Source organism: Anas platyrhynchos, chromosome 26, assembly GCF_047663525.1.
Source record: "Anas platyrhynchos isolate ZD024472 breed Pekin duck chromosome 26, IASCAAS_PekinDuck_T2T, whole genome shotgun sequence".
NCBI classification, from domain to species: domain Eukaryota; kingdom Metazoa; phylum Chordata; class Aves; order Anseriformes; family Anatidae; genus Anas; species Anas platyrhynchos.
Window position 1 is genome coordinate 5,049,524 of NC_092612.1, and position 72,089 is coordinate 5,121,612.

The following is a 72,089-nucleotide window of genomic DNA, read 5'->3' on the forward strand; positions in this document are numbered from 1 at the left end:
TGGGCTCCCAAGCAGGATTGAGCAGCATTGTGCAGAAATGCCAAAGCCTCCCCAGCTGTGCTGGATCTTCAGCCCGAAGGGCTTTGGCTCTGTTGCCTCCTCAGCAACATGGGCAATTGCCCAGGCAAGCCGGAGTCCAGCAGCTTGACTCAGGAAGCGCAGCCCCCCCTTGCCACCGCTTGCCGCTCACACCAGGAGCCCCCGCGGTGGTGGCAGCCGTTGCGCGGCGCTTGGTGCAGTGCGGTGCGTTGCGGGCAGAGGGCTGCGGGCTCCTTCTCCTCAGGGGCGGCTCTGCCATGGGGCGTCCGCCACGGGGCTGCTGAGGCGGCGGGGGGCTCCGTGGGGGAGCGGAGGGCGACGTGCGCTGGGGCTGGGATGGGCCTGGGGCTGGGGCACCGCGCCGCCGCCGCCATGCCAAGCAGCACTCCTGGCATCTGTGCTGCAGAGCCAGCCAGTGTGATGCCTTGGCGTTTGTGACTTCACAGAATCACAGAATGTCTACGTTGGAAGAGACCTCAAGACCATCGAGTGCCAAACAAAGGCAACTCTGCATTTCCTTCTTAAACACCCGCTTTCTTCAGAAAAACAAAACAAAACAAAACAAAAGAAAAACAAAACAAAAAACACAGAACTTCATCCCTCACACGGGATTCCCGAAGTGAGCCTGCAGGGGCTGCCAAAGGCAGCAGCTCCTCAAGCACTGCTCCCACATGGCTCCCTACCACGGGCTCCATCCATCCCCCAGGAGCAAACTTGGTCAAACTAAGCCCCTTTGGAGATATTGGATGGCAGGCCTTACCAAATGCCGGACAAAGGAGAAGATCTAACCCATTTCGGAAACCAATATTTGCAACAACATCTTACAGTTTGGTGCAAGCAACTAGAACAAATCAATGTTTTAGGCACTAGACCTTTTATTTGCCTCCCAAGGGGAAGGATGCACTTTAATCAATATTAGTTGCTGTATGTGTGTAAATGAGGCAGGAGGAATTGAGACTGAGCACGAAAACATTTGGGGAAAGACTACGGTAATAAGGTGATTAGTCTAAGGTGATTACATAAGGTAATTCAAGATGACACCTCCTGGGGTTTTCGAGAATTATGCAACAAAATCACCTTTTTGGTTACCCAACTTTTCTTGGCTTAAGCAATCGTTTAGAGGAATCCTGATCTTCTTTTTAAGAGTAGTAGTCTTGACTTGTGTAGTGGTACAATGTGCATTTTGGTGCTGTATGAAGGACTAGATTATGATACCTGGAAGTGTAACTGAAACAAGCACCAAGTCAAAACTGGTAAGAATTTAATGAAAACTTTTAATCAAGAAGGATTGTAATAAGCCAAAGAATTTGCTTAGGCTCAAGAAAAGGGGGGACTTGAGACAGGGAACAAGATAAAGACTGGTGATTCCTAGGTCTGAGCTAGCACCATTGTATGTTAAGGACCCGAAAGACAAGGAAGTAAAAGACTGTGTCTTTTACTTTCCGCTGGCTCTTTGCTTGTAATACAAGCTTCACCATTCTAACTTGCAATTTAGGCAATCTTAAAACAACTGAACCATGACAGTAAAATATGAAATTCTTCGTATTTTCAAAAGTAGTCTGCAATTTCATTAGCAGAACACACAAAACATAGTCTTTGAATGTGACTTTAATGTACACAGGGATTTTTGTTATTTTTAAAGCTCATCACTTTTTTATTACATTGTATTATGCCCCAAAATATATTCAGAGGAAAGATAACTAAAGGTAATTATACAAAAATACTGAGCGCTTCTTACAAACGTTACAAACATATGGATTTGAAAAAGTTAGAAATTCACAGGGACATTCATCCTTCTACATTTCGCTACAGTTTGGCTGCGATGGATGTTTCCTCACAGCAAAACATGTCCTGGACTACATGCTTCTTTGTGTATTAGACACAGAATAATCTTCCCCATGCTCATTTACAGTCCAACCTGTGCAATATTCATGTTCACACTGCCACAGCATACTTTCGAGTAATGAACCTCTAGCTTATTATCCTGCCTGGAGAGCTAAACCTCAATTCACTCTGGTAGCAACAGATGCATATGTGACCAGCATCTACGTGTTACAAAGACATGGCACTACCTCAAGTGTGACGAAATAGAACCATCAGTTAAGAGGAAGAATGAGTCACACTGAGCCTTAAGACGAAACACGGGGCCAAGAAGGCTGCACTGTGCGTGTGAAGTGGTGGTGGTGGCAGTGTGAGGTGTAAGACAACCAAGATAATGACAATGATTAAACCATTTTTGCTTCTACACTAGAACTACTTCATTTTAAGTTTGAGTTGTGGTTAGTAGGACCTGGAACAATCAAAAAAACTTTTCATAGTTGTTTGTTGGTCCTTTTTTTTTTTTTTTTTTTTTTTTGGTCAAAGCATAGATCACATTAGGAAGCTTATCTTCTTACTACAAATATCTAGGTCTTTTAACCTTAATAAAGAATGATTTTAGTTAACTGGAAGTATGGACCTCCTCATTGACAATCTTCCAAGAAATAACTTCTATGAAATCAAGTGCTGGCAGCAAAATCAAGTTGATTGTTTAAAATACTGGCATCTAAAAGCATAGCATATTACACATTTGTTAATTATAATGCCATTCAGAGCCTTTCAGATCATAAAATACCGTTTTCTCAACCACAACAGTGTGAGACTGTAGCTTCTGAAATTATGCTCGAATCCACAGAAAACCAAACACGAATTTAGAACAGTGTTATACCACTGCCTCTATTACAAACTGATGTTGTCTCTCCTTTGCAAGTGTGGGGAGATGTAGTACCTTCCTGGATAAGAGTTAGTTCAGTAAAAATATGAGTTTTATGTCTATCTGATATACTTCTGTCTGTTTGCTACCCCTCAAATGATCTACTGACAAACACAAAAGCATTTTAAGATCATGTACTTACATTTAGTAGGTGCCATTAGTTGATGGGGTGACTCTCCAAAAAAGCCCTTCAATTTCTTCTTCAGCTGTCTGCTGGTTTTCTCTAGAATAAAAGAAGTCTTTTTCCAGTTGCTGGACTTTTACTTCATACTCTTTCAAGGTTTCTGCAATACCTTCACCATCTTGTTCTAGGGCAAGTAAAACTAGTATGAGAATCAAATCTTCACTTCACTTCTCTGTGCCAAAATCAAGATGCCCAGCTAGAGAATGTCCTGTATTTTGCTGACACTCTGCTTTCAGGGTGTACATTTAAACTAGTATGACAGAGGAGCAAAAAGCCCATGCCAACCCCAATTCTCCATTTTAATAGGAGCATTTAGAGGATAAAGATCAAGGGGATTGCTATCTTTCACCTTTCCAATGTCAACAAATTGAATATAAAAATGTGACAATTCTGACCGTTTTTTAAAAATGGTCAGCTTTTTTCTTTTATACAAGCACCTTGTGTCTGTTCATCAGCATCCTACACGACATCAGAATTAGTAACAGCCAAAATGTTATCTTTCTACCTCATATCTTCTTTTTTCTTTCATATGAAACACAGTATTTCTCAACAGTGACTAAAGATAATATCTGCTGTACAATTCCCCTTGGAAAACAAACAAGCACCCTTGAAATGATGCAGTATCAACTGTAGTTTTTTCTCATGTTCTCTGTGTTGTAGCATCAGCTGCCTGTCACACTGCAACTTGATGTGCTCAAGTGCAGATTCCAATTCACGTTTTATATTTTCCTGGTCTATGACCTTCATCTCCTGTTCTTCAGTCTGCAGTTGTAATTTACATTCAGACTCTCGCAGGCCAACAATCTAAGACAATCTAATACACTTCTATCAAACCATTTCAACAAATGCTTTTACAGTTCTGCTTAATAGATGAATGGATACAAAAGCAATTGTCTGTATAAGCTGTAAGCTTATACTGGAAACAGATTTGCCTGCTGACACGAGTTCACACTTCAGAATTGAGCTCTGTAGATTTTGATCACATGGACTAGTGGATTTTTTAATGCCCTGTGCAGAACTTAAACTGATACAAGAATTTTTTTCCTGTTTCTGGAAAACTGCCAATTTGTGTACCACAGACAACTTGTTCACAAAATCACCCAAGGTTCACCCATGGGCAAAGAGAGACACCAAGTCCTAATGCATTTCTTTTTTATGTTTCCAGGTGTCATTACGATTCTTCAGTATATGGTGGTAAGCGCTTGTTTGCAGAAAGATTTTATAATGGATTTGGAAAAAAGAAATACTATCCTGAGGTTAATAAAGACTGCAGGTGGGAAGAATTTCAATACGACACCACTGTTTAAATATGTTGCTACTTGAGAAGTTAGCAGCATAAAGCAGTGGAAAGGAGCAAGGAAATTTCCAGAGTTGCAACACCTTTTAAGCTAATGACACCAAAACAAGATACAAACAAGTAATAGAAAAGCATCCTTTTTTATGTTGATGTCAAGATGCAAAATATCCAAATTAACAACAGATGTGAGTAACCTAAGCAGGCTTTCAAGGAAAGTGGATTAAATTGACTTTACTTCTTGACACTATTTCATTTAACTATTTAGTGCAATAACAGGTAATAGGATAAAATATTGATCATTAGCCAAAGCAAACCTTGTTAAAGTATTTGAAGAGGATAGCTCTGAGCTCATCAGCAGACAAGGAAACTAGTTTTCCTATTGCATTATCCTCACTCTGTGAAAGGATCTGTGAAGAGGATCTAAGCAAGTACTGGCGACTCTGAATACTTTCATTCTTGTAATTAATAGCAGCCTCCAGGGCTTCAATTCCTTCTTCCAGCTGCAAAAGGACATGTTCTTCCTACACAGAAACACAGGAGTGAGATTGTAAAAAAAGTACAAAACAAATCTTTGTGTGCATAAGACATTAACTTCATTCTCAAAGGTGAATCTCAATTTAAGAGCAAGACTAACTAGTAGTAGTACAGAGAATGGAATGGGAAAAATAAGAGGAAGAGTACAAATCTAGAACCTGCTTGGAGCAAGCAGGAAATGTCTTGATATCCCTTCCACAGACCAGAGTTCAAACAAATGGTTCATCACCACAAAAGCCTACATTCTATTCTTCCTCCATTTTCCCCTCCCCACAATTTGATGACTTCTATTACTTTTTCAGTTGAACTAGTTTTCTAATTAGCGATTAATGAACCAATCAGATCTGTAAGCAGTTTGGTGACCATTATCTGTGCAGGAAGGTGGCAGAAATTCATGCCCTGAAGTATTGCAGAAGATTCTGTGGAGTGAAGCAAATAGGATTCTTTCTGGCATGCTATCAGCTCAGTAATAGGCCCCAACTGCTGCTTCTCAAGCCCTAAAACAAATCTGTGTATTTTACATCAATTTATTCAATCTTCAACTTAATTATACTGATCAATTCAAGTGTGTAACATCCACAATATGGCTTATTTTCATTGTAACTATATGGAGGCCTTCAGGTGAGGTTTGGTCTTTCACAAAAGCCTATGAAAAAAAAAATCAAGGGACATCACTATTAGAGTACTTCACCTTGTTCTATGTCCTGATAGGAAAATAGCTGCCTAAGATAAATTGATGGACATCCTGTTTCATTATTTCTAATTATAGAATTGTTAGGCCAGCGACATTTGTCCGGACTCTAGCTAAAGTAAGTAAGTTCCTCTGAAAGTATATGTTGTTCACTGTTATGGAAGTAGTGCCATTATAGCAGTATTTTCATGTCGGCTGTTAACAAAAACACCCAACCTCAGTTCCTTGATTCACAGAATCACAGAATTTCTAGGTTGGAAGAGACCTCAAGATCATCGAGTCCAACCTCTAACCTAACACTAACAGTCCCCACTAAACCATATCCCTAAGCTCTACATCTAAACGTCTTTTGAAGACTTCCAGGGATGGTGACTCCACCACCTCCCTGGGCAGCCCGTTCCAGTGCCTCACAACCCTTTCAGTAAAGAAATTCTTCCTAACATCTAACCTAAAACTCCCCTGGCGTAACTTTAGCCCATTCCCCCTCGTCCTGTCACCAGGCACATGGGAGAACAGGCCAACCCCCACCTCTCTACAGCCTCCTTTAATGTACTTATACAGAGCAATAAGGTCACCCCTGAGCCTCCTCTTCTCTAGGCTGAACAAGCCCAGCTCCTTCAGCCGCTCAATTCTCTACTGTCTAATACTGGGAGACATTTTAGGTCATGATTGGAATACTTTATTATACAACATTGCCTACAACTTTGATGTATCTCAGAGATAGTTACTTACTTCAGCTGACAACACTTTTCAGTTACCCTCTTTCAGTTTCTCATCCACACTATTTCTTCTTCTGAGTAGCTGATCCCTTTCCTTCTGAAGAACCTGAATTTTTTCCAGAATGTCTGTCTTATCTTCAGTAGTGCTGTCCTGAAGCTGCATACCTTTATCACACAATTCCTGGTCCAGCATACTTAAGCGAGTAGACAATTTCATACTATCTTTGTTTAAAGCCTTTAAAAAAAAGAAAAAAAAAGAGAGAGAGAGAGAGAAAGAAATAAGAGGAAGAATGAAAGAAACCGTAAATATAAAACTCCTCCCCATAAACATGTACATGAGACTGTCGCATCCTAAAGTGGAAGACCTGTCTACTTCTTGTAAAGGGATGCCATTTAGGCTAAGTAGACAGCTACCATAAAATTTACTATTTAATCAAAAGATGAAAGAAAACAAAGAAAAGCAATGTGCAGTTTTCTACATATCTTACATGAGTTAGTCATTACGGTGACAATGACATTTCAATTTCTGTTTCTCAGTAGCCAAAGTAAATAATACAGAATGTTTCTCTGCCATGTTCTCTACTTTGCAGGCATTGAGCAATTTTTTAGATATCGTTATTTAATGTGTTGCAATAACAGAACTTTGGAAGTCAGATTTTGTTTTGTTGTTAGAATTTCAGGGATATCATGTAAATAAAGGTTATTACATTCTATTACTCATGTTTAAAATGTTCATTTGATCAAGCCACACAATAATGTAATGGCAGCGCTAGAGATACAAGTCGCATGGCTTAAACCTCTTCTGTTATCCGGCTGCCCTCCTCCCATAGTCTTTTCAGGCAGTTCTACAATTGTGTTAAGTTTCTTTCTTTCTTTCTTTTTTTTTTTTTTCTTGAATCCCCTGGCTAGATCTCAGTTTCTTGATTTCTAGGAGGCTCTTCTCTTGCAATAATGCTTCTTTTTTAGCTACAATGGCTTCTCTTTTCTTTAAATCTTCTTCTAGTTCCGCTAACTGTTGGTGCTGTTGAAGAATTCTTTCCATTTCTTCATCCAGCCATTTCTTTTGCTCTTCTAACTTCTACAATTTAAACAGAGATCCAGAGAGCATTAACGAGGACTATTTGGGTCAGAATTTTATGACTATGTTTTTCCTCTTTTAGAGTAACTGATAAAACGTGAGAAATCAACATTTCAATTCTTAACATTAAGTGATCAACAGAATCCTGATTCAGGATAATACAGAAATAGGACTGACTTAAGGAGAGGCTCAGCAATGTTATATTACTACATCTTATGCAAACAATTTTATCAGATGCTTTTAAGGAAATGTATTATTTTCCTAAAAACAGTTATAGAAATAGATGTCATATATAGAATGACAACAACTAAGTTTGAAAGGTACCACAAGAAATCAGCTAGCCCATCCTCATTGCATGATTCTTGCCCAAGACCAAGATTTGTGGAAAAACACATCGTGATGAGAAACTGCGATGCTGAAAGAAAGAAAAAATGGGAGTTCTGATCCTGCTAGCAGAGTCTATTATAAGTCTCTTCTGAAGCAATGGTTTATCAGTGGGCATATTGCTGGTATGGCTAAGAAGTTGCTTTTATTTCGTTTTTTAAATTGATTTTCACCTCTAAAGACTTTGGTTAACTCATGAAACTCTCATGTTCCAATGTCTAGTTCTGAAATCATGCAGGTAGCACTGTTGCACAGGAAACCTACTATTCTAACACTGTCATGAACAACCAAAACCATAGCCGTCTGTCATATTTGTCAGATGGGAAAAGAAATAAACAAACAAACCGTGCAACATTTATAACAGAGCTCATCAGAATCACCTTCAAGCCTACCAGACAACCAAACTCGTTGAATTTCCAGCTATCTGAATTACTACCTTTGACAAGTCATAGAAAAAACAAAGACATTACAGCCCTCTCCTTTCGTTCATTCAAAACCAGTTAAAGAGCTTCTTGACTTGTCTCAGTTTTTGCTACAAAAAAAAAAAAAAAAAACAATTTAAAAAAAAAACAGGGGAGGGAGGACGGAATACTCTTCTTCCAAACGCTTTACAAAGATGACACGGGGTGAATAAAGACACCTTTCTTTTCAGTGTCCACACAGATTTGGAATAGATTAGCTACCTCTGATTTCTGTAAAGTCCCCACCGAGTTATTTTTCTTCTTTTTAAATGCAGCAATCTCTCTGTCTTTAAGAATCTTCTGTTGCTGTTCCATCTTAAGCTGAAGTTCCTCTAAACAAAAACAAACAAACAAAACTTTCTTTCTGCCTCAATCAGTGTGTTTTTCAAACACATTTAATGACAGAATCTACACAATCATGAAATCAGAAATATTGAACTAATTTACATGCAAAATTGCAACTCAGGGCTAGACATCACATAATAACATTCAAAAAAATAGCTGAAGAGAAAGGAAGAATGAAGATTTCTGTGAAAATACTTATACACAATTTCTTCAGTGTCAAGTAAGCAATTACTTAAAAGGACAAAATCTGGTAGTATAGTACATTGCCTTTGGGAAAACAAAGGTCAAACTGGTTGATCTTATTCTTTGTCATAAGGAAACAGAAAGAATCCTACTTTAATTTGTAGCTGGTCCCGCTGAAGCTCTGCTTCTAGTTGCTTCTTTTTTTTCACTCTCCTCACGCAGTCTTTTCTCTAGCAGGGTCTGCTGATGCTTCATCTGAGCCACGTTCTGTTCAAGTTCTATTGCTCGTTTTTCACTTTGGTTAGATAGAGAAGCCAGATTCTTAGTGTCTTGCTTCTTCTTCTGTAAGGCCTGAATGTTCATGGAAAATTTCAGCTTAACAACAGGAAAACTTAAAACTAAAACCCGACTCAGGTTAATTCTCTATTTCACTGAGTTAGGACAGTGAGCAAGACTTGCTACATTTTGCCACAACAATCACACATTATCTCTAAGGTCTCTGAGCCTTCGTAAAATCATCAAAGACAGAACTATCTAACTACTTAGTTGTTAAATAGTAGTGGGTATAACTGTGTGAAGGTTCTCATTGGCTACTTCAATCCAACTAGCTTCAATTGTGTGAAGCTGGTGAGAGTTTCACAAGCAGAGTGTACGGATTTCAAAGGTGATGCTGAGACAGGAATTTGCAAATCCTAATGGTCATATTGGAAATACCTGCACTTTCAGCTTAGCTGCATCCATCTTCTTTCGGAACTCTCTTTGCAGCTTGGCTTTCTCAGCTCCTTATTCTCCAGCTCCTGAAGCTGCTTTTGAGTTTCGGCCAGTTCCATTTTGGCCTGCTCGGATTCTTGCTCCGGTTTAGTTATCTTCAAAGAATATTGCCTGCTTACACACTCTGCATCCTTACCTTAAAGACATCATATCCAAATAGTTTTAAAACAGCAAGCTAATAATTTGCAATGTATCACTTAAACCTGTAATTGAATCGTTACTTACTTCATCCTGATTAAACCAAAAATTTCTGAGACATTTTACAAACCTAAACAAACAGCTCCCTTATAACACTGAAATATAGATGAACGAAGGAATCTTAAATCTGAACTCTTCATAAATCATCTGATGTCACCAAAGAAAGTAACACCTGAGTGCCACATCAAGTGAAAATTTTCTGCCTACTGCAGTCCTTGACAAAATAGCTTGCCTGTATTATTATGTTTTTTGTTGTTTGTTTGTCTGTTTGTTTGTTTGTTTTTCCCCAGAAGAATATGCTACATATTTCTCAGCTTTCAACTTGGTAATCAGCAAAAAACTCTCGATTGTGTTTCTACTGATTTGCCCTGTTCGGGCAATCTGATTTGCTCTGTTTGGGATTCCGTAAGTACTGTTACTGGGGGCGCACAATGTTTCTCAATGCCAAAAGACTGCCTCAGGAGAATATGTACACACTAGAAGAGTGTGATTGAAACAGGTAAGCACAGATCTTTAGGGTCATCACAATGATAAGTTTCTGGCAAGCATATATATATCAGGACAGGTGTGTAATGATATAGGCTAACAGGGACACTGACCTTTTCCCTCATCCACTTCTGACTCCTGCTTCTCTACTGCTATGATGGCAATGCAAGCATTCCCAGCACAGTGTCGTATCTTCTCTCCTATCCCAGACACTGGGTGACAAACACATGTCCATGAAGAGATCAGTTGCACTAAGCATACATGAAAAATTACACTATAGGTGGACAAACACAATAAGCTACAAAACACAAAAAAATATTTAACAAACAAATCTGCAGATCACAGCTGAGTAGGACACAATAAAAATTTGCAGCCTTCAATGCACTCATAGCAAGTAATTCATAGAAGTTAGGAAATTGTAAGTTACCAGAAGTATTCCCGCAGAAGAAAATTACCCAAAAACTAAGATATGCAGGTCTTCAGAAGTTTTGTGTCTTTTTTCTTGCTTATTTCTGAATGTCTTCATTTCAATTTTTCAGTCACTTACCTGTTCTTACTAATTCCTTAATAAGTTCTTCTTTCATTTTGATGTTAAGTGCAAGTTCTCCCATTTTTTGCTTGGCCTCAGTGAGTCTCAACTCTGAATTCTTTAACTTCTGCATGTTAAAAACATGACTTTTCTGGAGGCAGTTGATTTCTTCACCTTGAAAGAAAACAAAACAATGTGGAGACCAAAAAAAAAAGGAATAAAAAAGGAATAAAAGGAATACACTCTTTAGCCAAAAGACAGTGATCTGAAATATAGTATGTATAGAATTCTTACAAATGAAGCGAAAGAGCCAAAAGGAGAGAGTATTGCAAAGAGTCTTTTCCCTGCCGTCTAAATATGGAAATGACAGCATGCATTAGCATTTCAAGAATGCTAATGAATGCTAATCTGAGAGAGAAAAAACATATTTAATTTAAGCATTTTCAGTGCATCTCTGATGAAATAATAGCATGTTTCCTTTTCTTGAACTAGTACTAGATTTGTAGGTCAAGTGCTTTCTCGCTAGTAAGTAGTACTCAAACATTAAGGTCACTGATGTCAATTTCAGAAAAGGGAAAGGAAAATAATTAAAAAATAAATTTATGTTGAGCTATAATGAAAAAAGTATTTGTAGCAAATAAAGACATTTTGATGAGAAAAATAATTACATGTGATAAAGACATTATTGCATATTCTAGTATTATATCTAACACAATTTACTCTCATGACTTCCATTTTACCTGTGGCTGTATCAGTCTGTGGCACAGATTTGTCACATAAGCTGGACTTGTCAACTTGACATTTCATGTCACTTTGCTCAAAGGGAAAGCACAGAGAAGCCTGTTTTCGTGTCCATTTTTTGTTTATTGAATGCCTAAGAAAGAATGGAAAACATGATACATTCTAAACACAAAGGGATTTTTTTTTCTTTTAACTTTATATAAAGTACATGATATTAAAGAGAAGAGTGCCAAATTGAGAAAGCTTACATAAGCATTTGCACCTTCTTCTTCCCATGCTTGATCTTGTTGGATGATGTCCCCAAAACAAAGATCATGCAATCTTTATCGCATCAAAAAAATGTGGTTTATAAACTAGTTTCATAATATGCCTAGTTGGTCCTGCAAATTTATTTTAAGTAGTATCACAAATGGCCTCACATTACAGTAGGATTAGGCAGTAATATTATATTTGCTATATATTTATCTGTAACAAAAGTTAAAGAAAAAATTACCTAAATGAGAAAAAAAAATAAATTACTTTTGACTGTCTGTATTTTCTTTCTCTTCATCACTCTGATAGAGAGGTGGCAGTGAAGGACTTCATCTTGATCTTCTATGTAGCTCAGTATCATCTGGCTACGAGCACGGAATCCTGCCATCATCCGAGCCAGGGAAAAAGCAGGGGGACTGGTATACACCTGCCAAAAAGCACCAAAAAAACACTTGGAATAGTTCAGTAATTCTTCATTGATATTCCAATAGTATTTCAGTTTAAAAGTCTATCACTACCTGACCTTGTATGCAGAATTGCAGGTGTTTAAATAATATTTCTGAGTACCTGTGTACCAGAAGGTTTTGCAAGAGAAGGTTCTGCTTAGAACACTTGTCCCAAGTGCAAAAGAAGGTACTGTTACCAACTTATTACCCAAAATGTTCAGTTTATCAGTACAGAATAATCATTCATTTTGGGAATGCTTCCTATCTGAACTGTTAAACATTGCACAAAAAGATCACTAAAGACTACAGCTTTATGACTGTGATAAATTCTGTGTTTTAAGTCAATTTGTATGGGGCTTTGAGCAACCTGATCTAGTGAAAGGTGTCTCTGTCCATGGCAGAGTTGGACTAGATGATTTTTAAAGGTCCCTTCAAACTCCAGCCATTCTGGGATTCAAAATGTAAGCCCATAGATTTTGGACAACTGGGACATAGCGTGTGTTGCAAGACATTCAAAAGTACTTTTTCAGTCTTCAATGCTAAAATGCTTCAAAGCTAAACAGCAGCTGACAAGAGGTCACCATAATTTGTCATGCCCAATAGAATTATTGAACAATAACTGTTAAAAAAAATGTAATGCTTAGGTAGACCTTACCTTTCGTGTCTCTGTCCCTGAAGATGGGTAAAGGGAGTGTAGCAGACTCTTTGTGAGTGGGACACTGTATGGCCTTCTTGCAGATGCCGTAACAGCAGGCCCATCTCCACAAGCACTTGAGAAGTCCCAAGTTTTCACAACCATAAACTTCTCTAATTTTTCTTTTAGCTGATCAATAAGGATTTGCTGTTCCACCATTTTTTCATTCTCATATGAAAAAAACAAAAACAAAAACGGTTGCTGATCATCAGATTTGCATCATACCTTTCTAAATTCATTATAAAGGTCAGTCTTCTTGTATATCATTCACTAACTCTAAATTCTTCTGCAGTGCACAGGCAAATTCTGCAACAAACTGAAAATTCTCTGGCATGACAGGTAGAATCTTACCTCTCCCCAAACTCCAATCATTTTTTTGAGACATTTTTGTCTCTAAAGGACCTGTCCTATATAAATTATGTCAGCTAGATTTAGACATCTAGTGAGAAGTAGATGACATATTTATCAGCCCTTGCTTGCCTTATTTGTGTGTTCATGGATAAATAAAACGGTAATTCAAGAAAAATGTTCAAATGAAGCACATGGTCTGAGTTTAAAGAATGAAATGTACATACATGTAGGCTTCCTCTTCCTCTTGGAGTGGTCCAACTTGAAAGATTATTTTTATTAATTAACATTCATAAAATTGGACGTGACCCCAGGATCCCCTGTATCAACCGTTACTTTCTTTTCTACCCAGCCTCAAATTTGTCGGTAATGCTAGTTTGAAGAACTTACTTGCCTTTCCTACAGCAATCTCTGTGCATTGTTCAAAATTACATATCTTCACTGAACTGATTTATCCATAAGGCCAAGACCATACAATTTTCAGTCTTCTCTGTTCCTTTCAGAATACATCGAAAATCTTGCCTACCAACAGGAAATTTGAATAACAGCTAGAGATAGTTAACTAAAGTATGCATTCTCCTACTTTGAATCATATATTTTTTATTTATTCTTTTTTTCTCATCTTCTTAGACTGCAAGTCCTTTCCCCATACATAGACAATGCCCCACAAATTGACATTTTGTTGGAATACAATACATAATATTTCTGTGTCATAGCAAAAAGAATATATATGTCAATACCATACATTTTATGATTGTGGAAGTAGTAATGGGCAACTCCACCTTGCAACTTTTTTTTTTTTTTAATCCCTATAAGACTCTGTCCCTTATGCCCTTGTACATACAACCCCATAGTGCATAACCTGTTACATAAATACATGGGTACAAACATTTACATGCTACTTTTACAGTTCTTATTCTGTCATGTATCATTGAAACGACACTTTCCTGTGCATACAACTTTAAGCCATTTGACACAAGCATTTGATTTAATTATTATACTGATTTTTCTGTTTTTAAGTAAAAGTGAGAGCTGCGATCTTTTGCCTACAGTACAACTGTTTCTGTTCATAACATCTGCCTCGTATCCTCCATAGGATACAATTATAAGCATAATCGTATATAAGCATCTATGTGTATTAGAAGCATGGATTGTTTCAGTCTAATAAGCTGACAATATGCAGTATGGGTTAAAAAAGGAAAACACACAAAAAAAGCCTATCCAGAGATGACAGAACAGAAAAAAAGTTACAGAGGGAAGGAAAAGATGGTGACCAGTGTACTTACCTTTCATTCATTGACTCTCCCCAAGCCATCAGCAAAGAAGAGGAAAAAGGAGGAAAAGGAGGAAAAGGAGAATAAGGAGGAAAAGGAGAATAAGGAGAATAAGGAGAATAAGGAGAATAAGGAAAAAAAGGAGAAAAAGGAGAAGAGTACTAACTAGCCATGTTTATGCTGTTCCCTTTAAAAAAGGTCAGATCTATCATCCTATAAAGTCAGATCTATCAACTATCCTATATATGGTCTCCTGGATCTTGAAATGCTATTCACTTACTACCCATTACAATTTCATTAGCATATACAAGATCTAGAGAGGGAAGGAGGCAAGCAGTGTTTCCACTGTGTCACTCAGCTTCTTGTAATAGTAAACTCTCAGAATACTAGGATGAAATTCTGTCTTAAAAAGTCAAAAGGCAACAATACTTTACTCTCACACTGAATAAAGATATAACAAAGCATGTTTCTACACAGCCTTTCAATTAAAGCATTCTGTAGGAACTTGATGGTCTTTTTGAGATTCTAAACAATCTTTTAAAGCCTTTCAAGTCCTAAATCATGAATCGTCCTGAAACAACTTAGCAACAACACAGATCTGGAGGAAGGCAGGAAGCAAAGAGAGGGTGAATGAATCACTTAATATCATACAGGAAGGCTGTGGCAGTTAGGCTGATACACAAACTTCAGGAATCACAGTACTGTGATTCACCCACTAGATGATCTCAGCTCATTAGGGAATACAGCTCTAATTCAAACAAGGTGCTTGTAAGACTGGTAGGTGTTTACATCCAAAAAAATTCTGAAGGATCTGTCTTGAAATCATGAGTACATTCCTATAGTGGATGGATGGTTCGATATACATACATGTAATATATGCCAGAGGAAAAATACCTGTAATCTATGTGTTTCTTCAGCCTTCTTTAAAGATTCCAGTTGCTCTTCATTTTCCTGTATTAATGTCTTTATCTGATTCTGCAATATCTTCAATTCATGATCCTTCTGGATGAATACTTCCTCATCCATAGCTAGAGCCTGCTAGATAATAAAAGGAAAATTCAGCCAGTGGAAAAGCAGGCATTGTTATTCTTGAAGTTGGAAAATTAAATACATACATATATTTATTTGTTGTTCAAAGATGTGATTGGAACTGCAAAGTTGGGACGTATATATGGCAAATTCTCCCACCATAGAATCACAGAACAGCTGAGGCTGGAAAGGACCTCTGGAGGTCACCTGGTTTAACCCCTGGCTCAAGCAAGGCCACCTTGAGCAGGATGCCCAGGACCATGTCCAGGTGGCTTTTGATGGTCTCAGAGGATGACTCCACCTCTTTGGGCAACTTGTTCCAGTGCACAGCCACGGCCACCACACAGTACACAAGTGCTTCCAGATGTTAGCCTAGAAGCTCTTGTGCCCACTGCCTTTTGTCCTGGCTGCACGTTCACTGCACCTTCCCTTCAGGTATTTGTAAGACATTGCTAAAATCCCCCACTGAGCCTCCTCTTCTCCAAACTGAACAGTCCCATCTCTCTCAGCCTTTCCTCATTGGAGAGGTGCTCCAGTCCCTTAAGCATCTTTGTGGCCCTCTGCTGCACTTTTTCCATTATGTCCCTGAATCTCTTGCATGGGGGAGCCCGGAACTGAACAGAATCAAGCAGAATGCAGTAGAGAAGTTGGAAAGGACCTACAAAGATCATCAAGTCCAACTGGCTGACCACTTCAGGACTAACCTAAAGTTACAGCATGTTATTGCGGGCAGTGCCCAAACGCCTCCTGAATACTGACAGGCATGGGGCACCAAACAGCTCGCTAGGAAGCCGGTGCCAGTGTCTGACCATCCTCATGGTACAGAAATTTTCCCTGATGTCCAGCGTGAACTGGACATCCCCCACAGCTTTGTGCCATTCCCATGCATTCTTCCCTCAGTTACCAGCAGCACAGACCAGCACCTTCCCTCCTCAGCAAGTTGCTGAGAGCCATGAGGTCGCCTCTTGGCCTCCTATTCTTCAGACTGGACAACACAAGTGTTCTCAGTCTCTCCTCATAGGACCTGCCTTCCAGCCCTTCTACCAGCTTTGTTGCCTTCCTCTTCACACTTTCAATTATCTTCACATCCTTTTTCAACTGGGGTGCCCCTGAGCACACGATACTCAAGGTGAGGCCACATCAATGCTAAATATGGTGGGAGACTCCTCTTTTGACTGGCTGCCTATGCTGTGTATAACGCACCACAAAATACAGTTTGCAACTGCAACTGGACACACTACTCCAGCTGTGGCCTCACTGAGCGGAAGGATCACATCTGTTGACCTGTTAGTGACACTTTGCCTAGTGCAGCCAACAAAACCACTAGCCTTCTTAGGAGGAAGGGCACATGGCTGACTCATGTTCAACTTGGTGGCCACCAGGACGCCCAGCTCCTTTTCTGCAGGGCTGCTTTCCAGCAGGGTGGCCCCCGGCATGCACTAGTGCCTGCAGTTGTTCCTCTTCAGGTGCAGGACTCTGAACTTGCCCTTGCTGAACTTCATGAGGTTCTTGTCAGCCCACCTTTCTAGGCTGTCAAGGTCCCTGTGGCTATGGCAGCATGGCCCTCTGGGGAATCAGCTGCTCCCTTCAAAAGTGGTTTCCACCAGTCGTTTCTTTACTTCTGTTTCTCATCTATTGATTTTGTTTTGACAAGTTTCTTTCTCCCAAAGGAAATAATGGACCCATAACCAACACTACCTTACAAAGTGGGTATTTAAATCCAATTACTTTCTTCGGTGTGCTGTGAGATTTGGCTGTAAAATCTCAGCATCAATCATAATATTAATACACTTCTCAAACAAAAAAATAAGGATGGCCCTCCTCATTTTTCATCTCAAAGAAGAGCCTAAAGATTAAAGAAATTATAATGTTATTTTTTTTCAGATGTTTTTCTGGGTAAGTGATCCAATAGTGATTGAAGGTTACTTCCAAATGTAGTTGGCCTTCCAGAAAACCTTTAGGAGCCAAATGCAAAGTATAGACACACTATGTCTTACCATTCTAAAGACAGATACTTCTGTACAACTGTATCTTTTCTGTACAACCTATATCTTTCAAGTAAATACAGCTCTTAAGAGCTGCTCAAGAGCCTTTATTGCCCTGTTTATTTTAGCATCTCCCTAACCATCTCCTCCGAGCTGTGGATGGCATGCTTACCTGGGTATCTTTCAGTTTAAACCCAGCTCTTACACTGTTTTGAACCTGGGAAGCAGAGCTTTACAATAAGCCAGAGAAAAAAAATGAAGAATAAATAACAGAGCTGTAATTTAGGATGATGAGAACCAAGAAAAGCCAGAATTTGTGTATGCGATTGCGAGGTAACAATCTACAGGCTTACCAGAATTCAGTGTGAAAAATGAAAATAGGTTGATTTTATAAAATTCTAACTTGTTGGAACTCTATCTCCTCCTCCTACAAGACAGACACATTAGCTTTCCTGATTTGTTCATAGGTACCTAAACAATCAACTTAGAATGAAATACCTGGCAGTTCTTTAGTTCTCTCCTCAGCTGAAGAATTGTGATATGATGGGGCTCTTGCATGGTGCCAGTTCCAGTGACAATTTGCTGCACGGTGAGAGCTTCCTGCTTTTTAAGCTAACATCATCATTCAAATCAACCAGGAATGGGAAGGCTTCGTCCAAACAGTTTCTGTAGCTGAAGCACTGAACTTGAAGCTGGGTGAGCTGTTCTTCTAGCAAACTGATTCGGGTTCTTTCTTGATTTAAGTCATGTCAACACTGATGACCAACTTGTTGGTTCTGCAAAGCTTCTCGGAGCAATCTGATTTCAAGTTCCATTTCATCAATCCGGTCTTGATCAGGGTTGTAGTTGACAACTGGTTTATTTCTAATGTTTTTGGCTCTGTTTGCATATTTGAGCGAATTTAAAGATTCATCAAAGTCTGATGAGGATGGACTTATACATGTTATCATGACAGTCTTGGCGTTCCCTCCTAGGGAGTCTTTCAGAATGCGAGTGATTTTAGCATCCCTGTATGGAATATGTACGCTTTTCCTTTTTGGGTCTCCAAGAGCACTGATAACATTTCCCAAGGCCAACAAACCACTATTGATTTGAATTGATTCTTTGAATCCTTCACTGGTATTTCCAGTCTTTGTCACCCTCTCTGATCCTGCCAAATCCACAAAATGGAACTTTGAAGCAATCATCTGGACTGATTTCCAAGATGAATCCTGTGGATCACTATTTTTTTTTGAGACTCTGCAGATTGTTTCTGACAAATACTGATAGTAAAAATGGCATGTGATCGACTAGAGTGTTCGTTCATTTGTGTTGTGCCTGCGTGACGAGCTGCATTGCCACTTTCCAACAGGCTCATCACTTCATCTGCACATTCTACTTGGAATTCCTTAGCACCAACAATCACTTCAAACACCAAAAGAAAATCAGAATAATTACATTAATTTTAAACTTTTCAGTAAAAGCTTACTGCAATTATGAAAAGTCAATCTATAAACACAAATCACAGAAGCATACAAGCCTGCATTATTATAAGGTCGTAGCACATAGCTAAATAAAATAAAACAGTATGTGGAAAGCATGAAGTACAGCACATTTGAAACCTGCAGAAATAGAATATATGGGTGTATTTTGTCACACCATTTGAAACAGTATTGTAAACAGAATACACAGAATACACTTAGGTGTTTACACATCGTCTTATGCAATTTGCAACCTAGTGCTATCTAGAAAAAAAGTATGAGCAAACCTAGCTCAAAGCTTACTTTGTCAGTTAAAAAAAAAAAAAAAGACAGAAATTTTGAAAGTTTGTAGTAAAAGTGACTCCCACCCTATGTTAAGAACATAGTTCTTAGTGGAATGGAAGCAGATATTTACAGCATAAGTAGCTTAACAAATATAACTTTGAAGTGAGAAGCAAAGGCTTAATCTTAAAGCATTCATTCAACTGAATAATCATGCACAATTGTGTTTCTATGCTGAATTTGCAGAAACAGTAACAGTACTACCTTACCACCTGATGCTGCTTCTGGAGGAACATTGATATTGTTCATAGGAATCTCAAATGAAGGCTGCTTCAGATCAGCTAAACTGAATTGATATTTTGAAAACGTGACTTCGTCTAGTATTAGTCATCGGTAAGCTCTCTTTTCAAGAGGTGGAAACAGTAATTTGTGCACACAACAGAAATCAAATGCACGAAGTTCTAGAGCTGAAATCCTACCTGTATTTCCCTTTTCATCTTCTCAGATATGTAAATCTTTCACAGAGGTCTCCAACTCCAATAAATCTCAAAGTTCTTCCTCGTAAACCTCTATATAAGATACCTTCACTCGGAAATTGATGTTATGGTTTTCAGAAATATGCTGAAATAACTCCTGAATAGCCCGTGGGATTATGCCTTTTTCATCCTCTGAAAATGATGCTAAAATAGAAACACAGATGTCACAGACACTTGCAGTCATTCTGTCACACAAATTACAAAGACTAAAACTAAAGAGAAGTCTGCGAGGTTTATCACTCAATATAATAAGGAATAGGAAGAGCTCAGTTTTCCCAAGTTTTCATGTAAAGATTTGCTTTTCTGTTGATCAGAAATGCATGGAAATGATACAGAACTTTACTACTTTCTGCGGGTACGAGACTACAAGAAAATTAAATTAGTAAAAAATCACGCTAGAAGAAAAAAATATTTTGAACTTGCTAATGAATTAATGATAAAACTTCAAATCCTTTATGCAAAAAGAACGAATACATAATTTTCAGGGTTTCAAATTCAGAATCAAGGACCAAGAAAAATCCAGATAGTCTTCTAATTCCTGCTACTCCACTTCTTCTCTCTTATTCAGCAGAACAGACAAACAAATTGTGACTTCTCGATACGGAAGGGAAGATAACCAGAGCTGGTGATACACGATTTCAGGGAAAGTCAGAAAGCAAAACTGTATACATGCAGAAGCTGAAGAATTCTTCTGCGAACTAATACAGAAAAAAAGTAGTTTCCAGTCTCAGGTGTTTGAGGAACACTGACTTGGAAATACCAAGTAAGTCGAATAGTAGAGTTTCAGATATCTGCCTTTAAAAAAGCAAAATTTGAATTCCACATAAAGTTCAACAAGGCCAATATGCAAGGTTCTGCACTTGTGCTGGAACAGTTCCAAGCACAACTACAGTCTGGACAGAAAACAGATTGAGAGCAGCCTTGAGGAGAAGGACCTGGCGGTGTTGGATGATGAGAATCTCCACCTGAGCCAGCAATGTGTGCTTCCAGCCCAGAAAGCCAACCATATCCTGGGCTGCATCAAAAGCAGCATGGCCAGCAGGGGGAGGGAAGTGATTGTCCCCCTCTGCTCTGCTCTCGTGAGACCCCACCTGGAGCTCTGGGTCCCCCAGCACGAGGACGTGGAAGTATTTGAGAGAGTCCAGGAGGGCCACAGGGATACTTAGAGAGATGGAGCACCTCTCTTATGAAGACAGGCTGAGGGAGCTGGAGTTGTGCAGCCTGGAGAAGAGAAGGCTCTGGGGAGACCTTACAGCAGCCTGCCAGTGCCTAAAGGGGGCCTACAGGAAAGCTGGGGAGGGACTCTGGAGGGACTCTTTGGCAGGTGGTGTAATGATAGGACAAGGAGGAATGGCTTTCCAACTAAAAGAGGGTTGATTTGGATTAGATCGTCAGAAGAAATTCTTTACTCAGAGGGTGGCAAGGCACTGGCACAGGTTGCCCAAAGAAGCTGTGGATGCCCCATCCCTGGGGGTGTTCAAGGCCAGGCTGGATGGGGCCCTGGGCAACCCGGTCTAGTGGGTGACATCTTTGCCCGTGGCGGGGGGTTGCAACTGGGTGATCTTTAAGGTCCCTTCCAACCCAAACCATTCTAGGATTCTATTCCATGAAATTTATCTATGAAATCTCTTTGTCAGTCTCTGAAAAAAGTCCAAGAGTGAGTTTGCTTCATACAATTACCTAAAGCAGATACTTTCTAAGTAGGATAAATGGAGCCAAAATTTCTAAAGCACTGTGTTTCAGAAAGTAGGGTAAGTTGCCTGTTAGAATAGAGAATGGGAAAGAGCACTTTAATTTTTTTTTATTTTTTTTTTCTCTCATACTTTTGGTATAGCCTAACGGACACAGAATTTGTGTTTAGAACACAACCATCACATAAACTTTGGAATATATATGTCTTTTTTTGCTATACATTTTTTCATTATCTCTTAAAAATTCTCAAGCATCATCTGTTATGTATTAAATACTTAATTTGCAGAACTACATTGTTCACACACACACAAAAAAAGACTTTTTACAACGTACCAATGTGACCACCTCCAATGGTGTAAGTCTTCCCAGAACCTGTCTGTCCGTATGCAAATACTGTAGCATTATATCCCTCAGCCAAAGACACTAGAAGAGGTTTAATGCAAACTGGATAAACTTCTTCTTGGGTTGAGTTTTTGCCAAATACAACATCAAAAGTGAAGACACGGTCTTTCCCAATGATTATTTGTTGTGTATTTGGGACTAATCTCACGCATACTTGGTGGTTATGAAGTACTTCCTTGGAAAGCAGAGGTCTGACCCTTACTGCAACTTTAACCAGGATCTCCTCCATGCCGGCCTCCATCTCTGTGCTCCCCACTCAGTATTCAGAAAGTCATTACGAGATCTGTTACAATTCCTCTGTTCACCTCATTTGCAATTTTCTGCACCTAAGAAAAAATGTTCTCCGAGTTAAATAATAAAGAATTAACTCCCTGCTGAAACAGAATGTTGAAGAGTTTCCCAAAGAATACATAAGCATCATTACACCCTGGAAAGGAACTGTGATAAAAAAGCAGATATGTTAACAACTGTTAAACCAGTGCAGAAACTAATTTTGCTTCTATTACCTTCTAAGCTAGCAGACTTAACCTTTGGTCTGAAAGTGGTCAGACTTTCTGTTTGGATGTTATACTGCCGGATGAAGCAACAATATTGTAAGATCTTGTTAATGAATTCTTGATAAAGCATAGACTTACAATGAACCTTATTTTCTCACTGCTACAGTACCGATGCATAGGCAACAGAAATTATTCAAACAAAACCTTTTTATCCTGAATTTATACCTATAGACACACACGTGCTTGAAAGCCATCTTCTGCTTACAAGGGCCAAGTATTTAGAATTTCAGAAGCACAGAAAGCTGTCGTGTTGCTTACATGGGGGGTATGATTTTAAATAGTTGTGATTACTACACACCAAGCATTCCTCTGATTTTAATCCGTCTCTTTATGCCCATATGGAACTATTTTTTATTAGTTATATATTTCAGCAACCATGGTTCCTTATACTGCCCCCCATCTATTAATTCTGAAGCACAAGAAGAAGCATCGAATAGGATTTCTTTACAAATGTCTACCAGAAACACTCCAAAGCCTCGATGGGTATCAAATGCTGCCGGATCCCAAACACATCTTCTGCTCTTGCTGATTCTCAGTCAAGGAGGCTTTGCCATGCAAAGGACAGTTTGCTCAACTTCCTTCTTGCTCAACTCCCACGCAGCCTTTTTGCTCTGTTACCCAACTGGCAGAACTCACCAGCTAAGCACATCAAATTCAGCCTGCATGAAAATGCAACCAGATTGAAACACAAGTCTTCTGTGGTTGCAAAGAGAAGAGTTTTGGCATTTCACTCACACCCATTTGCATTGAGGGCTTGTCCATTCAGAGCTGAGAAACTTTGGAAGCTGACAAAAAGCCTTGTTGTACAGAACAGAGCAAAGGGAAGCCAAGAAAGAGAAGCAAGAGCCTGAAATCCTGCTCATTTCAGAAAGGGCACGGCAATCACGAGCACATACTGAAAACTTACTGACTCCCCCTCCCCCGCCCCCCCCTCCCAAAATGACACCCAAACCAGTCGCGGGAGGGGAGGGGCGGAGGAGGGGAGAGATCCCATTTCCTACTTCCTCAAACAAACACCAAGCAAAATGCCGGCTCAGCGGCGCTGTGGGGCGGCTCCCCCCAGCCCCAGCCCCGGCCCCGTCGCTCCCCGCTCCAAACCTGCTCCGGGCGGCGGGAGGCAGCCTCCGGGCGGGCTGAGGGGCCGGCGGGCCGCGCCTGGGCCGCCCGCGCTGCTGGTGACAGCGCCTCGCTAGGCAACGGCCGCAACCTTCGGCGGCGCCGCCCCGCCGCGCACAGCGGCCCCCCGCGGCAGGAGGGCGCGGGCGGAGCGGGGGTTGAGGGGTGGGTGTGAGGGGACACCGGGGGGCAGCCCCCGGCCCCCAGGGACGCGCACAGCTCGCCCTCGAGTCCTGGGGAGGGTGGAGGGGGCCGTCTGCTTGTGGTCAAAGCAGGGGTGCGAAATGCGGCTTCCATCGCCGCGCTCGTCATGGAGGAGAGCGTCTCCTCACGGCTCCGGTGGAGCTCAGCGGTAAAGGCTGAGTTTTCCCTCAAACACAAGCGGTCTCCAAGTAGGCGAGCCACGCTCACAACTGCTCGCAGCTGCTGGCCCAGCAGCCGCCGGGAGTGCCCAGGCACACGTCCACACACAGACACATCTGTAGACACAATGCCGACAGAGCTCAAGGAGCAAAACGCGAACGGATTCTGTCAGATTTGTATATGAAAAACAACAGATAAGACCGAGTCGGTCCCATTCATGACATGGAACACTGCTTTAGCAATTTGTAAGTGCACAGAGCTTACTCCACCCTAAAGACTTGATAAACAAAGAGACATTTAGAAAGCTAAGCTGTGAAATGACTGAAACAAAAGGGTGTATTTCCAGCTTCAGTTCCCTAAAGCATGTAAGTACTTCTCAGAAACATAAGACAGGACAATGTAAAGATGTAATCTGCGATTAAGTAGTTCTTCTTTCACAGGGAAAACCAAAACCAATGACTTTTCAGGGACAGCAAAAACTCTTGATGAGACAACAACCTTACTCACTGTTGAAAATACAATCCCTTTAAATCATTGGCCTCACTCTGCTGCTGTTCTCTCCTTTTTCTTCTTTTCTCTCCTTTCTTCACATTTATAGATCTACACCCTGAAGCTAGAGATTTACCAGCACGTCGGCCACTTCTGCCTTTTCCAGGCTCTGAATCAGTATCACTTTCCAGTTGTAGTAAGGCAAAACGAGACGCAATGGTAGGGACTGAACTGATTAGAGCAGATTCCATTGCCATGTCTGAAATTCTAGGGAGCTGGCTTCTTTTAATTATCAGTTTCCTGGGAAAGTAGCACAGAAGGTATAATGAAAACATTGTTTGATCAAACAAGCAATAATTCATATCATTAAACCACAGAAGTGGTTTTTTTTGGCTCAGAAAGCATAAGACAGGGCTGGAATTGGGGGAATGAGGGAGAAATCAAAAAGATACAGTATAATTTATTTATATTTTAACCGACTACACTGTATTACCTTAGGTAACTAAAGAAGAATTACATAAAAAAAAAAAAAAAAAAAAAAAAAACAACAATCTACCAAACACATTTTAGGCTAATACATTCGCTCTTGAGAGATTTCGTGGAAAAAAGGTGGCTCTACAAGAAGCTGGTCTTCATGTTCTGGGTGGAAATAGACACAATTATAGAATAGAATAGAATAGAATAGAATAGAATAGAATAGAATAGAATAGAATAGAATAGAATAATTTAGTGCTTAAAAACTATTTCAGATGCCATCCCCAGAGCCTGACAAACACAATTTAAAAATGAAGTAGATAATACACATACGCAAGCTCCAGTTTGGGGTAAGCAGCCTTATCTCTTCTTTTACAAGAAGTTTAATTTTGTTTGCAATGCACTGGAGATTTAGCAAGCAGTTTTCTCCACAGGGAGGTGAACCCAGCATTTCAGCTGGTACCGTCCACAAACATCAAGTTCACCTGTTCTTAGAGCAAGACACAGAGGATACGTTGGGAGGAGACAGAACTAAGTAACACTTATGCCTTCTGTTGTTGCCTGTAGCTAAAAGCAACATGTACATCCCTGGGACACCATTCTAAAGATCAAATCATTTACCTAGCATTAAAGATAGATCCTGGGTATATCTATGTTTGTCCAACTGCAATTTTTCCATGCAGAGTTTGGTCAATTAGCAGAGTATTGAAAGTGATGATATCCATCTCTGATTACAAATTTCATAGAAAACAGACATCTAGATATGCTGACATATTATGACAGCGGTGTAGTGAGATAATACATACTTCTTGAAATTACTGTTCAAAAGGGATCTTTAGATTTTGAAACAAGTTCTTGAGTTATCTGCTTAGATAACCTACAAATCTGTTCCTTATTAAGTACTATTACAAAAGAACATGAGACTCTGCAGAAGTTTCCACAGGCTCTCTTTACCACTTAACTCCAGAATTTCTCCAGTCCAAAATTGTATAGGTGCTCCATATATACTCAGGTATGTCAACATGCAACAATAGCATGGCAGAGACCATTCCCCAAAATAATGATTTAAAAGGAATATGTCATTTCACTTTTCAGAGATGAAAGAACCATGCTCTACTCTTAAGTTTACAGGAGACAAAAAGGTTACAGAAAAGAGCATTCTCGTCACACAAAGTTACTCAACTCCATTTCTCTCAAAAGAAGAGAAAATGAAGCTGGTCATCTTAGGAGAAAACGGCCATTGAGCTGTGAATCTACTTGATGCTGATATTCAGATTAGCTGATCAGACCACAACTATGTATCTAGAAAATACAGGTCAATCATATCTACATCATAAGTAATTCATATTTGTCACTCTTTAAATGACAGAACAGGATACATTTGGATTTTTGTGCAGACAAGACTGTGCACATATGCACACGTGTGCATACATTGACAAACATTTTAATGCTAAATAACTATATAGTTAACCAGCTGAGGAAATTAGTTAAAGTTGAGAGACTTCATGCTCTTACTAGCTGGACACGAAATATGTTGAAACTTGAAGCTCAGAGAAAAGATTACAGGTGCATCTTTACAGCAAGAAAAAGCACCAGATAAAAGTGCTCAGTCATGTTCCACAAGAACTTATGATGCTGGATGTTGCTCTAAAGCAGACAACACTCAAAGTTTTGTCTGCAGACTCCCTGCTGTGCTTGGCTTAAGAAAAAAAAAAGAACTATAGTATGACTCTTCAGTAAAAGCTTGGAATTTCTAGTCTCTCTCTACTGTGGTGTATTTATAGTTAATGTAAACAGTACAACAGCACAACAGTCTTTATTTGTACAGTGGCAGCAGTGGCTAATGCTGCCAAATCCTTCTTTTTGCACATACAATCTGAAAACAATTACACATAGCTGAACCTCTACACAGGTACATAAAGTGGCTGCAAACTCCCTTCTTTCGTCTATAAATACACCAATATAAATACACCAATAAGTATACCTTTGCTGTCTTATCGTAGTTGGCATGCAATTAAGAGCCCAGCTGACAAGTACATTTAACAAGTACTACCCATGGAATTCTGCTGTTCCAATTCACTGAAATACTACAGTGACAACATGATATCAATTTACAAAACCTTATTCCTGAATTCGGTGTTTCTACATCATCATCATCATAATGGATGGCAATGAGTTTATAAAGTGAATTGCAAATACATGAGATTGCAGGTTATTTTCTAGTTGAGTCGCAGATAGTTGTTAACATTGCTAATTCAGTTGGTAGGACATTTCAATACTATTCATATTACAGCAGGATCAAATTATCCCACTTCTGCAACACCTAAAGATGGATCCAGTGATTCACCAAGGCCTACCACCATGCCAGGCTTCATATTTTAGCACCACACCTACAATTCTGGCAGACCCATTTTATTAAGCACCTAGCACTTCAGTTTCAAAGTATGGCTCCCATTCCCCCTTCCCTGAAAAAACAATGGGCTGATACCTCAAAAGCTTTCAGCTAATTAGAAGTGCTTGCTAGCACCCTTTCAGAGGCTGGTATAGTTCCCCCCACCTCAGGAATTATGAGCAGTGTTATTCTGTATTGCTATAGAAATAACCAGCCGTAGAAAATTAAAAACACACTGGTGTAATTGAGCTTGAGGCTGTGTTTAAGGAAGCTTTTTGATCACAGAAAGAAAGTGTTCAAATATGATTCAAAGATCGAAGCCGAAATTCCTTGAAGTGGTATAGTCTTTATTGCAGCGCTGGATGATGCACAGGGGATCTCTCCACCTATCGTGCATACCCAAGGCGGAAAGCAGTCTTGAATTTATACAATCAATCTATCAATATTCTACAAGCGCCTATACATATGCATTACCTATCCCCGCCTTCCCTCGCTTCTCATGCTAATTAGCCTTTTGGCACCTTGCGCCTGCGTAGAGCCTCCCAAGAATTGTGGGCAGGGGTCTTTGGGACGTGGGCAGGGGTCTTTGGGAGGAAGACCCCGAGTCTTCCTCACAGTGTACTTTTCACCTTTGGTCAGGAATTTGCTGAGTTGGCATGTTTCTTAATTGCAAGCGCTGGTTGTTGCTAATTCTTCCATTTGTTGTATCTTTATAATGAATTCCAATGTCCAGTTTTGAGATTTATAGTCCTTCCATTTGTTTCTCTGTCTGTCTACCGCTTCCTTATCATGAGTTGCAGCGTCTTGTTTCGAGATATACAGTCCATGTCTGGGGATTGTCCTTGCCTCCCCAATGCCTCCCCAATGCCTCCTTAATCAAATACCACAAGGAGTTTCATAATTCCACAGATCAAACTATGACCTGAAGCATCATTTCAACTTCTACAGTAGTTTTCAAGTAAGAGTTTTGAAGTGCGGTAAAATATTGGAAGTAAATAACAGCCTGTTGCCCAAACCCTATTTATCTGAACACAATATTCCCTACTACATAGGCTACAGGAAAAATGCGCATGAAGGTAAAAGGAAGCAAAGCCTGCTGGCAAGTATTTGAAATTGTTTCCATTTGTGTTATGTATTAGCAAGAGCCATAGTCTTGAGAGAAGGCTTTCACTAATGTGTCAAGGAAGTAAGTAACCCCGTTACAAAAAGAGCCCTCAATAATCCAACTTGCAACACCATCATGGCATGGATTGACAGCTCCCATAAATGACCCAGTTCCCAAACGTTCTGATCTGCATATCACTAGCAGGCTGTTAGTGCAACTCTCTGTGCAGTCTGCTCCAAGCAGTAAGAGTTGTGAACACAGCTCCTGCAGCCAAAAGTACCTGTTACTCAGATTCATGCATCACCAACAGAAGATGAGCATTATATACATGTACCATATAATTTTAAGGCAACATTATAGCAATGGTTATTTCTAGCAAGTAGTAATTTATTTATTTATTTATTTATTTATTTAGTGCTTTACTCATTTGTAGGTCATGCTTTTCTACAAACCATGTCAGCATACGTGAATGGATTATTTCAGATTTTTATATTAAAACAACAGATAAGACCAAGTCGGTCCTACTAATGACATGGAACACTGCTTTAGCATGTCTGATGCAGCAATTTGTAAGTACACAGAGCTTACTCCACCCTAAAGACTTGATAAACAAAGAGACATTTAGAAAGCTAAACTGTGAAATGACTGAAACAAAAGGGTGTATTTCTAGCTTCAGTTCCCTAAAGCATTTAAGTACTTCTCAGAAACAGAAGACAGGACAATGCCCTGAAGAGCTTCAGTCTAGTTTTAGACATGATGTAACAAAGCTAACTATGATAAAAGTAACATATCCAGTGTTTCAGTAACACCAAATCCCTTTTCTATGTTACCCACCTTAACCCACACTGCAGGTCAAATAGCTCTACTGTAAGCACTGCTGTAAGCCCCCAACACACATGTTAAGAGGAGCGTAATGCACACCCAGAAACTCAGTTGGAGCATCAGCAGCTTCCTGGTCTGCGTACAACTTTGTATACATGCATGAATTTACAGTTAACTGGCAAATGTTCAAACACCACAAAGAAATGAGCAGCACATCACAATTTAGGACTCTAGGCTGACGTTAGGAGCAGACTTTCAAGCATTTGTGGAATAACCACATAGCTTTAAATACGGTGATCTACTGTTTCAAGGAAAATACGCTGAATAGCCCAAAAACACAACTCAGTTCCTCTTGAACCACTTCCATCTTCAACTAAACTAATAAAGCCACAGATTTCCAAGAACTTTGAAAAGAGCATCTTCCCACACGCTGTCTCCTTGTGTCTATTACTAACATGCTTATTTGCCACCATCTATCATCGAAACACGTGCTCAGCTAACACCTAAAGTACTGACTGTACTAACTCACCACTGTGTCTCTTATTTTTTCCTTCATCTTCTGAGATTTGATTTCCTCAAGTGTTTTTATTCCAAAATTCAGATTGCCCTCTGAAAATAGGAAACAGTTCATGAGACTGGCTTAGAGGCACTCACTGAGGACCACAGCTCCTCAGGCTTCTTAGCGCTCAGCAACTTTCTGAAGTATTTAGAATAAAGCCTGTCAACACTCCTCACAAGTGAAAGAGCCAGAGAACCAAGGGCATTTTGCCCCTCCTTTCATCCTTCAGGCTTAAAAATGTAGTTTTAATTTTAATCCATTTACACGATATTAGATCCCTCTATCGTTAGATATGGCTTATCAACAGTGGTTGCAAGGCTGCACGTGCAGCCATTTCAACTCCATGCTGTGGCCCTGTTTTGTTCTCCAAAAATAAAGAACAGGAGTTCACCTTTCTGACCCAATTGGCACATGATGGTATTCATGGCAGAAATGAGATCATGGAAATAACCGAGTCCATTCAGCATCCCTACATTTTGTTGTGTTTTTACACCACACTGCTTTTGAGTTAACTGTCAAGTTCTTCTGATTTATCCTACTAAGGTGCTGGAATACCTTGTTTAGTAGCAGTAGAACTGCCTTTGCGAGTGGAAATCACCCGTAATCCATTTTTGCCTTCCACAGCTGGTTGCTGGACAGGAGTTTTAGTTTCTTCTTCCTCAGAAAGTTGGTCTGAAGGGGAAAAATCTATTCAGTTATGCATAGACCAGATTGTTCATGATTACGTAGCTCATGCAGTGACACTTCAGCCCATGCTTCATATAAAAAACTTTGTTGCTCTTTTGTTTTGTTTTGTTTTTTAAAGAGCTACATTGACCTGATGAACTCCTAAGTAGAATACACTAGGACAAAACATCTAAGACTCTAGATTCTCTCTGCAGCTTTAACTACTACACAACACATTGCTCTTCAGACAGAAAAAAGAAATTTCCTTCCTAGTTTCACATAGAACTTTACACAACAGACCAGCTAAAGCCAGGAGTGGTTCTAAGCTTTCCTCCAACATTTCAGGTTCTGTCCACTGACTGCCGGACAAAGCCACCAGTGACCTGGCCACACTGCCTGCCCTATCGCTAGTCAGACCTCAGGTCATCTGTGATTTCTACATTCCTTTACAGCACAGATTCCTTCAAGAACCAAAGATTTACACAATCATTTACAGCACAAATTCCTTCCAAGAACCAAAACATGCTCACCATCATCATCTTCATCATCATCTGCAGCATTGATTACAACTGAAGGGTGTGTAGGGCTTGGGACATTTTCAGAGTTTTCCACTTTCATCACCCCCTTAGCTGTGGAGAGGGATTTGACTGGACAGAAAGTTTGTTTTGCTGCAGTGACATCTGAGCCACTTTCAAATCATCGTCCGCGGACTCAGGCGGACTTGGCAGTGTAGCTAGAGGAAGAGGAGGATCATCGGTAATATGGCAGTTTAAAACTTTGACCACAATTTAGCAAAGAGGTGGTAGGAAAGGCAGATAACCCGCACAGACAATGAATTCATCATCTCCTTTTGCCCATCCCATCACTGTTTACACCGTCAACAAAGACATCCCATTGAACAACAACACATCTCCCTACCACCCAGCAAAAGATGAAACAACAGGAAGCAAACTGCAAGGCAAACATCACACAAAGCCAAGAGAAGCTGAGCACGAAAGCAGAAAACAAACACCAGCAGTACACTCGGTGCAGTACACCTATGACTGCAGACCTTTTCCTGTACTCACAAATGAACAGTTACCTGATGCCCCCTACAGGATTGGCACCCACTAAGTAATACTCCAAATTAAGTCTTCAGCACTTCAAGAAAAAGGACCTAAACTCACTCTTGCTTGGTGGGAAGAATTGTCCATCGATGTAACGTCCCTTTGCATGATGAAAAGCACAGTTGGCTTTCTGACAGCCTCCCGGCTGCTTCTCCCAGTAGCAAGGAACCTCACTGCGCTTTTTCTGAAGACAGAAAGAAAGAAAAGCTCGTGATAACACGCACCTGAGGCTTGCAAAGAGATGCGCAGCTCCAGATCATGACAGCTGTCACAACACAGTGCTGAAACATCATTCCAAAGGTCAGTTTCTCAGTTCAGTGGAGTATTTCTGGGCATATTCACAAAGTTTGCATAAGCTGGAACCACTATGCACATTTAGATTTGTCATCATTCAGTTAGAGAAGACAGGCACTCTCAGACACCAGTTGAGGGTGGGTTAAACTAATACACCTAGGATTATACTAGCATTATTCAGAGGGAAAAAGAACATCTGAAATTGCCTACGTTAACCCTGTCTAGAACTACTTCTTGGAGACTTAGTTCTTCTGCACCTTTAACTTTCCCCACTTCCTACCCCAGGCAGCTAGAACAGCGTTATCGGAAGGACTGTGGGTCAGAAGAGACCTGAGAGTTCATTATCAAGCCTGCTCCCATGACGATAGAACAGCCTGTTTATTACCCCCCTGCTCCAGCAGGTTTTAGCAGTCTATTTAACAGCTATTCTGCATCTGTTGAGAAAACTGTCAGCATCTAATAAAAATATATATATATCTTGCTAAGACATACCTAAGGCATTGATTTTATTTTCCTCTGCTTCCTCCCACCCCCTCTCTTGGTAACAGAAACAAGTATGATTTTGAAGCAAACAAATCTATCCTGCAAAAGCACAATCAGTACACCTACGGCACTGAAAAATGCTTTTGTTGATTGATTTTGAGAACACATCGTTAGGCACTCACGTCAATTTCCATGTGTCTGAATCGGCAGACGTTCCTGAAACAACGACCCTCCTGCCACAGCTTGCAGACCGTCTCATTGCCCAGAGCAGCTTCGCAGTGGCGGTAGGCACATTTGTCTCCCTGGAACCAAAAGGAAACCAACGAGGAAAATAGAGTACAGCCTCAAAAATGGCCATGCTGCTGCCTAATGTTGCTACAACTGAATTCAGAATCTATCTGGTTCTCAAGTTAACCAAAGACCAGCGTGCTTCCTCCTCCTAATCTACTCCTTCCTGAAAAAAAATGGGAAAAAAAAAGCAAAGCAAAGGAAAGCCAGCCATACCTTGGTACAGGTAGAATAGAAATAGAAGTAGCAATCGTCTCCTTGTTTAGACATGCCGACGAGTTCTGCTAACAAGCTCGGCTTCTCTCCACAGGGCCTTCCTCTGCTCTTGGAGAGAGCTGTCTTCACCCTTGCTTGGGCTGAAAGTCTTCTACTGGCTTGTGAGCAGGGAAATCTTCTTTTGAAAAGTAACCCTAAAGAAAGTAACAAGTGAAAAATAATGAGGAACCAACATTTTTCCAGCTTTCTTCAGTTCATCAAATCAAGTTATCAGTCTCTCGAAGAGAGCAAAGCCTTGAAATCAGCTGTTACATGAACTAACTAAATATGAAAGTTCCGTAAAGCTGCCAGGAGCTTTGTCAGCAAACGTTCTCTTCCACATCCTCAATAAGATGACTTGGAGCACATCTGGAAGCCTGAAAACGGAGTCACTCCTTAAAAAACCACCTGATCATACATGCAAGTCAATAATCAACTCTGGCTACAAATAACTTCTCTAGAACACAGTTAGGACGCATTAAACAGCACGTTCCAGGCACTGTGGGTCTTCCATTTCACCTACCTGGACAACCTCAGCAAAGTTATCAATCTTCAAAGACTTCCAGTTAACTTCTCCTGTAGGCCAAACCAAGACTGAATCCGTGAATTAAAAATAAAGGGGTAGGAAGAATTTTCCTCCTCACTTTGCCAAGGGAACCTCTCATCCACAATTCAAACATAGGATGTGCTTTTAAACGGCTTATAACTAATAGAGGAAGCAAGTCCATTTGAATGCTCTCTCAGACTGGAGACAGCCAGGGATAGTTAGCTCTTCAAAAAAATAAAAACCAAAAAACAAAACAAAACAAAAACAAAAAACCCAGCGCATTTAGAGATGAACTCGTGATTCAAAGTGGCTGCAAAAATGAGGCTCCATCTTCCACAGCCAGACAATTTAACTTTTTTTTTTTTTTTTAATTTAAAATTCAGTATGTTCCAATCTCTGGTCTTCAAGATTTCTTCACCTATTAAGAAAACACAAAAACCTTTCCCCGTCTTTATTACCTGTACAGCAAAAAACATACCAGTGCATATAAATCCACAGATGTGCATACGCATACACACATCTGTGTTTATACACACACGAGGAGGGAGTGAGAGAAAGTTAGCGAGAGCGACAGTGAAAATCAGAATTTTTGCCTTTTCGACACAGAGAGCGCGTAAAAATTCTCTCATTTTGAGGGAACTAGAAAAAAATGGAGGCTCTACAAAAGATTTTGATGAGTATGCCTTCGAGGCCGATGCTTTGTAACATGAGTGATCTGGGGGCCAGCACACAAATATGCAGACGTATGTACATGCATACAGGATAAACAGATCTATACACACAAGCGTGCACAGTATATGTTGTATGATCTCCATAGCGAGAACAACTCGTAGCCCTGATCAGACACGTAGAGTTGCAATCAATTAACAGCAGGAAGACAGCAGATCAAGGGTACAGCAAGCTTTGAGAGGCAGGGGAATGCTCACTTTGCCAGTGGCATGACTGCATGATGCCAAGGATTTTGAATTAGTTGGATTTTTTGGAAGCAATTGGGTTTTTCTTTCTGCGCTGTAGCAAATACCACAGGTTTGCCACCACGTGCTGTTCCCTAATCCATATATCCATCCTCATCCATTGCTGCAGGATCATGAAAGGTTAGAGAAGACGACTTAGGTCCAATTTAACAGCCAATGATTTTTCAATGAGCAGAGCTGCAACAGATTTTATTTAGCCACAAGCATTTTTTTTTTCTTTTTTCTGAGATGAAGTCAGAAATTTTAATTATTATTTTTTTTAAAGACACTAAACACAAAACCTGCAACCAGACCAGATAAAGTTCAAATTAGAGTGATTCTGAAACCTTTCATTAAAACGCTGCACATTTCTGTGCAAATTATTTCTGACTCTTCTGGACAAAAGTGGATGAAATAGTTCTTACAAATTAATAATCAAAGGTTGGAACCTTTTACTCACACAAACACTAGTGAATTTTCCAGGAAATATTTTTTTGGCAGGGAATTTTCCCAAATCTAAAATAAAGAGAGGAAAAGTTGGCTTCTCATATTAGTTACTGCTTTTGACTGCTGGGCAAAGGGAATAAAAACAGTAGTTAAGTGCAAGCTTTCCTTCTCTTCTTTACTATGGATAGGAATCGTCACTTCGGACCTTTAGCACCTTCAGAAACACACCCAGTGCCATGCAGGTTCCTCTGCATCTACTTCTAACAATTACTGGTGCTCCTTAGCATGGAAGTTTGACTCAAAACACTCTCCAGATTTAGCTCTTTTGACTGCCCAAGGAGCTCATCATTTTGCTTGTTGCCTTCCAGTTTCCTGAACAGACCGGGAACGCTGTTCAGAATCTGAATGGATCTGGTCTAAGGAATGGGAAGAAAGCAAAACCAAGCATACCTCGCAGCCCTAAATTCCAAAAAAGCAGTCTCATTTTAAAAAGGACCTCAAAAGCTTTTTTTTTTTTAAACTGACACCTGCTAACACGGCAATCCGGGCGCTAAACCAACTGAAGTTGCCCCTGAAAGCCTGAATAAAAATGAGTAACTCTGGTGCACTCAGCAGGTCTGTAATAGAAGTTGGTAAGATTTTTAGATTTCTTTTTTTTGCTCCAGGGTGCTGGTAAAATGTTTGCATTCAGAGATTTTGAACCTTTTGTACCAAAGAATTAGAGATGCGCTACAGTGCCAGTAGCTGGGGGTCTGGAAATACACACCAACAAGTGTCATAAGCTTTGCCTTTGCTGAAGGAAGATGAATAGTACCAAGAAAATCTGTCTAGTTTGTTTTACAGGCTTGTCTTTCTCAGTATGGAACAAACTGACCTCCCTGGTCTAACTTTGCAGTTGCCTATTCTGCCTTTGTCCTGGAGAGAAGAGCAAGAAAGGAACAAATCTATTTTTGCACTCCAAAAACGCATTAGAGGAGGATTATCACACCCACCTAAGGGTACTTCCTTGTTTGTTTATAAAGCACCAAGTATTTCTCTTGGACAGTCTCTGTAGCTGGTCTGTTTTGTGCCTTCCATTTATAATAAAGATATTAAGATGCTTACCCCTTGTTTTTTGTTTTTTGTTTTTGTTTTTGTTTTTTTTCTAACGAACAGTGGAAGTGGAGAGTCGGATGACAAGCAAGAACAAACACTAGAAACTCCTTGTTCTGCCCCTGCTTTTTAATCACCCAGCATCACCCCGGCTGCAAAACAGCCTCTGCTGATTTACCTGCTTGTTAAAGCACCCCACAGGCTGCAAGTGCGGTGTGCTAGGTGTCAAGTTCTATTTAACGGTGCACAGGTAACCATTCATCTTCCCACAGTCGAAGCACAGAACAGCCTCTTGCTAACAGAACTCATCCCTGCTGCTGCAAGAAACCTCATGGCCTGCAGGAAAACCTCAAGCTAAGAGTTCCAAAGCAAAAGCAGAAAACGCATGATTTGTACTCTTTATATTGGAGTGAATTCTAGCTGCTAAACGCTGCCTACATCTGAGGGCACGTGCTGAGGCTGGGGGGAAGGACACTCAACACCCACTGACAGCAGGAGTGCAAAGATGCCAGCCAAGAAGGCAAAGGTTAGAGCTGAACGCTGCCTCAGCTTCCTCCAGCAGCCAGCTGGGGGTCACCTTTCAGCACGCTCTCTGAGACTCTGAGCCCCGAGTTACCGCAGCCGCCAGGTACAGCTGCTCCTTGCTGGCCCAAACTATTGGAAGAGTCTTCAAACTTCAGGGACCTGTTTTATGACAGCCTCGAGATCCAATTAATCTGTTCCTGAAGGCGCTGATCGTCCTGGTGTTTCTGGAGCTGTCCAAGAACAATCCTGAACTGAGGCACTCATCTGATCAGACAGTGCTTTGGCACAGATTTGTCTTTAGCTTGACACATCAAGGTGAAGAGGAATCGATTCTTGCAAGCAACCTCTCAAGCAGGGATCTGATAAGGTGACCAGAACGACAGATCTGTTGTACAGATCTGAGCACGTCCCTCTGCAGGGAATCACTTTCAAGCCTAAGATGTTTCACCCATCTCCCTGCCCAAGAGCGACACAAGTAAAGCTCTTAAGCAATTGCTAACCTGTTCTCAGTGCTCACGAGTCCCAAATCACTCATTTTACAATCTATAAAACATGGCAGCTGGCACCTAGTTGGCACACGGTGACACTGCACACGTTGGCAGTGTCGTCAGGAGCTGCAAAGTCAGGGCTGAGGGGGTTAAGGGAAAACCACACATCAGTTTAGCAACTTGGCTCCCGTACGATACTTCCTACGGCAGGAGTTTCAGCAAAGCCACTCAGAGGGACCTGCTGGCTAATTCAAACGGGACTTCTGCTGGAGCAGTCAGAAGGCAGCAGGAGATATCCAGTGGGCATCGCTGTCAGTCTGTGGCAGTTTGGGGTCCAGGTATCAGTGGTTAGGTGGGGTTTTCTCTGCTTCACTTTCTCCAAAGCTGTGAAAAAATATTTCTTTTAAAGCACTGTACAGTCCCACGTTAAGGATGGAACCAGCTGCATCAACTTCCAGTACGACGGTGTTGGAAAAAGGTGCCTTTGGTGGTCAGGAGCACAACAGCTCTGCTGATGTGTTATTTAAGTGTGTTCTTACATCTGAGTTTCCTCACAGCAGTATGTAGCTGAGGGGGTCCTACTTTCCTAGGGAAGATTTATGGTTTTTCTCCTACCAAGCACCAGCTCAGTATACAAAGCTCTGTTAATAACACCCAAGCATGTAGATGGAATGCAATTGTTTTCCTTACAACCCCCCAGTTATTTCCATGTCTGTTCTGGACCTTGGGATCTCTTTTGGGAGCTACATTACGCAGAGCAATACAATAAGGCTGAGATCACCGCTGCCTCAATGTAATGCAAAGGTGAAGGCCTTTATGACAGCCAGTTTGGAAATGAATGCAGCCCCATCTTGTCAGCATCAGAGCAGAGCCAGCTCCAGATGGCTCCAAAAAGGAGCTGCTGCTGGCCAGAGCTGAGGCAGGGAGTGCTGCTGGGTGGGCTTCGGGGGAGCAGATTTAAGGAAGGGGGGAAAATACTGCTGTGCAACAGCAGCTGGGAGAGAGGATTGTGAAAGCGTGAGAGAAGCAGCCCTGCAGCCCCCCAGGTGAGCGCCGCAGGAGGGCAGGAGGTGCTGCAGGCAGGCAGCAGCAGTTCCCCTGCGGGCTGTGCAGGGAGAGGCCCCTGGTGGAGCAGGCTGTCCCCCTGCAGCCCATGGGTCCCCCATGGAGCAGATCTCCACGCTGCAGCCCTCCCATGGGTGGAGGAGCCCCCGGTGGAGCAGGTGGATGTGGCCTGGAGGAGGCTGCGGCCCATGGAGAGCCCCCGCAGGAGCAGGCCCCGGGCCGGAGCTGCAGCCCGTGGAGAGGAGCCCACGTGGAGCAGGGGCAGAGAGGGACCGAGAAGGAGTGGTGGAGATGAAGTGCTACAGACTGAGCACAACCCCCAGTCCAGTCCCCCTGTTCCCCTGCGCTGCACGGGGGGAGGAGCTGGAAGAGCTCAGATGGGGGGAAGGAAGGTGTTTTTGGTTTCTTTCCTTTGGTTCTCACTTGTCTAGCCTGGTAGTAGTAGTAGTTAGGCAGGAAATCTTACTGTCTCCCTATGCTGAGTCTGCTTTGCCCATCACGATCCTTGTTGAGCGATCTCCCTGTCCTTGTCTCAACCCTTGAGCCCTTTGCCTCGTATTTTCTCTCCCTTTCTCTTTGAGGAGGGGGAGGGAGAGAGTGGCCGTGATGGAGCTCGGCTGCCCACCCACCGAAAAGCACTGCAGCTGCAAAGTACTGGAAAAGTTTTCAGAAGCAACAAGGTGTTTAACAAGGAAATGTATAGTTTCCTTTTTCAGGCTTCCTAAATAATTGGGCTTATTTCATATTCCCAACTCGGAGGAGGAGAATTGTTGATTTCACCTTCTTTTTTCTTCCTTGGAAATCAAAGGTGAACAGCTCTAAAAGGAAGGGGAACGTATCAGAAGCAAGCTTTTTTTGGCTTGTAATCCTTTCTTAAGGAAAAGATTTCTCACACACCTTCCCCAGCTGTAGGGGGGCAGAGAATAATTTTGGAACTACTCCAATTAAAGTCAGCTTGGGGAGAGTGGGACTTCTCTACTTGTTTCTGAGACATTCGCATTAGCAAGAGAGAGTGTTGTGTTGCCGCTGCCAGGGGCCTACGGTGATGACTTCAGAAACAGAATTGAATGATGTCACTGTGACACCTTGGTAACAGCTGCCTCTGAGCAAGTTTAGCGAGGAGGGACAGAGAAGTGTGCTGGATGAAACCACGTGAGGACTTGTGGATCCCACGTTGAGGTGCATCGAGAGTGCCCACCCTTCTGTAAGTGTTTGGATGCTTCATTTTAGATTTCTGTAGTTTGTGTCAAGTCCTTTCACAAGCATGAAGTTTGGTACTTTGGCTCAGGGATGTAGCTGCACAGAGTGACAGGTGCAACGTGTGGCTGAGGGCCTCTGCACGTTCTCTCTTTCCCACACACGATCAAGAAAGAAGGGTAGACAAATAAGAGTGTGCTGTGGTCCTGCCATAGACCTCGAGTACTACAGCATAAACAAGAGACTTAAAAGTAGCCCATCACATGAAACTTCAGGACAGCAATGCACTTCATCAGCTGGTCTGGCCTGTTGAGTGGAGTGTCTCAGGATGGAGTGTATGAAGATGCACTCCATCTGCTTTCAGATTAGCACTTGCAGTGAGCAAGCTGCCTGGCCTTAACATTTTTCATTTCATTTTTCACCCGACTTTTGCTGGTTCTTCTTGGTCTAGAAAAAAAAAAAAAAAAAAAAAAAAAAAAGTGAACTCAGATCAAAATAGAAGGATTTCCTTTTCATTAATTCCATGTTCTTAACTTGACAGGTTTGGTTATTGACGTAGAAGGGACATATCTGGCCTGACTTGAGTTACTCATAATGTTTCACTTCATTGTATATATGACTGGAAACCAGAGACAAGACTGGTAAAATCATTCCTAGAACTCTGTGTTGTTTTCCTTCAGGTACCTTGTCTCTCAAGTCGGTGAGGGCTGGGACAGAATGAGATTGGAAAAGTCAAGTGTAGTATTCATTGTTACAGAAGTAGTTGTCCTGTATCTTCTATGGCAAAAGAATTTTCCTGAATAAATATATAAATAAATAGATAAAATTCCCCTGGCAAAGATTGGAAGCTGACACTTACCTGAAAGTTACCAAAGCAACTTCCTCCCGGCAAGGTAACATAGCTCACAAATGGTGGGCCCAGGGAGCTCAGTGATTCATACACAATGATGCCTTCGCTTGGGAATACGGCCTTCTGCTTCTGTTTGCTTTCCCAGAACTCCTGCAATATTGCTACGACATTCACTGTCAAAGACATAAAAATGCTGAATGTAGGATGCATACATGTCCTTGATCTTAGTGTTTTCTGTGTTACACAAGAAATGCAGACATATGAGCTTGATACATTTATTATTGATAATAAAATGTCTGTGATTATTTCTGCTGGTGTGAAAAATATGATTTTGTGGCAATTTTGGACTTTCTGGGATTGCAGGCTACTGTAGTACATAAATTGCAGGTCAGCAATATTGTACTATTAAGTCAATGTGTTGGAACTTTGATATCACAGCAGCCATTAAGCTGCTCACTTTCAAACATGAGAAAATGTTATACTCAGATTCCTCTTTTCCATTCTCAAAAAAAAAAAAAACAAAAACAAAAACAAAAACACATGGTCATGCAAGGAAAGCAGCTGACTTTTAATGCAAAACTTTATGAAGTAGCTGGAAAAAAAGGTGTTGTATATTATGATGATAATAGTTGCAGGCTAATGTGAAAATAGAAATGTGAAAACCAGAAATCCAATTGACATCATGACTATTGAGCCAGTACTCCAAAGTTTTACGTTCTGTGTTGGGGTTTTCTCAACACTTTTCGGCTTGGACTCGAAAAGAATTTTAGTATAGTTTATCTAGACTCCTTTTACAGAGCCATGTGTAGCTTAGAGATAATTTTCTTTCTTTCTGGGCATCGTTCAGCAGGTGGTGAGCAATTGCATTGTGCATCACTTGTTTTGTACACATTAGTGGTATTAATACTCTTATCATCATTATTATTATTTTCCTTTTTTTTCTTCTTCTTTTTTTTTTTTTTTTTTCCTCTCTCCAAATAAACTGTCTTTATCTCAACCTACAGGCTTTCTTTCCTTTTTTTTTTTTTTTCTTTTTCTTTTTCCTGATTCTCTCCCCCATCCCACAGAGGGAGGGAGGAGGGTAAGCAAATGGCTGCGTGGTGCTTAGCTGCCTAATAGGTTAAACCACAACACTATGCAAAAACAAACAAATGAACAAACAAACAAAAAAAAAACAGCTGTGTATGATGTTCATCATTTCTCACTTGAAAATTTAAATTCAGAAGGTAAGAAGTATGTTTCTTAATTTGGACCTTCCAGTGGAAATATGGAAGCCCTAGGCAGCAGTATGGGTCCTTCAGAGTACTGATACTGGTTCAGTATCAAGTGTTAGTGCATACAGGAATCAGTGGCAGAGATAATTTTCCTCATACATGTATAATTTTCCTCTTTCTTCATCTCGTCTGACCTTGTTAGTAGTGGAATAATGTAGAAGTGATCCATTTTGAGACAGTGTCACCCTGGTGGTAGCTCACATGCAATCTATGGACAGGGCATTGCTCTGTTTGCTGCAGGGTGAGCAATGTGAGCTCCAATATTGTCACCGCCTGTTTCCTGACTTCTGGCAGCTGCACTGCTCTCACAGACAACAGCTTTTCTTGGCATTTAGCCATGACAAGGGCAGACACACAGAGTGTGGTCATCACCAGTTCCCTTTTTGCTGTGCTCAAGCCATGAGGAAGTGCGGGTGGCGTGGTCTGAGCTCTGGGGAGGCGAGGCAGGGTGTTTGGAGCACACTGCTGTCTGCCACTGGATGGTGTCACGGATGCAGCAGCAGTGTTGGCTCCTACCAGTTCTGGCATTTTGGGCATTTAAAGCTGCAGAACTCTCATGGCATTGGAATATTGCTTCACCGTAAAGAAGAAAGCTATCTGAATAAATTTTGTATTTGTAACAGGAAACACGTTGGGATAACCACTGTCTCAGTGCAGCTGTGAGAAAAAACTGAAATATTGAGGAACTCTTAACCACAGAAACTGACTTCTGCTTTTCTAAATGATGGTGAATGTGGGAGAAAAACTGGTCTACTAGCCAGGGAAACTGCTACCAGTACGGACTCCAAATGGTAATCCACCTTCAGAAACTGGTCTCTGGCTGAATACCTCACTGATGTAAACATCTGAGTGTTTTTTTTTTCCTTCTTTTTTTTCTTTTTTATGAGACCTTCTGCTCCACAGAGCATGCACACATTGGGTAACAATCTAATTTTAAACCCATTAAGTGAAAACTGATATTTGAACATAAAATTCATGAATGTAAAATTTCCAAGTTTAAACACGACAATTCAGTAGGAGCTGTTGCTTCAGTGTGAGAATGGTATTGGTGACATTCAGTCCTTTACTGGTATTGAAATAGATAGCAACAGAAAGTATCAGCTTTAAGAATATCACTGATTTAGGATGTTTCCATAAAGTGCTTTGGTTTTTGAAACAACTGTTGTCCAAGAGTGCAGTCCTTAAAAACAATAATGCAAAGTCCACAGGAATAATGAATTTGGTGGTGTAGGTAACCCACAGTACTCTTTCTGGTCTCATCATTCAGCCTGTATGATACAACTTTTGGTAAAACAATAAATAAATAAATTTTAATAAAGCTTGATTTCTCCCACATCATGATGAGATCGATTATTCTGTAGGTAATAAACTGCTGAGTCTTCTAAGAAGATGTACAATGCAATTGGCAAAGCTGCACAGGGAAATCCCAAGCATGATCATTTTTTGTCCAGTCCAAGTCCCTAGATTTTAGTATCCTAAGCCCCTCATTGATGGAGGGGAAACTACCCATAAATATCATGCGTGCTTTTGCTTACCAAGAGGAAATTATACTGGTATAGTGGTCTATAAAAGAAACAGGTATTTAAACTGTTTAGTACCAATGATAGCAATAAGTGACCTAAATTGCTGTGTGTCTGATCCTTGCTTCTCTTCTGTTGTTAGTTTTACAGAAATTAAGAGTTCAGAGTGTAAAATTTCTGTTTTAATTTCCATTCTTGTTCATGAGTCCTTTCGATGGTAATTCAGCATTTAGACAGCCTGCATCTCTCACTTGGCTGAAAGTTTCCACTCTGAAAACTAATATTCAAAAGACTTTTTAGAGCTATAGAGAGGTATCTACTTTCACTGCAATACACCAACAGAAATATATTTCCCTTCTTTTCCTGAAATCCTGAAACATGCTTTAAGCTGTCTCAAATTTTACAGATAAAGCAATATTTTACCAGAGGACTAGTAAGCAGTGAGTAGCTGCTACAGATTAAACTAATACGTGTATGACTAACACAGAAACAGTAGCTGAGCAGCATCATTTTTATTCTGTTTAGAATTTCTGTCAAATGAAAGCTATGTGCCTATCCCACAGTGCAGCTGGATATCTCTGTAATTAAGTAATTAAAAGTGCCTGGGTTTGTACTGAATTGGATAAACATAAAACCTGGCTTAGCTGTGAGGATGGTAGCAGGAAATACTTGGTGGTATATATGTAGTGGCAGCATCAAATTATCACTGCAGTTTTTGCTGTGATTTTTTCAATCCTAGCCAAAACTAGCACCTCAAAACAGTGATGAACATGAAGATGCATCAGGTTAAACTACAGAATGCAGCCATGATATCAAAGCCTCAAACTTTTTTTTCCCCAAGAATTCTTTATGTTTTGATTTAATTAATTTTATTTTACTCAACTGTTTAGCTTGAATCAGTATGTTTATCATCATTAAATTAAAACAGCATATCAATTTCAAATATATAATTAAAACAATTTCAGCTAAACTTGTAAAAATTCGGTGTGTGTGAAAACAGTTCTCTACTAAAAAAAAAAAAAAAAAAAAAAAAAAGATTTTATTTATGCCTAACAGCCACTATTATTTTTTTTTCCTTCATTATGTATCACATGGATTTGTAGTAGTTTAGGAAGATGTGAAAAATGTATACATATGATCAGATGCACAATCAAATATACTAAGTTACTATTCTAAGATAGTAACTAATGATTACTAATATGATGATTACTAATGTTGTATTATCTCAATATTCATTTTTCCTGCAATCACATGCATTGTTTGCCTTCATTTCTAAACATTCCAGGCAGAATGTTGTTCAGTCTCTATGCTGTATATCAGTATTTGGCATCCAACTGGCTTAAGTCTAAAAATACAGTATGGAAAACAATGAGAATTTTCAGAAGTACATAAATGAAACAACAAGATTCATGGTTTAATGCAGCAAAATACTGTAATTTACGTCTCATTTTGAAAGGACATTCTCATTGTAATTGACTTTCGTATTTTGAAAGATGCCTATGATGTGGTTGAGTTTTTAAGATAATGCTTATAGTATTTGTATGCAATGACAAACAATTTTCTTCAGGATTAAATCATCCATGCTTTAAAACAATTTATTTTGTACACTGTCAGTTGCTGAATTAGTTAACAGTATTGATTTTGTTGTAGGCAATGCCAAGACCCCATTCAGACAATATTTTATCCACTTTATACCTCAGATCTTTCTCAGTTAGAGTTTCATAGTAGTACGTGCATCACCAAGTTCAAGAGCAAGAATTCCATATACCCTCCTTTAGTACTCTCCCATCTGTGAATATTAATGGTTCCACAACAGTCTATTTGAAGCTGGCTGTAATGCCTAGTTACGAGGTGAGAAGATGATTTTTCTTCTCTACTTTGCTTTTTACTCAGCTGGAAAAGCCTCTTGCCCAGGGGCTGAGCATTGTACCAAATGAAGCTGTCCCCAAGTGCAAATCCTGGTAGAGTTCTTGAAGTTTTCCTAGACTCTAAGGACTTTTTATTATTTATTTATTTATATATATATATATTTGAATTTAGGACAGGCTGCGAGTTCTGTGGAACAACAAATATGTGGGTTATACAGCTGCATTTACCCTAAATGAACCCTGAGCTCTTTTGAGAGTTCAGAAATACAGTTTGATGTGAACTGTGTTTGAAAGAGGATTAAATGATAACACATTTATTATAACACAACATTGTTTTCCAGACAATTTCTCACCTTTCAGTAGCAACTGTCTTGCCTCTGCTCAAGGAAGTCTGTGAGTCAAATTAAATATCATTCTAAGTGGGAAACAGAACTCTCCAACTTGGATTATGTCAGTAAGTTTGCACTGCATTGATGCCAGAAAAAAAATAGCTCCAGGTTTCTGTGAATTACTGCTAAAAATACTGGCTAGGCATTCACCTCAACCAAGGCAAACAAACAATGCCATAAACAGGAGGCTGGCCAACTGGGAGGGGGGTGTTTTGGCCAAGACTGGAAGGGCAAATCGGAGTGGGAGCCAAGTGACTCTGCCACTGAAGTGGAATGGAGTCATATACTTGACAACGTCTCACTGCCGAGAGAGTGGAGTATAAAGAACACACACACAAGATAACCACCTACTTTGTCATTTTAAAACTTAAAACAGCTGTTTCTAAAAGCCCTTTTAACTGCCTTCGTGGATTTAATTTAATACGTGAATGCAGAAGAAAAGTACAAGCTTTTTGAATGAAAGAAATATGTAATATGAAATCTATTAAAGAAGATTCTTCAGTGAGAGGCTAGTAAAGTTCCCTTACATGTCTTAAATCAAGCCATGGCACATAATCAGTAAAACTATATCGTTTAAACAAAGTTCGTAAGTTACAAGTGCACCCTTCCCCAGCTGCAGCCTATTAAGGCTTGTAACTTAATGCATACATCTTAGGGAAGCTGTTAAATTGGGCTCAGGCTAGCAAAGAGATACTGTTTAAATCTCTAGAAAAAAAAAAAAAAAAAGGCAGCAACTGGAGTGGGATCCAGCTGTTTTGAGGGAAGGTTTTATTGCTTCTCTTTTGATTTATTTTGCATATTTTTAAACATATAAATAATAGCTTTAGGAAAAAAAAGGTACAAATGTGAGTAGGCAATATCAATTAATTTTCCCATGATCTTACTATGCATTTATCATATATATTATGTTATGTATTAGCATGTTAGCAGTGATTTTGTTAGGATATTCTGGTCCATATGCTATACTATTCTGTTCTCCATGTATATGTACAAAAATAAAAATCCCCATATCCTTACTAAACCTAATGAAATTAGGTATATTGTTAAATATATATAAAAACATTATCAAGTATCATGTACTGGGACACCAACAATATGCTGAGAGGACTTCAGGGGCATTTTTCCTTCTCCATGATGGATTTGGATGCTATATGAGGGAGCTGATCTAGCAGTGGACTACTAGGTGATTCTGTCTAAAACCCTTAAAAAGCACAAAAAGTAGCAAGATGTTGTTTCAGGAAAAGAAGATCTGATTGTGGGGTGAGATTCCACTTGTGAGAAGCAACATCTTTAATTGGCAATGGCTACCTTAAATCCAGCACTGACTGACAGTTCCTAGACTTCAAGGATTTGGAAAAAGAACAAAATAAAATTAAATAAATGAACTGGATGGCCTCCTCAAGAGCCATTCTGAACATGTTACCAAGTAAAGGAAGAAAGAAGAAGATGTTGGAGGCAAGCAGCTCAGAGAATGGTGTAGGCTTTGTGAACCATTGGTATGTTTGTAGTCACAGCAGATTTAGATGCAGCTAGGGAAAGGAAGGGTAGAGACTGGGAGGGTTTCACTGACACCACCGTTGGACTGAGGCAAAAAGTCAATCCCTGCAGCGTTATGAATTGAGTAAGCAGGTTATCACTTGGAACAGAATGAGTAGACATACTAAAGTCAGGTGTTTTTAAGCTGATAGTCTGAAGACAACTGTTAATCATTGCCGAACAGCTTGGCTTGGTCTACATTCTTATGTAGCATTACATGGGAAAACGATAAGAACCTTGGTATAATTTCAGCATCTGAATATAGCAATAAAGAATTATAAATTGGTCAATCTCCTGTGATAATCAGAAGTATAACTGATTCGCATAGGAATAGTATAGTAATAATAACATTAATCTAGAAAGGAAAAGACTGTTTGTTTGATAAAACTTTTAATCTTGTAATATTTCTCCAAGGCAACTGACTTACTCTGGCTATAGTGCACTTCAATTTAAAGGCTTGTATCAGAGAGCTAGTATGGTACCCACTGACAAATCTATTTCAATGTTAAATGAAGAAAAGTGAGCTGGGCTGATTCTACCAAAAATTATGGGCAGATCCCCATAAGTTAACATACTTTCTTATTAAAAACTCTACAGTCTAACCTGTCCATCTATTGCTGACCTGAAATCTTTGCTGGCAAAACGTGCAAAGGAAAACGTGCGATTTGTTGCTACCAGTAAAAAGAAATGGAGACACAGTGCTGTTCAGCTGATGTAAAATCACTTTGCTAAATGTTCACAAACCAACCAAGTAGCAATCCAGCTAGGAACCATGAATTCAAGTCAGGGCTTAAAAAGACTTTCTGGAAGTACTTAGCTTTTTTCCAAGCTTTATCGTAACTCCTACCTGATACCATAATATTTTTTGATATGAAAACGAAGTCGTAATAAGGTCAGCATATGGATTAGACCAGTGCTGGGGTTAATTAGGTCTGCATGGTAGAAAGCATTATCTTTTTATCATGTTATCTGGGATGGAAGCTACATACAGTGCACAGTTCAGGGAAACACACACACCAAAAAGCAAACACAACTCTTGCAGTAGCATGGGTTGAGCACTGGGCTCCTTCTTCTTGCCTTCCTCCTCCATGTCTTTGCCTGTCCCATTCTTGCTGGAGCTGCCAGCCCCTCTGCAGCCCACTGTTCCCCGTCCCCCATCGGTGGGCTGGTGACAGGCCTGCACCACGGGGCCTTGCTCAGACCCCTGCTCTCTGCCAAAGATTGTCTACCACTATAAGGATAAAGCATTCTCATGGCAGGGAGGAACTTGTGAGAAACAAATTATCCCTGCTGTCTTGTTGCCAGGGCACCCAGCCATGATCTTGCATCTTTCCCAAATCCCATCATCTCTGCCTCTGCTGGGCAGATGCTAGCCCAGAAGGAGCACTGCTGCAGCAGGCACAGCACCACTCACTGTATTTGCTCCTGCAAGCTGCACCCAGGAGGGCAGGGACTTTTGAACATCTTGTCTCTCCCTGCTGCTGTTGAAGAAAGCCCTCTGTGAGACATTCCCAACAGAACAAAGTGTTGGGACAGTGCAAGCCAAGACCTCTAGGTTGGAATGGGAACAAAAAGTGTATGTGGTGCTGAGCAGTGATGAGCAGACTTGCTCTGACATCTTGCCCTAGCAAAACTCAGTCCTGTTGACATACTGAGTCACACCACATTGTGAAAAGGGTAGATGCTGCTGCAACAAAGTAGATCCTGAATGGACTTCATTCTTACTTTGTTCTTTCCAATAAGGTCTGAAAGTAATGCATTTGTAAGAGATGTGGACGTGGTCCCATGGGGAAACATGAGACACTATGTTCTTTCTAGTCTAATACTTGCTTGCTGTATTTAAATCTGATTAAAAGTCAGAGATGGACACCACCTAGATCTAAAGATGACTTTTTGCTGAAGATAAAAAGAATGCATGTAAATTCTCATCTGACTTACAGACAAAGCACTATGAATGTCTGTCACCAGTCAGAATTAGTGGCACACACTCACAGCAACTTCAAGCCTGTATAGGTTAAATTTATATTAGAATGCCTTCAAAATTCTTTTCATACCTCAGAAAATCTAAAGTAGAAAAAAAAAACAAAACTACTCGAATCCACTCGCACTTTTGTTTCTATTTAATCATCTCTCCCTCCCTTAGATCTGTGGGTGGTCACAAATGCATTGTCCAAGCAGCTTGTACATACACTTTCAATAAAAGCCTTGTCAGTAGACCTGCAGGAACTGGTTACCAGTGGAAACTTATGAAAGGGAATCCCCCTCTCCTCGAGCCCACCCCCCACACTGCACCCCGATCAAATTCTTTGTTCCTGTGATGTGTGTACATTCAGACTGCTCCACGAGGTCCCAAGACTGCAACAGTAATACAAACCTACCCAGCAGCATACAAACCTCCTGCAGGGTGGCCTGAGAAACAGATGTCAGACTCCTAAGCTCTGGGACAGATCCTTATGCTACATTCACACAAGAGTAGCATCCTTCTACAAGAGTAAATCCAACTTAGTCCCAGGGAACTACTGGGTCAGCCTCTGACTTTTCAGTGTGGCTATGAGCATAAGAATCTGGCAAGTGGAGTTGTTTAATGCAGATGTACATGGGTTTTTCCCCTAGGTCCATCACTAGCCATGTCTTTAAGTCTTTATTCCTTTTACAGCAAGTTTAGAAGGCAACAGTTGACTGTATGAGACTGATTTTATTAACTCTAACAGAGCTGTTGACAAAAGAATGAAGTGGAGATTAAATAAATGTCTCTGCAGTGTGCCTCAGGTCACACGGGAGATTATGATTAGAAGTGAATGTTAAATAAATAAATAAATAAAACTCCCTTCTAAAAATCTAACATTGTTCCAGCATTGTTTGCATGTTAAATGATTGACTAGGTGATTCAGACTGAAATGACACCCAGCAAAATACTAATTTTACAATCAAATTGTTTATGTAGGACCAGATTTGGGGGCATGACATCAAGAGATCTCATTCACCTGTGAAGAAAACTGAGAACAATGGAATTTAACTATTGTTTCATTTGATCTGTTGAAGAGGGTTTTTTCCATTGTATGAAATCTGTGGATGTATTTTCTAAGAAATTACTAATTAAATAGCACTTTGTTCCATGCATAGCCCCACACAAATCATAAATTCAAATTTAAATACTCTTATTTCCGTGATGTGAGTTGCATTGAACTCTGTTTCAAGGGATGCATCAGGCCAGTTTATTATGTGCCATCTACTGAAAGGTACTTCAGAACATTTCACAAGGGATAGTTTGTAAAATGAGAGAGAAAGAGAGAATAAAGTGTTTTGGCCAGGTTTAAAAAGTGCATCCATAGTCAAGTCTGATATGGGGGGGGGGGAGGGAAATCACATTCCATATACTTGCAGGAAAACATCTTATGTTTTAAGATTGCAATATTTGATATTTTGCAGTACTACAGTCAAGAAAGGTAATTTATAGGACAAACTAACCACAGAAAGAGAATTGGCATAAAGTTTTCCAAAATTGTCAAGCAGTAAAGTTTTTACCATGTTATTAGAATGTAATTAAATATCCTAGGTAAAAGTTGTGAATCAGTTTTCTGAAATGCAAACTTAAAAAATAAGCAGCAACACTGCCTTCAAATAGGCAAGATAAAATAATGATAGTTTGTGGTATGCACACGAATACATGTACAAGCATGTTAATTACTTCTCTCTCTTAATTTGTTGGGTACAACAGACATTTGAATTAAATACACTCACTATCAGGGAAATAAAATCATTATCTTTGGTACTTACAGTCTTTAAAAACCAGGGCAGGGTCTCGATGAGGCAGAACTTGGGCAATTACAAGTTGCAGAGACTCCAAGGTTCTGTCCATCTCTGCTCTGCTTTTCCAGAAAGCAGCCACAAGCTGCCCTCATGCCTGAGTCAGGCAAGTCCTGTACCAACTCTGGATTCCTGAGGAATCTCCCCACGTCTCCCAATCAGGCATTGCCTCAAACCCCACGACCCTCCGCAGGGTCCACCTCCCCGGACTGCTTATCTTTGCTGTATGCTGAGCTAATTAGCTGCAAAGGCAGGCTGACAGGCGCATTCCTACTCCTTCCTTCTGTTAAACACACCCACCTACAGGCCAGGGAGAGAAGCTAATCACCAGAAAGCAGTTTGTTTCATCGGTTTATTGGCGATGTGCTGAGGCAAAGACCTCTCTGGTTCATACCAAATGAATAAAGAGACTCTCTTGCTCACCCAAACCCTCAAATTATGGAAAAGATTGCAAATATAAGGAAATACTTATGTAAAGCTATACTAAACGTGATAGCCTGAAAGCAGCATGCAGGCTCTTGTTTAAAAACAACAAATTCGATAAAAAGTATGGTGTTTTTTTTTTTTTCTTCCTGTAACTATGTAACTGGAGAAGAAGGATATTAATGGCAAATAGAAAATTAATCCGATTAGCAAAATTAAACTTGTGATATATTAGGTTAACCCAATTTGAATCTGATTTCCTGAAAAGCAGTTTCCTTACTCCCTATACAATAAATGTATTAAAATACCAGTGAATTAAACTGTTTACATCTCAAAGGACCTGTGGGATATGCAGAGGTCTGAAGAGGCACTCCAATCAAGGCAAACACAGATGCAGTGGCAAAAGCTTGAAGCACGAATGTAAATACATTGCTGTCACACACATTTGTGTAAGAGTCATAAACTGTACAAAATAGTTGCTTTGCTCAGCTTACTTTTATTTCAATTCCAGTAAAGTCTTCTTTTTGATTTGGAAAAAATCCCAAAGTAAGGATGTGTGTTCTTTAATTACTGTACAGTCTTTCCCAAAGAAAAATTATTTTTTTCTTTTTTTCTTTTTTTCTTTTTAAAGATGCAGCAGTGGAAAACTGCTGGGCAACCTTTTATCTCCATCACTTGCAAGTTTCAGTACATACTGTTTCATTTATAGAGTGTGCATTGCACAAGGTGTATCTACTCTTTATCTTCATGTTTTGTTTACAAATTAATGAACTAACATTGTGTTTGTTTACTAAAACATTTAAAACCCATTTTGTTATTACCCGCACATTCCTTGCTAGGTGAATTCGCTAAGATAATCAATAATGCTATTGTCTTAACCTCTGCATTTTCCCAAGTTCACTCTAAGAGAACTCTAAACTTCATCCCATGTGTAAACTTTGTGGCGACCTTTGATGACTTCAGATATTTCAGGAATTCTGCTGCTTTGAAAAAAAAAAAAAAAAAAAAAAAAAAGGCTTAATAAAGATATATTAAGCTGTAACTCCCTCACTTACTCTACTCTCTGAAAAGTCTCGTCTGGCAGAGTAAATGAAAATGATAACTTACAGCCATCCATTAGAATACCTTTAAAAGAGTTAATGGATGCTTTAAAGGAACATTTTGAAAATAAACAGCATGGATTTCCATCATTCCATCCTTTCTATTCTCATGGAGCACAATCAAACGGGACAGGCTTTGTATATTTTTGGAACCCATTACCAAGACAGACTTCAGGTCATGCACCAGAAAGAACTCACCCACTGTGAAAAGCTCTAAATTAGAAGCCAAAAAGTGTGTGCACATCTTATGCAAAGAGCTTCAACTGAAATCTTATTAAGCAGTCACTGAAACAACCCCTTAACAGATAAGAGTGTAGAAACATAAAAATATGTTTTTTCCCTTTACATTTAAAATGGAAATAAAATTAAATTCAATTAGGCTGCTTTTCTGCCCGTGCTAAAAAGAGCTATTTGCATCAGGAAACAGCCCTACATACTTGATAACAATCACATTTAAGATTTAATTGGACTTCCTTACTTCTGTCACCAGACCTTCCTGCAGCTTTGATGCTAAAAGAAACACTTATCTATTACATCTCTGCTCCGGCCTGCCATGCTTTTAAGAATGTATACCGCTGCTAGCTAAGACTAGGTTTTTTATTGTAAGAGCAAAAAGACAGAAGTTGAAAACTTTCAAAGCAGAGCATGCTGCAAGACAGGACAGAGGCTGTAATTCTCAATAGACTAAAAGCTGATTTTCAGTTAGGGTAAAGTAGAATATAGATAGTATCAGGTGTGAGTAAAAAATCAACCTCAAATCCAAACTTCCTCATTTCCCCAGCCAAGTAAAAGATTTAAAACGTTGCAAACTATGGGTTGATGACAAACTTTACCATGTCATACGTCTCTAGGAAGGCTCTTCACCTAAATCACAGATACATCAAGATACTTGTTTTTCTAGGTCTTCAGAGACCCAAAATAACATAAAAAAAACCATGGTAATATTTTTTAAAAAGAGAAGTTCAGAATGCTCACCACTTTATGTAAATTGTTAAATGAATTAGATTTATTGGTAACTGCACAGCCAAATTCAAAACCTGAGTGACTGCCAGATCTCTACAGCACTGATTTATTCCTTTTCTCTTATCTATAGATCTTTTCAAGATCTATACAAGATCCTGGAGTGAAAGGAAAAACAAGTAAGAATTGCTTGGTTCAAAGAATGTACATTATCATGTTGTTTGATGATCCTTGTACAGGTTCAAAAGAAATTTTAGAGTGTTAAAAGCTATCAGTTTTTATTTCCTTTTGATTTTTAATTAAATCAAACAAATATCTGTTTGTAACCTGAGGGTAGAATTTCACATTTAAATTTTATGTTGTAGGAACAAAGGAAAATTTTTAAAGAGGAATCCTCTGCACATCAGAAGATTCTTAATCTATACAAAAACAGTAAAATTGACCTAAAACAAGATACTGTTGGAAATACTGTACTTAAATGATCGTACCTAGTACTACTAATTTATTTTAAATCACAGTCGATATTTTTAACTAGGAACACAAAATAAAATCATGCAAACAAAACCAGAGGAACCAGCGTGATGTTTATTAGTTTCCAAAAATACACGGTATCGTTAAGAACTTTTTCCTCCACTGTATAAAAGGATGCTTGGTTATTAGGTAACTGTTTTAGCTGTATGTACTGTGAGTTTTCTCATGTTCGGTGGCAGCTATGATAAATTATCCCCAGAAACTAGCTGCATCCAAGCTTGACTTAATGTTGTGCATATTTTCTCGACGTTGTTTGGTATAAACGTTTGCCTCTCCTTTCTGTAGTCGTCGCCTCAGAGCAGACTTCTGCTGTTTTGTCAGCTGACGTTTTATCTTCCTTTTCACCAGTTCCTACAAATAAATAAACAATTCAGTATCAGAAGTTTTTGAACATCATTTAGTACTAACATTACCATAATGATACTGTATTCTCAGTACTAACATGAACATGTGGTAGTGAACCTGTCGAGAAGACCACCATGCGCTGAGCAGCTGGTGATCCACACCAGGGTTAACTCGAGTTTGCCCAGGCCTGCCCTGTGCTGTGCTGCCCATACTGTGTGGCCCCAGAACCCCCTGTGGGGCTGCACAAATCCCTTGGCCTGGGGCAAACTCAGCCAGCTTCTTGGGACAGAGGAGCCTGCAGGCAGCTTCCGCCTGGTTCCAGTGATTACCACTGCTCTGTGGTCTTGCCTTTATCTAACAGAGCAGAAAGAAGTTATAATAAGAACTTCACCTCTTCTCAACAGCAGAAATTGAGCAAGCAGAGTTGTTTCTTTGTAAGAAAATCATGTAATTATCTCAACTGAGTGAAAGGGGAGAACCTCTGCTACAGACAAGGTCTACAGTATAGCTATGTGGTTTGGAGTCAGGGTCAGGGCTCTAGCATTTGAAGGGGTGTACGATCACCTGTGCTATTTTTTTTTTCTTTTAGCGTTAGCTCTAATAAAAAGCATCTTAGGTGATATCTTGCAGAGTTTAGGTGCCTTTCATTCAGGAATCATAATGAACCAGTACTTTTCAGTGCAAAACATATGCCTTCAGCAAAAATGATAATGTCCTGTGCTTGGAGATTTGACAAACATCTTGTAAGTAGAAAAAGGACCAAGAGAGTTTGCTCCAGCACAAGGAGAGATCTCCTTGTCCTTATCACAACCCATGAATATTTTTTACATCATCATGTTTTCTCCCCCTTTTTCCACCTGAGGACAGGGCTAAGAGAAGCATGGAGGAGCTGAGGTACCTGCTGGTGCAAAATTACCCCACAATCTAGTAACATTTCTTTTGCATTTACCCCAATTTCTCTTGCCTTGTTTTTTGTTTATGATACTGTCAGCACATTAAGTAGTAAGTTGGTAGTTAAGTCAGGAACCAGAAAGAATTCTTTTGGCACTGTTTAAAAACTGCTGTGACTAATACAACTAAATTATGCAAATACAAGGTAGTCAATAAATCCAGGTACCCAATCCTGATTTCAGTAAGAATGCTGTAGTAATTACATAGTATTCACCTGAATAGTAGTTTCCTAAGCTTTACCACATGCAGGTTGACTATCAAAAATGTGAATAAAAAGAGTAGTATAAGATCTGTCTTTCTTTCCTCGGAAGCTTAGCAGAACTCAGTATTTAAACAAGAGCATTTTGGAAATTAAATCTGTGAATGCTCTTTAAAAATATTCCAGAAGAAATTCCTGAGGAAAGCTGGTAAGAACTAGTTTAAACTGGGCCACTGATGTTTTTCTTCTGTCAGTAAGACAATTGTCATCCTCTGCTTTTTATAGGCAGAGCTCTGAAAGAAGGCTTCTCTACTTCTCCCACTTCAGTGGACAGATGACTTCCTTCACAGTTCATACAAGGCTCGCTAGAAGAAACTTTGCAATACAAATACCAGATATTTTCACTATGCAAAAATGTAAATTCACAAAATACTACTGCTCAACCACAGCATGCAAGTCTCACTAGTCTCTCCATCATCCTAAGCCTGACTGTAAGCAAAATGAATAAACAAATCTATCATTTATTATTTAAATTTTTGCATAGTTTGCATTATTTCCTATAATTAAATTGCAGCAGTCCCTACAAAGATTTGTACAAGCACAACAAGACATTTTATTTTGTCTGGAATAGCTTATTGTCTGTAACTCATAAGGCTTTCTTTTTGGCACAGTCACCCAGCTATGACTGCACCTACTGCTATTACTGCTATTGTTTATACATGCCCATATGAATTCCTTCTGTGTGTTTAATCTGGAAACCTGCTTATGTTTTAATGTGTTTCTTCATTGAGAAAGCTATATAAACAACAGAGAAGTGCTAGAAGCAGTAACAGGCATTGGCTCTAAGCAGCTCAGTGGGTCTTACTGCAGTGTCTTTTGTGTTTTTAGTTTTGCAATCACGTTCTGATGTTACAAATAGCTCATCATGCATATCCTTTCTTTAGTTCTAGTATTCAAAAGTTCAAATAAGATTTAACAATGGGCAGAAACATTTTACTTAGCGTAAGAGCATATAAATGGAAAGATTACACAAAGTAAATTGACACAGGATGTTTATGTGGCTGAATCTCTTGAAAGCTGCTTCTGCTTTTATCTTTCTTTTAGAACAGAATATTAGGTACTTAAATGCCATTTGAATATTTTAACAAGTTCGATGTGTCTGCCTACAGAAAAAACATGTGTTCGCTAAACAATCAGGAAGGTTTCTACAGTGAGTGACCACTGCTACCACCTACTGGTGTACAGAAATATAATTTCAAATAGGGATCTATAGGCGATTCCAAAAGAAATCCTACACATTTAGGTTAGCAAACTGAAAGGGAAAAAATATGTATCGCATGGATCAGAAGCCAGGCGATTCCTAGCATTTATCCTAGCATTTATCCTAGCTCTTCTTTACTTCATTTCATAATTCAAGGCTAATTCTTTTTCTCCTTAATAAGGCACAAGGCCATGTCCTACAGTAAGAACAGGGATGACTAACAAAAGTCTCTCTTTCCTTCACACGAAGTCCTGTAAAAGTCTTACACAACTTGCAAACATGCTGTTCCCTAACACATTTATTTATGCATAAAACTGGCCTTTCTTCCATTTAAAATTTAGACACACTCTTTAAAATGTGATAGAGGTAGCCATACTGGATAGTATACTGAGTAGGGATGAAGAAAGATGTAAAATTCTGCCACAAAGTATTGATTTATGTAATGCTCAAAGTCAAATTCATATTGCCAAAGACACCATGACTACAATGAATTCATATCTATGTTTCAGAAATGTGGTAAGAGATGTGTTAAAAAGACAGATGAAAAAAGGCCAAGTTAAATCTTTACTCACGCATGCAAATTTAAAATACAAAAACATTAATTATGGGCAACAGAATTGATTTCTAGCAACAGAAATGAAATTAAAGTTGCTAATGCCGGAGTAGAGCTTTTGTGAAAGAGCAAAGAACAACACATGAAGTACAGCACTGGATATAATTCACTTGTAAACATGTAGAAAGCATCAGACCTATTTTCTGTGAACATGGAACTACAAACCAAAGATGTACATAGTAGTAATCACTTAAAGACAGTTACTGCTAACTACGTATTTGTAAAAATATCTTCAACAGCTACGTCCTAAGATGGTATCAGAGTAAACTAGACAGTAGCAGTAATAATTACCGGTGGAATGGTTGAACAGCTCCCAACACTGCTGGCTGACGTACTTTTAGTTCTTGTTCTGTGCTCCGCAATATGAACCATACTGTCCTAATTTCTAAAATATGTAAATTAATGTTTTATTCCATTCAGTGAGCATCATGTTTCAGTCATTTTTTTGATATACAATCAAAAGTGCTAGCAGAACATTTGAGTACTACAGAAAGAACATTTACATTTGAAATATTAACACTAGTTCAAAAAACACATTTTATGACAGGAAGGATTATAGTGCAATAGCCACATACATACTACACAAAGTAGTGTAAGAAAAAGAAGCTTCAGAACACTAAAAAGATTAATTCAGATTCTGTACATTGCCTAGGCGTAGAATTTCATGAAAAAGGAAAAATTCAAAAAGAAAACAGGGTATATGAACTTTATATATGCATTCAGGTACATGGGGAGCTTGCAAACTAATAGTTTGAATTTTATATAAAAGAAGGGGTTAGCTTAAAGGTAAGAAGGAATTTCCAAGTGTGTCAGTAAAGGCATTAAAAGCCACATGGTATGACGTTCAGTAAAATATATTTGAATAATATATTCCAAAGAGCTTGTTCTTGCTAATTTCAGCCGAATGAGGGGCAGAGGCTGAGAAAGAGCACTCTAATTATAAACTCACTTGTCAAAGCTACTTAGCAGCAGCAGCGTTTTAATATAAAAAAAAACTTTTACTCACATTATTACTAGAAATAAAGAAAAAAGAAGAAAATTTCACCACACCACTAGACAGTAAATATAAGTATTTACCTGTAAGGTCTCAATTCCTTATTTAAAGTTGACAAGTCAACCAGATCAGGGCATTCATCGTTGTCCTTACCACTGCTGCCCTCTGTCTGATTTTCAGCAGCATTGTCAGGTATTCTTTTGTGCTCAGAAAAACCAAGTGCACAACTCTCTGCATCTTCACTGGACTTCGAAAGCACAGACTGCCCTTCAACCTTTTCTAAGGCTGAACTCAACTCTGACATACTCAGTCCTTGTGAATTTTCACTACTTTCTGTGGCTTCAGCATCTTCACTGTGATAACAAGTCTTCAGAGGTTCTGCTTTCAGAAACCACTTCATATATGAAGTCTGCATTGTTTTCTTTATCTTGGCTGAGGAAGTTGGCGTTACTTTCAGCATCTTCTACAAATTCCCTCTCCTCTGTTGTATGATCATCCTCATCAGAGCACTCTGGGAAAAGCAGCTCATCATCTTCCTGCATTTCCTTTGTATAACCACTGGCAGCAATCTCTATGTCAAGAGAACTCTCTCTCCTGAAAGAAATAGAAGTGAGCTTTCTTTTAATATATCAAATCATTATGCTGTATTTTGGATTAAAAATACTATCAAGTTAGACTATAATTACCATGCTATTAACAAAAAGAGTATACTCCATTGGAACATAGGTAACATAATACAGTGCAGGGCTTTGGGTAGTTAGCAGAATGTAGCCTGACAGAACCAGACTTTCATACAAGATGATTCCATCTTCATAATCAGCACTTACTGAAAGCAAGCAATTTGATTTTAACAAATATAATACTTAAATTATGCTTGTGCAAACAGAACGATGAAGGACATGTTGACACACACACAGACAATTCCCCTTTGAGAAAGGGCTCAGAGTGATATAAAACCCTTTTAACTGAATCAGCTTTGCTCTTAAAATATGTGAGAAAATTGTTTGCTTTTCAAAAGGGACAAGCTACAGTAGGAAAATTTTGAAGATAATATTTGAAGAGGCAGTCACCACATGTACTAGCATTTTGAAAATTAAATTTAAAATTAAAAACTAAGTTAATACTTGATCCCCCAGGACTGTTAAATATGGTTTTAAGAGTCAGAGAAACTAATTCTGCGTCACCGTAACATTTACGGCATTTGGATGTATCTCCTTCCCCTAGCTGCAAGAGGTAAGACAAAGGAGACAGCAGATTTTAAGACGTGCTTCAGTTTTTGGAAACCACTTTTAGTAACTGCCAGTGAAGAAAGTATGGATCCTTTTTACTGTAAGAATGACAAAAATATTTCAAATTGGCTCTTTTTCCCCCTGTTCACTTCTAAAATCATCTCTCAGAGGCATCCATTTTTCTCAGAAAACCAACGTAACTACCATAACATGGGGGAATTACGAGTCAGCTGGCATTTTTTACCTGATATCTTGGAATGATGGGAAGAGCTCACTCTCATAGTTGAAGCGTTTCTTAAAAAACTCCTTAATGCAGTTAACATCCCTGTCAAAATACCTGTTTAAAAAATACAGAATTGTAAAAATGCAATAATCAAGGAAATAAAGTCTACTGGTATGACAAACTTTTACTCTACTTTCTTGCCTTTTATTTGAATATTAATAACCATCAGTGACTCGAAGTGAGAAAGTACACGTGTAGGTATACATACATAAATGCAGATTATTTCTATTCATTTCTTAATTGAAAGAAATAATATTAACTGAGAAGCAATTAATTACACATTTATCCTAAGGAGATTTCTACTCATTCACGAAACAAATTGCATTTGTAATGTATGGTGAAAACAGTAGAAAAAGAATTTGAAGCAGGCTTATGAAAACAAATCATGGTTGACTATTTGTTGTTATCAGCACTTAACTGGTTTATTTTGCATACATCATTTGTACGTACCATTCAGCATTTGGATGTGATGTTGATATCATCTGAGGGAAATCAATCATAGTGACATGATCATCATTATCCAGTATGAGATTAACTTCATTGAAATCCCCATGAATCAAACCATGATTGCCAAGTTTTACAATTAGATCCATTAATTCACTGTAGACAGCAGCAGGGTCTTCGATGTGGTGTACTTGGCATCTGGAAAGTTAAATAAAAAAGAAAATATCCTGAACCCTGAAGGAATTAATTTAAAAATATAGACAAGGCATATGAGTTACATCTGAGAGAATGACAGGGTCACAATTTGAGTCGTAAGGGATCTCCAGAGGTTACTAGTCCAATACTCTGCTCATAGCTATGTCAATTCTGAGATTAGATGAGACTAATCAGAGCTCTACCAATGCGGGCTTGAAAGTTTCCAGGGATGGAAACATACTGTGCAATCTCCACCACACTGCCCTCATGGGGAGAAAGCTTCTCCTATCTCCAGGTTAAATCCCTCGTTTTAACTAAAGCCCTTTGTCTCTTGTACTCCTATCAAACACGATGGTTATGCTGCCTAATTTAAACAATGGATCAGCGAATTTTTATGTCTGGATTGTTTTAGGTAACTTAGGTCTTCTTGTATTCAAATGCCATTCAAATGTCTCACAAAAAAGTGTTTTCAAGACTAAGCTGGGGATAAGGCAAAGCCAAAAAAAAAAAAAAAAAAAAAAGCTTAAAGCACTCCAGAATATACTCCAGCATAAACTCCAGAATAAAAGCAAAGTATATGTTTTGCCCCAAAAGTGCGCAGAATAGACATCACCTTATTTTTACAAGCAGAATAAATAGGCAGCTGTCTTATTATACCAGGAGCTGTCAAGAAGCCGTCATTTACAGCTAATTTGTGATATATTTTGGCCTGAATGCAACACTGTAGTGTTATGAGAACATATCAGTTGCACATACAAACAAAACACAATGGAATTCAAGCAGCTCTGTAATAGGCTGCTGTTGAATATTTTCATATTAACAGCAAAATTAATTGGTGACATTTCTTATAGCCAGAGGTCTGTATCATAAAATATATCATTTGTTCTTTGAATTTGGAAGTCATCTAAACTGGTATCTTCTGAGATGCTGATCACCTGAAATAATTTCTCATCTAGTACAGCATCTCCTTCAGGAAATGCTTAGTTAAAATTGCAGAACTGGGATAGCATGGTAAGCCTCACCTGCAATGCCCACATGTAACTTTAAAGCTTTCTGTCTACAGGACAGATGTGGAACTATTTAACAAAGGCGGGGAAACGGGATAGAATAAAGTCTTCAAAGGCACTTCTTCAATGTAACTCTTCAACTGTATACTTTGGGATTAATTACACTGAACCTTTGTTACTGTACATTATACAGAGTATCAAATAGCTATTTTGCATTCTGCTACGGAAACAAAACAAGCCATTCATTCACATACAAAATTCAACATTTTTTCATGTTTCTGGATGTTGAAAAACTGAAGAAAAGTAATCTTCCTTGAGCAAAAAACAGCGTTCAATGCACACAAATACATAAAATAAAAAATAAAACAAACAAAAAACAAACACCCCCAAAAAAAATCAACACAGAAGTTCTACAATGGCAACTGTACAAGTTGTAATCCTACCTGAATCTTTACCACAACATGGATCATGAACTGGAGCTCAGAACGTGGAGGATACACAACTCAATACTGAATATTTGATATACTGAATATATCAATATTGAATATCATTGAATAGATAACATATAGAACATAAAATTTCTGTGTAGAAAATGGTTGTAGCACTAACCTCTGTATCACATTGCTCCTCTGATGTATTCCGTACTTAAAAAAAAAAAAAAAGTCTATTTCCACCAGTCTTTTTGGACAAAGAGAGTATGTTTTTAGTTTTCCTTCTCTCACCAATTTCTCCAAATATAATGAAGCAGAACCCTAGCCGTTCTGGGCCTGACTTTATTCATGCTTTATTCAGCATGATCAGAACTGACTCACACGATAAGGAAAAACGTCATCCCTGCTGTCTTACTGAACCTATCGTTGCTAGGGTTTCTGTAAAACAGACTTCAAGCTTCCAAACTTATTAAGGGTAGCCATCAAGGAGTTCCATAATAACTGCGTGCCTGTTGTAGTCTACAGGTTTTGGAACAGGAAATCCTCTGTCATACAAAGCCTGGAAAGAGACAACATATTGAAAAAATAAAAGATAACCATTAAGAAAACATTACATACCTGACAAACTACAACTATAAGATAAGCAGTTAAGCACCATTGCGGAAGCAGCATCCTACACATTATTCAACTGCTAACTGTAAAAGTCAAATCATGTGCTTAAGGAGGAAGAGCAATCTGAACTTTCACTACTAACTATGCTTCTGTATTTTCCAGAGTTTAGTTATCCTGCAGGTGGCAGGAAAACACAACGGGATAGAAAAACAGCAGAATCGTATCTGGTCTGTTAGCTTAAGAAACCACCAGCAGATAATTGGGAATAGGGTGTTAGAAAAAGGTTCAACAGTTCTTGTAAATACAGTTTGGCCTGGTCAGGTAATCCACACTCAGTCTCAGTAAGGCAAAAGTTTCTTCTTAAATATTAATATCCAGTATTACACTACATTAAAGATTAACTAAAGGTAGGCCATAGTATTTTGTAGCTCTGTTAGCTTGCTCTAACCATATTTACCAAATCATTCACTTGATTCACAGAATGGCTCAGGTTGGAAGGAACCTTAAAGACCACCTGGTTCCACCCCTTCTGCCATGGGCAGGGACACCTCCACTAGACCAGGCTGCTGAAAGCCCCATCCATCCTGGCCTTGAACACCTCCAGGGATGGGGCATCCACAGCTTCTCTGGGCAGCCTATGCCAGTGCCTCACCATCTTGAGCACAGAATTTCCTCCTAGTATCTAATCTCAATCTACCATTATTTTAATTTAAAACTGTTACTCCTTGTCCTATCACAACACTCCCTGAAAGAGTCCCTCCCCAGCTTACCAGTAGGCCCCCTTAAGTACTGCAGGCTGCTATTAGCATTCCCTTAAGCCTTCTCTTCTCCAAGCTAAATAACCCTGACTCTCAGCTTTTCTTCACAGGAGAGGTGCTTCACCCCTCTGATCACCTTTTGTGGTCCTCCTCTGGGCCCACTCTAACAGCTCCACATACTTCTTGTGCTGGGGGCCCCAAACCTGGATGCAGCACTCCAAGTGGGGCCTCACAAGGGCAGAGCAGAGGGAGACATTCACCTCTCTCCACCTGCTGGCCACTCCTCTGTTGATGCAGCTCAGGAGGCTGCTGGCCTTCAGGTATGCAAACAAATACTTCTGGCTTATGTCAAGCTTTTCATCCACCAGAACATCCAAGTCCTTCTCTGCAGGGCTGCTCTCAGTGTGCTCTCCTCCCAGTTTGAAACTCATCGCTTACAGACCTAACAAATACTCTGTAATTATGTTTGTGGAAGTGATCCAAATTGACAAGACTAAAATACTAGTAGATACTTCACGAATTTTCCCTAGCATATAGTCTTTCCTAAGACAAGGTTAAGTGAAATGGCGATAGTTTATTCACTGCCTTTATTAAGACTCAGATGACTGGACAGCTTCACCTGAAATTTTATGGAAATTGCTTCAGTTCCATACGACTTCCATGGCAAAGTTTGATTTTGTCACTTGAAAGTATACAAAATGCATCAGCACTGTCATTCTCTGAAATGTATACTTTAAGTCCACTAAAAAAAAACAAATAAAAAGCATACATCCTAACATATACTGCAAATATGAAGTGATGAGAAGATAATCTGAGAAGTACATTCCAGACTATTACATCGTTGTTAATATGGTGCAAACAACCACCTACCTTCATGTAGGCAAACTCTTTCATTGCTGCTAGCCGGGATAAATACAGCCATGACATTTTGTGCCTGTGCTTATGGTAGTCACGCTTATTTTTCAGGCTGCGAAAGGAAGTTCTTCCAAGCCTGTGCAATTTCATTGCAAACTGCTGCTCGTCTTCATTTGCAACAATATAAATATCTAGGAGAAAAAACAGCAGCACAGATCTGAGAAATAAATGGTATCTGACAGGTATATAATGCAACAGTGCAGTGAGAAATCGGTTACTTGACTTCTTGTAACTGCTATTTCTGGAATAGCAAAGTCTACTACACTTCTTTTAACAGAAAAGACAACCAAATTTGTATATTATGTATTACAAATCTGAACAAGAAGAAGTCATTGGTGAAGAGATTATGCTGCTCCACTAGTAGAATATCATAGAATCATTACGGTTGGAAAAGACCTCCAAGATCATCTGGTTGAACCATCCATCTGATCTGAAACATATTTCAGACTAGGGGATAAGAAGTAACTTAATGGCACACTAGAAAAGACTTCTCCTGACTGGACAGAAAACTCAAGGTACCTCTTACTTTAAAACAGTGTTAGCAATTGGCTATGTTTCATTTTTACCATTTGTCCCCAATAATCCTCTTTTTTTTTTTTCGTCATTTTTTAATGACAAAAGACATGCTGTGCCAAATTACAATCAACATATGAGCATGAGAAACCAAGATAGCACTCCAATAGTTTGGACTGTATATTACTTTTTTTTTTTTTTTAGGTGGGATGAAACATTTGATGTTAATCTTTTTGACAGAAGGCTTCAAAATTCTTTGCAAGTCACAAGACAACTGTCACCTGTTTGCAAAATACCTTTTAAGGAACCATCCAAGAATTGTACAAAATGGTCAAAGTGGAACAACACTTGTGAAAAAAATCAGATGTAGTCAAGACTCACACAGAACTTGAAGTGACCATAAATTTTGGTGTTTGACAGATTAACTGATATGACTATCCAAAGGTAAATTCACCAAGTTTCCAACAAATTAACAAAAATACAGACCCATTTCTTCTAAAAAAAAAAATTATATACTGAAAACACTTTTTTAAATTACCTGATTCTTTGCCAACACCCATCTGGTTTCCAACAGAACTGATGACTTGCCGGGAAGACAGAGTTCTCAAGGCAAGGTAATCATATCCTGCATTAGTTAACCGATAGCCCTGGACAGCTAGGAAAAAATAAATTACACAACATTTCATTCCATATTATGCATGTGTTTCTTTTAAAAGAAGTTTCATTTTGGTCTCTCTTTTTTTTTTTTCCTGCTTATGGTACACAACACTCAAATAGTATTTTCACTGTTGGCTAGTATCAACCCAACTTGACAGTAAGTTTAAATTCGTGCAAGCCTTTTGAAAACTAACTGGATAAAAAGCAGACATTTTGTTAGCCCCTTGGTAACGCAGGCAGTGACAATGGTTCAAATTGCATAGGATTACTTTGAAAGATGATTACTTAGGAGACACGGCAAGGATTCAGGATTGTTTCAAAGACCTAAACCAAACCTTAATGGTCTGAAAAACGGAGACAAAAAGGAGATGAATTTCATGAAGACTCCCACATTGTGCTTGCAAAGCCAGATGCAAGTGCAAGACTAAAGGAAATCCAACGCTACTAACAGAATGGGACAGAATAAATACTACTTTAGTGATCGTTCCTGACCGGCTGAAGGTATAAGGCTTTTGCAGTCCGCTCCAGTTTGTCTGCTGTAAGACTGTAACACATTTGGGCTGATCCCTATGTGAACTTAAATACTACCTTAGCTAACAATTATTTATTTTATCCACGAATTTGGACGAACGAATCCATGAATCTCAGAAATCACCAACACCATTTGTTGCTGAAGGAGTTCACATTCCCCAGCTAGCCCCAAGGCGAGACGGGGCTCACAAACGCCCCGGACACCCGAATGACCAAGCTACCGCACTTCTGTGGCGCTGAAGAACCGGGAGGAGGCTCCCAGCGCAGGCCCCACACTCACTTTTGGTCCGCTCGTAGGCCAGGAGCTTGTGCTTGGCCAGCTCCCGCAGCACCTTGTTGCAGCCGCCGTGCTTCAGGCTGGCGATGGGCGCCACCAGGCTGCCAGGCACGATCTCGTGGTTCTTCATGCCCATCTCCACCTGCCGGGGGGCGAGAGGGAACGGTCGGCGGCATCAGCGGGGAGGGGACGGGAGGGGAGGGGGGGGAGCTGCGCCTTCCCTTCCCTTCCCTTCCCTTCCCTTCCCTTCCCTTCCCTTCCCTTCCCTTCCCTTCCCTTCCCTTCCCTTCCCTTCCCTTCCCTTCCCTTCCCCTGTCCCCGTCCCGTCCCGTCTCACCGCGGTGAGCACCCTGAAGTGCTGCCCGCTGAGGTACCGCAGCACGGCCATGTTCAGCTTCCCCATGGCGGCCGCGCCCGCACCCCCCTCACAGGCCTGGCCGGCCTCACGCGGACGCACCGCGCATGCGCACGCCCCCCTCTCCCCTACCTCGCCCTACCGGCGGAGCCTGTTTTGGGTCCTGGCAGCTACATAGAGACGCGTGTCCTCCGATGTATCTTCGCATACCGAGCCGGTAGCAAAGTCACTTACAATTCAAAATAGAGAAAAAACAAGCCTCTACGAATCGAGACAGAATAAGCCTTAAGGTGATGGCTTAACCCCTCGCTCTACTCTAAAAGAGTTAATGGGGTTGCATGTGTATCTGCCCAGACCGATCCAGTGGGAACACCACCCACGGCACCAGACACCCAGAGCGCTGCCCCCGGCTTCAACTGTGCATGCGCGGCCACCGCCCACGGCCATGAGGGTGTGGGGGGGGGGGGGGGGGGGGTGGAGGCTCCCAGTGCGCATGCGCCTGGCAGCCCCGCTCGGTGCGCACGCAGAGGGCAGTGGGGCGGGGCGGGGCGGTTCCAGACCCGGGGGTTGCGGGTTCGAGTGCCGGGGCGGACATGTTTCTTCGCCGTGACACCCCGTTATTGCCATAACTAATACCGGGGCCCAAAGAGGCAGAAATACAGCTGCAGCCATCCCATCCGTGTGTGGTTAGGTAGCAATACCTGGGAACAAATCATGTCTAACCTGCGGTGTGATGTTGCTCACGGAGGCTGGTTTTCCATTATATGTTATCACGGTTACCTCTGTCTGCACCGGTTAACGCGAAAACGCCCAGCAATGTTTCTCAGGCGCTCAAATTTTGCTCGAATTTTGCAAATTTTAGCTGACAGAGCTGCAGCTCGCGAAACGCTGCCTCTGGGGGGCGGCAGTGTTTTAGAGATGAAACTGAAGTGTTTTTTGGTGGTGGTTCCTTCCCCCTCCGTCCTGCAAGATGGCATGGCAGAGAAATTATTTTCTGGTTTCTCATGTAGGTCCTCGTGTAGTCCTTCTTACAAGCTGCCTATATGGACTAGTCTATAAAGTATTTCTGCTAGAAACATGAGGAATATGTGACTGCAACGTGAGTATCCAAATGAGGTAACTCCATGCAAAAAAAGGGGATGTTAACTCCCTGTATAATCAGCTAATTAAGAGGCTGGCTGTTTCAATATATGCATAATATAGTGGACAGTAAGGCTATCCAGAATTTAATTCTTGGCTCTTAAGGCATCTGGAAAGTTGAATTTGTGAAATCAGATCTTAAATTTCAGCATGAACAGACGAACAGTTCAAACAAACAAACAAAAAAGCAAAAAACAAAATGTGATCTTAAAGTCAGAAGTTTAACCATGAAACTTCTCTAGAAGTCTGTACTGATGTAACTGTTAATAAGCACTGTAAAAAATACTGTTATTTTTGACTGGTCAGTATACTTCTAAGGACCTGGCTGACATCATGAAGAATACACATAAGTACATTCAATTTTTTGTATTTTTAAGCATTATAGGTTTCACCCATTTTATATGCATGCATGTATATGTGTATGTACATGAATGATCATTGTGGTGTCAGAAAAAACTCAGTGTTTATAAAGTTTTTCTAATGAATAGCAGAATCCATGCCAAGTGTACAAATGCTGCACATTCTCTTCTGCAAGGAGTTTTATAAATCCCCAAAAGCTGTAGGTTAGTGTAAGGTTTGAACAGTGCAGTTCATATAGTGGGCTCTTTCATAGTAGTTTTAGGAAACTACTGTTCTCAAGATAGATATGAATGCTTAGCAGTTTTATTGCTTCAGGTGTTCCGTTTCAAATGAAAATTAGTAATAAACCTAAAGGGAATAGATTGTGGGAGCGTTAAAGTTTATAGTTTAGGTAATTGCTAAGGTGTCTGAATTAGTAAAAAAAAAAAAAAAAAAAAAAAAGTAATTGCTGTATGTATAAAGAGCCCACAGTGGTGGCTCTATGTTACCTACATGTTTATATCTGGAATTTTAGATCAGCATTTGGCACTTGTCAAGGAAGTGTTTAGTCACTTCATGAGCCTTAGTTGGTGGTCAGACAGCTCCGTTTGCATTGGAGTTGAGGCTTGTCTGATACGTGTGAGGTCTAGCTGGGGTCTATTCCCCCATCGTAGCTGAAAACAGCCTCCAAAAGGCTGTAAAGCAGGGTAGTGGATATTTTTAGAGTGGATAACATGGGAACCTTTCAGCTTTAATTCAGTGATACAGAATATTTAACACTTAAGTCTTTCCTAAAATACTTACTAATTCAGCTTTTCAGATTCTTTTATTTGTTAAAAACTATAGGGCTTGCAAAGCACACCATTATTTTAATGCTCATGTTGAGCAGTATGTAAAGCTTAGTGCTTGTGCAGTACATTAGTGAGGTTTCTTTCCACACATGCAGGCTTCTCAGCTCTGCCTCATCGTGGTGGTACTGCTCTCAGTAGTAGGGATAAACATAAAGTCTGAAAGGTTGGCTCGTTTGCTAAGCTAGTTAAGTTTCTTATGTTTGGTGAGAGACTTCCAACAAGTTCTATAGACAGTAGTGTGTTTTTTAGACATTAAACATTTAACATTAAAGGCAGGTAACAGCCCCTTCCTGCAGACTGAGTGGTGCTAACTTAAGGTGTGTGGCAGTCAGAGGTGGGTACAAGTTGATGCCATGTGGTAAAATTGTATACATATATATGCCATTGGCAGTTCTTCTGACTGGTTACTAAGGTTCTGTAAGCCAAATTCTATAATCATCAATCATCTGTTGTTTGCATATGTCTTAAGGAGGGCAGTCATTTTTCTTTGTCATTGTGATAACTGCTTAGTTTTCAAAAAAGGAAGGAAAGACAGAGAGCTTTATTATTATTATTATTATTATTATTTGAATTTGAATTGCTGTCCAGCCAGAGACATGGGTGCAGAGGGAGTTTGTCTGTCAGATGCCATTTAGAGAGCTCTGGTACATAAATTAGAGTGGAGAGATCAGAATGAGCCTTGATACTACTTCATTTATTTGATCACAGTGTGGGGAGAATTGAGACTTTGAAGCCAGTTTCTATGTGTTCAGATGGAGAATAAAACCATGAGAAGAAAAAGAGTAGAGCTCTCTCCTGGGCATAGAAAACTGGCAGGCTGTGACAAAGCGAGAGCTCTCAAAACCTTCCTATCAAACCTCAAACTTGGACCTGTCATTTTCTGGATGGCCAGTTTCCTGCCAGCCCACCTATTAGGTCATTAGAGATTGGAGGTATGTCCCTTCTAGGCCCTGGGTAGACTACCAGAGGGGCAGTGTCTAGCATCAAATGAACGTAGCTGCTCATTTTTGAAGCAGTAAGGACCTAGTGTCAGAAACTGGTTTTGTTATTTGAGCCAGGTTCTACTGACTGCATATGATTGACTCCAAGCCTGGACAGATATTCTCTCCACTTGAATACGTCTTTTACCAGAGCATAACAATCACTTAACAATCAATTAACAATCGACCTCATCGCAGTCTACAACTTCCTAGTAAGGGGGTGTCGAGAGGCAGGAGACCTTTTCTCCATTAACACCAGCGACAGGACCCGCGGGAACGGGGTTAAGCTGAGGCAGGGGAAGTTTAGGCTTGACATCAGGAGGGGGTTCTTCACAGAGAGGGTGGTTGCACACTGGAACAGGCTCCCCAGGGAAGTGGTCACTGCACCGAGCCTGACTGAATTTAAGAAGAGATTGGACTGTGCACTTAGTCACATGGGCTGAACTTTTGGGTAGACCTGTGCGGTGTCAAGAGTTGGACTTGATGATCCTTAAGGGTCCCTTCCAACTCAGGATATTCTATGATTCTATGAATTTACGCTGACATACTTCTCAATTTTTATGTTTTTCCACCTGTAGATTGCATCTCACTGTAGGTTGCATTTTAGTCTCCTAATTTATTCCCTGATTTTTATTTTTATTTTTGTACCACCTCATTAGTGAATGTAGAAGAAAATGCATACTAGCTGGGCTGCATCCGGAAGTGCAAACCAAAGTGCTAGAGATAGCATGAATGTAGGAAAAACACACTTTATTGTCTTAATGAAGAAAAATAAGCTTTAAACTGACTTTAAATATGTCATAAGACTTCATGGTATTAGAAAACATGCTAAAACAGGCTGAAAAAACTATTATGAATCTCTCGTTTTCCAATACATTCTTAGACCAAATCCTTTGAGATTCAGAGCTATTGTCCTCACTTTAATGTGACCTTCTTTAATGCAACCTTATAATACCTTGAATATACATCTCTATGAGCCTGTGATAATATTAAACAATCATAAAGTCAATTGTTTTATAACTATTACATTATGAATTCTTTGTGTTTGTGGTACACTGAAAATTTGTTCATTGATCTTTTGCTTAATTCTACAGATACTTTTCTTACTACAGCCTGCATACAGAATGTTCTTTAAATGAGCACAGAATGTGCTTCAGGTAATTTAAAGGCTTCCTGGCTATCTTAAAAATTATATTGATTTTCACCTTGAATATTCACCTGTCCTTTATTTTTAGAGATATACAGGGAATGTGGGAGGGGAAGTGCGCCTTTTCCCCTTTTTTTTTTGTCACTCAGCACAAGGACAGTTATTGCCCAGCAATAACAGTATGTTCCATTTAGAGTCCAAAGCACTAATATCATTACTTTTTCTCTAGCTTTGATGTAAAAAAGATCCTGATTGTGGTTACAGAATCATAATCCTTCAGTATTTATTTTGAGGAGCTGTGAAGCCAACTTTTAACTGCCTTTGTATTCTACAGCTTTTTGTTTACAGCCTTTCTTCCTCTCTTTTTTCAATCTTATTTTTAGAAAAAATATAATAATGTTGCTGATAAGAGAAATGTAGCAGTCTTTCAGGCAAGTAAGAATAACCAGTATTAAACAAAAGGTAGAAAATCAGAAAACTATTGGCTAAAAGCTGCTATCTTGAAATGAGACTTGTTTGTTTTCAATAAGTAATTTTCTTATTTCTCTTCAAGAATGAAAGATTCTCAGTGAAAGCTAGTAGTTAAAATTAATATCCACTTGATGTGAAAATGGAACAAACATCAGAAGGACCAAGCATTTTGCTTGGCTAAAGAAAGTGCAGTTCTCAAGGTAGGATAATAATTCTAAGTGAAAAATTTTCGTTTTTAAATACTTTTAATATTTCACTTTTAGAATTTGCATTTGCTTTCAAAAAGCAAATGTGGTTGGATTAGAAGGGTGTAAACTTGTACGTTCTAGTTTATTTTTAAAAGTGTTAACTTATGATTTTTTTATTTTTATTTTTTAACAGAGGAGGAATTTATCTACGTTGGGAATTTGTTAATAGATAATTGATGTATACAATGGATATGCATATACCATTTGGATTTTTTTTCTACTGTAGCTTCACGCAATTTTTGGCATTGTAATCTTTCAAGATGTCAATGCTTCTTTATACATTTCATGCGCTTATATGTAAAGTATGTTTAAATAAGCCACTGTTTTCAGTAGATCCTGCTTTTTCAGTGAAACTCTCGTTTTGAATATTGTGGTTGTCAGAATTCTGAAGCAGCAATGCAATAAAAGAAGTTGTATAAGATCTTTTATATACAGAAACCTAGATGTACACTTTGCATATATGTACAAGTGCTTTTCTCTGGTTACAGTGTTTGCAGTCTAGTGCTAGTAATCTTTACTATGAAAGGACTTTCTATTTTTAATCCTTTAGATAATTTTTCTTTATAAAGAAATATAATTAAAAGTGACTTTATTGCGAACAGTTTTGAAGTGCTGAAATTACACATGCTGCCTATTTTTCAAAGCCTGTTACTGCTAATGAGTTTTTTATCATTATTCTGCAAAGAATGGTGATGTTATGAATTGGTATGTTATATTGTCAACAAGCATTGTTTTTGAAGAAAAGGTTTGAAGATATTCAAAACTATCACTGTTGCAACAAATCTATTGCTTTCTTTTAAATAGTTGCGCCATCCATTACAGTCCTTTGAATTCTGACAGTAATTCAGGCAAACAGGAGGAACCAAAGACCAGATGATGCTTGTGTAGCAGGCATTTTTCTGTTCATTGCCAAGTGCACAGTTCACTGTTCGGTCACCTGTGTCGGCTGGTTTAGTGCCTTTAATGCAGTTCTCTGCATGCTCCCTATTCTATAAAGCTTACTTGGGGAC

The 72,089-nt window shown here is 39.7% G+C and overlaps 1 long non-coding RNA gene, 1 other non-coding gene and 2 pseudogenes across 3 annotated transcripts in view; 1 reads left to right on the forward strand and 3 right to left on the reverse strand.

Annotated features, from left to right (window-relative positions):
• Nucleotides 1-4,586: 4,586 nt before the first annotated feature.
• Nucleotides 4,587-37,851, reverse strand: LOC139998589 (kinesin-like protein KIF27; annotated as a pseudogene).
• Nucleotides 37,852-38,605: 754 nt separating this feature from the next.
• LOC139999519 (uncharacterized) lies at nucleotides 38,606-50,597 on the reverse strand. Its single transcript, XR_011804994.1, has 3 exons — nucleotides 50,290-50,597; nucleotides 39,935-40,098; nucleotides 38,606-39,522 (listed from the first exon to the last, which is right to left on the reverse strand). It is a non-coding gene; the product is annotated as an uncharacterized lncRNA (long non-coding RNA).
• Nucleotides 50,598-53,365: 2,768 nt separating this feature from the next.
• On the reverse strand, nucleotides 53,366-66,020 carry LOC139999534 (serine/threonine-protein kinase RIO2-like; annotated as a pseudogene).
• A 437-nt stretch (nucleotides 66,021-66,457) lies between these two features.
• LOC113840457 (uncharacterized) overlaps nucleotides 66,458-72,089 on the forward strand; it is a 5,957-nt gene continuing 325 nt past the window's right edge. Inside the window, exons 1-5 of one of the 2 annotated variants that reach the window (XR_011805026.1) lie at nucleotides 66,458-66,594; nucleotides 66,914-67,002; nucleotides 70,308-70,370; nucleotides 70,914-71,031; nucleotides 71,213-72,089. The exon at nucleotides 71,213-72,089 is cut by the window's right edge and continues 325 nt beyond it. This is a non-coding gene — a transcript (uncharacterized protein). Of the gene's footprint in view, nucleotides 67,003-70,307; nucleotides 70,371-70,913; nucleotides 71,032-71,212 lie in introns of both variants that reach the window. The other variant, XR_011805025.1, reaches the window with a different exon arrangement.